Consider the following 72,089-nt stretch of genomic DNA (forward strand, 5'->3'; position numbering starts at 1 on the left):
CTTTCCTTAAACTTCTTAAACTTCTGAGCTTCAGGATACTGAGTGTCTACGTTAACCCACCAGTAGAGGGAGTAAAATGGGGCAAAATTAGCAGATTCCATGAAGGGAGAGAAAGGAGGGGAACATGGGCTAGAGTTGTGAGAAATCCTAGAACTTCTAGAATAGGGATCTCAAATCCACAATATCAAGCTGCTTGATCCTCCCCTTCACCCCCATCCCACCCCCACGGCCTGCCATAGAGTTCTTTTTTCTTATTGCTCAGATGAATCAGATGAAGAGATCTATGGAAACATACTAAGCCCCTTCCCTTTCAGAAATAATAAATCATGCTTTTACTCAATATTGATCTAAAAATCCTCCTTAATTGAGTGAGAATCTAATTAGTTTTCCCTTGAATAAAATATTTAATGTCAAGTAAACAGTGTCCTGTTCTAACATTCCCTTGTGTATGACTCTTAATGACCCCATTTGGGGTTGTCTTGGCAAAGATACTGGAGTAGTTTGCCATTTCTTTCTCTAGCTCATTTTTTAAAATTATTTTTTCCCCCAGATCATTTTACAGATGAAGAACTGAGGTAAACAGAGTTAAATGACTTGTCCAGAATAATACAGCTAGTAAGCATCTGAGGCCAGATTTGAACTTACAAAGATGAGTCTTTCTGACTCTAGGCCTAGTACTCTATCCACTGAGCCACCTAGCTGCCCCAAAGTTCCCTAGCTTCATTCTTTTTTTTGTTTTTTGTTTTTTTGGCTAGGCAATGGGGTTAAGTGACTTGCCAAGGGTCACACAACTAGTGAGTGTTATGTGTCTGAGGCTGGATTTGAACTCAGGACCTCCTGACTCCAGGGACCATGCTCTATCCGCTGCTTTATTCTTAACAAAGACTTAACCATTTGCTAAAGAGAGAAGCCTGCACAGCCTGAAAGTGATTATAGTAGTGTTCAGGCTAAGGCCATTATTAAAATCACTAAGGCCACCCTCCCTTTGATTAATACAAATAAGAAAAACACCTCTTGAATTCACTTTTGACCTTTCGCACTTAGGGGATTAGAGCTCTAATGGGGGCCGGGAAGAGAAGGGGACAGTTTGGGAGACACCTCATGGAAGTCAGGTGCTGAGGATGCTAAAGTGCTGGGATTTAAGCTTCAAAGAGTCAGAAAACTAGAGCTGGAAGAAACCTCAAAGGACATCTCATCCAATCCCTTTATTTCATAGATGAAGATACTGAGGCATGACATGAGGTCCTTGAGTGCTTGGAGAGCAGGGTAGAGACTGACTTTGTAGGAGAGCTGGTAGAGCGTCAAGCAAAATTCACCTGCTTTATAATTCTGTCTAGGATCAACTTGGTGTTTAAGAAAGGGGGGGAGGATCTCTTCTTTTACCCTGAACGGACATGGACCTCTGGCCCCCAGGACTAAAACTCAAGCTATTGTTCTTTTTCTTCTTTTCATTTCCTGAAGAAAATGCAACTGAGCCAATGGCATGAACTGACAACTAAACCAAACTAAACCATGCTACACTGGACAACGTTAAGAGAGGCACAGCTTCTAAGGAGAAGGCGTCATTAGTCCCCTACAGCCTCTGCTCTGAACAGACCGCATCTGGAGGCTCTAGGCACTGTAAGTTAGGAAGGATCTTGATAATCTGAAGCATGTTCAGAGGAATGCAACCTGAATGGTAAAGGGTCTTAATTTTGTGTCATAGAAGGATTGGTCGAAGGAACTGAGGGTACTTATCCTGGAGAAGACAAGACTGTGGGGGTAGAGAGATAGGATAGCTGTCTTCAAGTATTAGAAGGACTTTCACACGGAATAAAAATACATTTAGATTCAGAGAGCAGAACCAGGAACAATGGATGGAAGTTTTTAAAAGACAAGTTTAGGCTTGATATCAGGAAAAACGTTTACAATTAGACCTGTGATTATGTGATACTTTAGTTCCCAGCTGACCGACGTGGACAGAGTTTCAGGCTTGGAGTCAGGAAGACTCATCTTCCTGAGTTCAAATCCAGCCTCAGATGCTTACTAACTTTGTGACCCTGGATAAGTCATGTGGCCCTGTTTGCCTCAGTTTCCTTATTTGTAAAATGAACTGGAGAAAGAAACGTCAAACCACTCCCGTATCTCTGCTAAGAAAACCCAAATGAGGTCACAAAGAGTTAGACATGACTGAAAATGACTGAGCAACAACAAAAAGAAAAAGGGAAATTGGTCAAGCAGTGAGTACAACTTGGAGTAATTTCCTTCATTTTCTTTGACACTCATGCCATAGGTTGTGAATCTCTTATATTGTCTTTCTTCTTTCAGAATGTTGGATGATTTGCATGAGCTCTTCTGCTAGGATCCTGTTGTGGTGGGAAAGGAGAAAGAATACCATAACTCCTAGGCAGAGTTTAGGCAGAGATCTTTTTAAAATATACCTTTAGGCTCTAAGGATGATGAAAGAGGGGTACATGTTAGAAAAAGACACAGAAATCTCATGTGATATAGGAGAGGGAAGTAAAGTCAAAATCATGTTCAATTTGGCTTGGAATTTAGGGGGTTTCTTCACTTCCTGTAATTCTAGTGGTAGCTGCTAGTCAGGTTTCACTTTTTTGTTTCTATAATCTGCCAAGCATCTGATGACGTTTAATACTTCTGTCCCTCTCTATTGGAAGACATTTCAGTTCGTCATTTCCCCCAAGGAGGTGGAGGAGTGTCAGATCTCAGGAGGTACAACCAGTTGGGAGTAAGGCAGGAGGATCTGAAGAGAGAAAGTGTTAATTAAGCCCTTCAGATGATCTTCCTTCTTCATCTCCTCATGACATCAGCCACTCAAGGAGGCGATGCCAGTGAGTACCCCAAAAGTTAGGCTCTCCCTCACCCCTCTACCTCCCCTCTAGCTCTGGAATGGGCAGTCCAGGAACTATAAGTTTTCTTCTCAAAACATGTGATGAAATCGTGGGCTGGCTAGCCGGTGCCAAGCAAGGGTATTTTTGTTTTACCCAGTGTTTGAGGAGGGAACAGAACAGTTTTTCAGTTCTTTTGGGGGAGGATTTAAATTTCATTTTGCTTCCGAGTGGGTGAAAATCACTCCAGAATGCCTTTCACAGCACCTTTCTCCCTCCCACCTTGCTTCTTTTTCTTCCCTTCTTTCTGCTTTTCTTTCCTGCCCTTGGCTCCTTCTCGTATCTTCCCTTCTGGCTTGGTTGTATAGCTGGCATTTGGGGTTAGGGGAGGGAGAATCATCCCACTTCATTATTTTCCCCTCACTTTTAGCTGGATTTTAGACCAAAGGACACGGGGAGACTAGGACATACAGAGAGGTTAGGAACATTGTGAGAGGCAGCAGAGAGTATTTTTAAAGTGGATGGAAGACTGACCTCAGCGTCAAGAAACCCAGGTCCTGTCCTGCCTTTGACCCACACAGGCTAGGATCAGGGGTGAGGAACCTGTAGCCTCGAAGCCACATGTGGCCCTTTAGGTCCTTAAGTGACTTTGACTGAATACAAATTCTGTGAAGTTTGTCGAACTTGAGGAGCTAGAGGGCCTCGGGTTCCCCACCCCTGGGCTAGATGATTGTGGGAAACTCCTTCAACACTACAACACTCCAAGGTTCAGATGAGTTGGGGGATTTGAATGGGTGGAGGGAGTTTCTCAACTCCACACTGACATTTCTTATGATAATGGAAATCACAGGTCTGTACCAAAAGGGAACGAGAATGTTTTGGAGGCAGAGATTTGTTTCCTTTTTCTCTGGAAGAGATGAGGGGAAGGGAGTACATTCCAGGAAGCATAGAAGTATCCATGCTTTGCTCCAAATATGTGGAAGGTAGTTTGAGCTTGCCCCTAAAAAGTTAACTGCTTCTCAAACTGGTGTTAAGGATCTCAGGCAAGAAGTTGGGAGTTAGTTCTCCACGTTTGCTGACTTTTTTTTTTATGGCCCGGGCCTGTGATTTCCAAGGGAAAATCCTGTAGGAAATTCCAAGTTTGGAAACTGCCTTCCTGGTTACTGACCTCAAAGTAATCTGTTCGTGTAGTCTTAGAGAGTTTCACGGGAGTGCTAAGAATCCGTGACTTCTCCATCATCACAATGACATAGCTGGTATGTGTCGGAGGCTGGGTTTGAACCCCCAGTCTTCCTGACTCCAAGGCCTAGACTCTCCGCTTTGTCAAACTGCCTCTCATTGCTAAGATTTGTGGTCATGAAAGAGAATTTCAGAGCGAGAAGGAGACTTGGAGGTCATTTGGTCTCTCCCAAATATTTTACAGATGAAGAAACTGAGGCCCATAGGATTGCAACGACTCCCTCAGACTGATTAGTGGCAGAGCCATGCCTAGGATGCTAGTCTCCTGAATTTATTCATTGCCTTTTGAATTGCTTCTTTAAACTGCAGAATTTTGAACAGCATTTAGTGGTGAGGAAAATTAGCTCTTTGACTGGGTGGACAGGGATAGCAAAGGATTCTGGGCTCCTTCATCTCCTTGCATTTATTACCTTTCCTATAGCTTAAAGATGGAAATTAGCTGTGGGCAGGGTAGGTACTCCCCAGGAAAGGCAGGACTGAACTTGGAGTCAGGAGAGATCTGGATTTGAATCTCCATTCCCATATTTACTAGACTGATATTTACTGATATTCAGAGAAGATAAGTGATTTGCCCACGGTCAAACCCATGTCAAAGTTTCTTCATGCCTTAAGGCAGCTAAGTGGTACAGTGCATATAGTGCTTGGCCTAGAGTCAGGAAGATCTGAGTTCAAATCCTACCTTAGCCACTTACTAGCTGTATGACCCTGAGCAAGTCATTTTCCCTCTATCTGCCTCAATTTCCTCAACTGCAAAATGGGAATAATAATGTCACCTACTTCAGATAATATTTATAAAGCACTTAGCACAGTACCTGGCACATAGTAGGGTAACTAATAAATGCTTATTCCCCTGTCACCTCATTCTTAAAATGGGAGTCAGTAAAATTTGTCCTACCTGGGTCCCAGGGTCCTTGTGAGGAAAGTGCTTTGTAAACCACAAAGTACTATCTAAACGTGAGCTACTTCTACATAGAGGTGGGCAGGAGGCAAGAAGATAGAACAAGGGAACAGCAGCCCAAAGTACCTTCTCCACCAGCCTAAAATTTCCCATTAGAGTCACTAAAGAGTTAATTAACAAAAGGTGGCTCAGTGGGTAGAGTACCAGGCCTGGAGTCAGGAAGACTCATCTTCATGAGTTCAAATTTGGTCTTAGACACTTATTAGCTATGTGACCCTGGGCAAGTCACATAATCCTGCTTGCCTCAGTTTCCCCATATGTAAAATGAGCTAGAAAAGGAAGTGGCAACCCACTCTAGTATCTCTGCCAAGAAAACCCCAAATGGTGCCATGAAGTGTTGGACACAACTGAACAACCGAACAATGACTGAAGGGAAATGTTGCTAGAAGGTCTTGACTTTGTTCCCTGGATGTGACCTCTCAAAAACATTGCTCACCATTAGGTTCTTGAATCATCTACTTTATAGTTGGAGACATAAAGGAAGGGATGGAGGGAATAAGCATTTATACGGTGCCTACCATGTGCCAGCATTGTGCTCATTTCACCCTCGCATTCACCCTGAGAGATAGGTGATGTTACTATTTGTATTTTCACATTTGATGAAACGGAGGCAGAGTCTTGGGTGGCAAGTGAGGCCAACAAATATTTATTAAGCTTTACTATGTGCCAGGCACTGTGCTAAATGCTCCAGATACAAACAGAACAAAAAAGAATGATAATCCCTGCCCTCAAGTAGTTTAAAGAGGACATACAACAGGAAGCTGGAAGGATGCGGAGGAATAGGAGGGGGAGAAAAAAGTCCAGGAAGTAGGGGAGGAGGAGTGTAGGTTAGAGAAGGAAGAAAGAGTGAGCCTGGATGGCCTGGGCCCTTCAGGAGAAACTGCACTGTTGGAGGCAGGGCCCACAGCGGCAGTGGGCTCTTTGAAGGTGAGAAGGCTAGAGGAGAATGGTGTGGAAGCCAGGTGAAAGGGATATAGATAGGAGCTGTCAACATGGGCTTCATCTGCTTCAACAGCTTTCTTCAGGGCTGGTCTAATTGGGAGCTTGGAAGATTTTGGTAGCAGAGGTAATGGGGAGAGGAGGTGTCACCCCGTGAGAACAAGCTTTGGGAGCAGTGGGAGTAAGCCAGGGGAGAGCTAGGCAGTCTGTGAAGAAAGCCCCCGGACAAACTGGCATCTGTCATTCCTTGTACCTGCAGAATGTTGTATGAAGAAAAGTGGGTCAAACTTTTCACAGCTAACCTTGTTTCCTTGTTTCAGGTTGCACAAAGCCATGCACAGCTGGTTAATCTAGATCAACAGGCTGTATGCATACATGCAATTTTCTCCCCTGTATGTATAGAGTATGGGTGTATGTTTACTCTGTCACAGGTCATCCTAAGAAGCAGCCAGATGGTGTGGTGGATAAAGCTTCTGGCCTGGAGTCAAGAAGGCCTGAGTTCAAATCCAGCCCCAGATACTTACTAGTTGTGTGACCTTGGGCAAGTCATTCAACCTCCTAGGAGGATCTATCAGTGGATAGAGTACTGGGCCTGGAGTCAGGAAGATCTGATTTCCAATCCAGCCTTAGACACTTACTAGCTGTGTGACCTTGGGCAAGTCTGCTTGCCTCAGTTTCCCCAAGTATAAAATGGAGATAACAATAGTACTTATCTCCCAGGGTTGTCAAGAAGATCAAATATTTGTAAAGTATTTAGCACAGTGCCTGGCACAGAGTAGGCAGGACATAGTGCTAATTACTATGATCATCCTCATACAATTACAGTCTTTGGGGATGGAAAAGTGAATTTGCAATGGGTCAATAATCAATTTATTAACAAGCATCTATTATGTATTAGGGAGCATGCCAAGCACTGGGAATATAAATAGGGAGTCAGTTCCTGCCTTCAAAGAGTTTACATTTCCCTTGGGGGGTAGGGAGAGATGTGTCATGAATGATACTGTTCTATCATGGCTTAGACTGATGTCACAAACTACCTCCTAAAAGATGAGTTTGCCATCTGTCTACCTGCAATCATTCCTGAATTAGAAAGATTAACATTTTTTTAAATGGGCCCCTGTTACACTATTAATTATATACTGTATTATTTATTATATACTATATTATTACACATGTTATACACTTGATACTACTTATTAGCCATTATGAAAACCTTTATCTGTTTCAGTGTTTGGAGGCCTGTCCATTTGAAAAAGAAATTCCCCCAGGATAGTATTTCTTCCCCAGGCCCTCTCCTTAAATATATGTAGTTAAGGCTTAGTGTCTAAGGAGCTGACTTCAAAGCCAAGAAGACCCCAGTTTGAGTTTGCCTCTGGCACACACTGGCTGTGTAACTCTGGGCAAATCATCCTCTTAATGCCTTAGGCAACTCTCTAAGACCAGAAAGCCATAAGCTACTCGTAATTAGCTTCTCTAACAGTGCCCTATCCCAGTGGAATCACAGGGTCCATGACAATCTTTGATTCCCCTGTATTTCCATCACCTATGTTTCTCACTGATGTCTTTTACTGTTTTTTTTCCCTTCATATGCTTGTGGTTTTCATGACTATTGTTCTCCGAGTTCTCCTTTCTTTACTCTATGCCGGGTTCCAGTGAGCTTTCTTCCTTGTTTTTGTTATTTGCAATGGTGCAACATTATTCCATTAACTCATATACCACAATTTGTTCACCTATTGTCCAACTGACAGCCACTTACTTCCTTTTTGGGGAGCAGGTGGCAGGTATGCTACCACACACACAGAAAAGCAATACTATGAAGATTTTGGTCTCTGTGGGCTATTTTCTTCTATCTTTGACTGGTTAGGGGCATATACTCAGTAGAGGTAATAACACTGGGTCAAAGGATATGTACAGTTTAACTCTCCTGTTTTAGGGCACGGAGAAATTCAATAAAGTGTCCAAAGACCTACACTAGTTAGCGCCGTAAGTAGGGCTAGGACTCAAGTCTCCTTCCCAGTCCAGACTTCTTTTCACCACATTCTTTTGTCTCAAAGAATCACAGAGGGAACACATTTGGGTTTAGGATGGTGAACTCATCAGACACAAGAAAAGAGGAAGCCTTCTTCTCTAAGGTCCCTAGGCCATGCTCTCACTCTCTTCTCTGAGAGATTTTAGGAGGTCAAAACGAGGTTGGGCCTATAAAGACTCCAGTCCTCTTCTGGGTATCTCTAGTAGTGAGCGGGAAGCAGTTTTTGCTTCAGGTGAAGGATAAAGAAACATGACTACCATTTTTGGTTTGTACAGCTATCTGTCACAGAATATTGCGGCTATACACATAGTATTGCTGTGTAGCGGCAAGAGCACTGGAGTTGGGGTTCTCGACGTCAAAGACTGTTTCATTTTTTACTTTTTATCTCCAATGCCTAGCATAATGCCAAAGGCACTTAGTAAAGGCTTGCTTGCTTAACTGATTGAGCTGGCTAGGAGACCTGGGGTTGGTATCTCTTTAGCTGCAAAATGAGAGAGTTAGATTAGCTGGGCTCTGAGGTCCCTTTGAGCCTCTAGAGCAATGATCCTGTTTAAAATTTAATTAAAATGTAATTTTTTCTCAATACCTTTAGACAAAAATTTTTTAAATTTGTTTTTAAAAATTTTGAGTTCCAGATTCTCTCCTTCCCTCCTTTCTTCCCTCCTGGAGAAAGTAAGCCATTTGATATAGATTATACATGCGTAGTCACCCAAAACATTTCCACATTAACCATGTTGCCAAAGAAAACACAGACCAAAAAACACAAGAATAATAAAGAAAGTTTAAAAAGTATGCTTCAATGCATTCATATGCCATCAGTTCTTTCTCTGGAGATGAATAGTGTTTCTCATCATAGGCCCTCTGGAATTGTCTTGGATCATTGTATTGCTGAGAATAGCTAAGTCATTCATAGTTGATCATCTTACAATATTGTGCTACTATATACAACTTCCTCCTGGTTCTGCTCATTTCAATTTGCATCAGTTCATGTAAGTCTTGCCAGATTTTTTGGAGAGCATCCTGCTCATTATTTCTTATAGCACAATAGTATTCCATTAGCCATTCTCCAATTGATGGGCATTCCTTCAATTTCTAATTCTTTACCACCACAAAAAGAACTGCTGTCAATATTTTTGTACTGATAGGCCTTTTCCTTTTTCTTTTATCCATTTGGGGTATAGATCTAGTAGCGGTATTGCTGGATCAAAGGGTATGCACAGTTTTATAGCCCTTTGGGCATAATTCTAAATTGTAGAGCTATGATCCTTTGACCTGCTTTTTCTATGTACTAGTTGAATGACAAGCAGGCAAGTCATTTTACTTTCTCTGTTTCCTCTTCTGTAAAATGGGGTTAATAAAAGTTATACCATCTCCCTCAAAGGGCTATTGTGGGAATTCAATGCTGTAATCTGTAAAAGTGCTTTATAAACCTAAGGCCCTATACAAGTGTAAGTCATTAGTCATCTCCCCCCCACCCCCCCACCCCACCACCCACAACCCCTGCCTAACACTGCTGTCTTTGTTCTAGAATAAAGACTGAGGAAAGGTCATTGGGTTTAGGTAACCTTTAAGAGAACAATGGGACATGTAATGTATTATAGTAATTTTTCTTAAGAAAATAGGGTCAACCTGAAACTTGCAAAGTTTGGGGGTCAGAGGAGAAACCAATTACTTTCATTCAAAATAATTCCTCCCCAGGCCGGCAATAATATCTGAAATTCTCAGTTATGTCTTTTGGAGCCATCTAGAATTATGGTTATCTTAATCACTAAATAAAGCTTGCTTTTATGGTAGGGGATAACATATTCACTGGGATTCAATTTATTCTTATTTACACTCATTATCTCCTCCTGGAAAGCTGTAAGGGTGTGGAAAGAAAGCAGAAAAAATACAGAACATTGTCAGAGTACCTGAATAGTCAAAGGCACTGGACACACGGACGTGTGAGCTGACGATATCTATTACAGGTGAAATAAACCTAGAACTAAAGGATTGGTTTGAAGGGTACCAAGACCAAGTTTACACACTTCACATTTTTGCCTAGGCCAACACTTGACTGTGTGTAGGTATTTAGGGGAACACGAATTGCTTTCCAGCATAACTAAATCGGTGCAATAATGAGTTATGTAATCATGGGATTCTTTGGCCTGTGATGTGGAGGAGGAAGAAACCTGGCATGTTTGAGGGGAATGCTAGCAGGTCTGGATCTGACTCTGGACAAGAACAAGATACTTGGTTGATCTTCCTATATTGGCCATTTTATAAATCAATTTTCCTCTCCTACCTCCAGAAATCTTACTGCAGAGTCAGTAAGAATCAACCACATAGTCTACTCTACTCAATTGAACCAGTATATCACTGTACCTCTTCTGTACTAAGAGCTGAGGGGAATTCAAATAAATTTGACACACTGATCAAGCCTCCAGGAATTTACAGTTTACAAGGGAGGGGTGAGACAAGCTCACAAATAGGCATAGTACAAAGTAGTGTATGGCCTTAAAAGATGTATTTCAAAGGTACTACAGGAGTTCAGAATAAGGCATCCTATCTGTTTGGAACTTATCTGGGAAGCCTTCATGAAAGAGGGGACATTTGAGGAAAGCTTTGAAAGGTGGGTATAATTTTGATAGGCATTTTGAGATATATTTACATTTGGTAGGTGGCAAAGTAGATAGAGTATGGAGTACCTGGAATTCAAATCCAGCATCAGACATTTACTAGCTATATGACCCTGAATAATTCACTTGATCTCTCTCAAACTCATGTTCTTCCTCTATAATAATAATGACATCTACCTCTCAGAATTGTCAAGAGGCTAAAATGAGATAATATTTGTAAAGCTCTTTGCAAACTTTATAGCACTCTATACATGCTTGCTATTAATATTTGGAGATCAGGGAGGAAAAGGAAATGAGAGAACACTGATAGAGGCAGGAAGAAAACCAGGATGATAATATAATAAAAGCCAATTTTGGAGATACGAATTTCAAGAAAGAGTCCATGATCAACTTAGTTAAGGGCTGCAGAGAGATTGAGGAGAACGTGGGCTGACAAAAGGCTGTTGATTTCTTTGTTCCAAGGGAGAGCTGGAGGGGGAGGGGTTCAGGGATGGTGGATGTGTTTGGGAAATGACAGTGACTTTTTTTTTTTAAGAGCAGCAATAAAGCACTTTGTTTCAAAAGAAAAAAAAGAAAGGTTATTGGATTTAGTGATTAAGAAAGAGGTTACAGGTAATTTTCAAAAAATCAGTTTCAATAGAGTGGTGGGAACAAAAACCAGTTTGCAAATATGGAGTGAGTAGGTAGAGATGAAGTAGAAAGTACAGTATTACCAAACTACTAAATTACCAGTACTATCAAAATTATTTCATTTATTTTTTTGATAGGGTTACTAGTATGGTAGTTTATACAAATGATGTAGAGTAGTATATGCAACCTATGGCTAAGGATTTCTGTTCTGAGTACACATGGATGGCGTTCAATCATGGAGGTTTCTCTGAGCAATGACTCAGCCCCCACCTAGAGATTCATGTCGTGGGAACATCTAAGTTTGGCTCATGTCTCTCTCTCTAAGGACTATGCTTCCATGCTCCCCTGCAATCATTGAAATTAACAAAACATTTAACAAGAACAGGTTTTTCATGAAAATATGTTTTGCATGACTGCACATGTACAACCTATATTGAATTGCTTGCTTTCTCAATGGAGGAGGGAGGGGTGGGAGAGAGAAAATTTGGAACTCAAAAGTTTTTTAAATGAATGTTAAAAATTGTTTTTACTGGGGGTAGCTAGGTGGCGCAGTGGATAGAGAACCGGCCCTGGATTCAGGAGGACCTGAGTTCAAATCTGACCTCAGACACATAACACGTACTAGCTGTGTGACCCTGGACAAGTCACTTAACCCCATTGCCTAGCCCCCCCAAAAATGTTTTTGCATGTAATTGGGAAAAATAAAAATATTAAATTGAAAAAAATGACAAGTTTTTTAAAAACAGGAATAACACACACAGAAAATAGAAATAGCTCCCTACTAACAGTGAGCCTCCTTCCCCCTAAAATTTAGTACCATCCCCCCTGAAATTCACAATCAGCACTTACTCAATAAATTTTAGGACTTCCGTGGAGAAGAAGCTTACTTCTCTTTGGAATCCAGTTGTTTACTTCCCTCTATGCTGGGCATCCTAACTTCCTCTGAGTTGGCAGTCTCTGAAACTTCGTTTCTGAGGTCTGGCTCTCCTTTGCTTTGTTGTCAGCTGTCAGCATCAGTGCAACTACAGGCTGTCTCCTTTGGGGCTTTGTGGGCTTCTAGAAATTTCAGTCACTCAAAGTGGGAATGAGCCCCTCAAGACAGCTGACTGGTGGGGGAAAAAAATCTAAAGCTTTTCCTCCTTCCTCAAGAATACACATCAGGTGATGTTCAAGTGAGCCCTCCTGGCTCCTTTGGAGATGACCAAAGCACCTGCTCCATGCATCCAGATTTCTGCACAACCTTTAGCAGTCTCCCTCACTCATAATATCCTTATGGAGAAGATGAGAAGAGTGATAAGCCTGATGATAGCATGGTGAGGTAGATTCATAAGCAGTGGAATGACTGTTGCCTGGAATGATGTTCATTGGGAGGGAGGTCTCTAGCGGCATGAGAGTATGATGCTCAGTTCTTAGCCATGCCTGCTAAGAGGAACAATAACAAACTGAGGCCCATTTCAGAAGAAGGTAGTTAGGGTAGTGATAAATCTGGAGAGCAAGCTGTATAAGGATTCATTGAAGGAACTGAGAGTAATAAAAAGAAAAGACTTTGGGTGTAGGACAGGGAGACATGGTAATTGTCTTAAAATATTTGAAAGGCTCTTGTCATCACCAGAACTTTTATTTAGCCCTTTCAGGGTTACAAAATGGCATTCCTCATAATTGTCCAATGACTATTATCCCCATTTTATAGGTGAGAAAACTGAGGCCCACAGAGATTGTGACTTACTCATAATCACGTAGTTAGTATCAGAACTAGAATTCTAACCCGTCTCCTACTTTAAATCCAGCATTCATTCTTTCTATGATACCAAAATTCTCTCATGTTGGAGAAGCTATAGATTCACTGTGTTTTTCCTACAGAGAACAGAATCAATACCAATGTATGGAAGTTACAGAAATAAAGACTTGGGTTCAGTTTTACTTTTATGAACAATGAAAGCTCAATTGTAATGAATGCGACAGATGTCCAAGCAGTGGCTGGATGACTTCATCTGTCAGGGATATTTCATATACATATAATATTTGTGTATACATTATATATATGTATACACATCCATATATATGTGTGTGTATAAATGTGTTTCACCAGACTGTCAAAGGGGTCCATGACACAAAAAAAGGCTAAGAACCCCGATCTACAGAGAAAAACTCTCAGTGGAGGCCGAGTCTGACAAGACTGCTTCAACCTTTAAAATTCCTTCCAACTCTAAGAGACTGACTCTTTTGAAGGACATTTGACAGTGAAGAGAAGGAGAGGGACCCTCGCTTGAGTGGCTGACAAAGCTGAGGGAAAGAATTTGTTGTTGTTTTAGGATAGGGGAGACCAGAGCATATTTGTAGGGAAGGGGCCAGTAGAAAGGAAGAGATTAAAGATACAAGAGAGAAAAGGGATAATTAACAGAACAAGGTCCCAGAAGAGGTAAGGGGATAGGATCAAAACATAGGTGGAAGGATTAGCCTGGCCAAAGATGAATAACTTGTTATTCTGAGCCTGGAGTGAAAAAGTTGAAGGAAGATGAAGATAAAAGAGATTCTTAGGTAGAAAGGGGAGAAGGAGAATTCTTTGTTGTAAAGGATGGCTCTCAGGAAGGGGATACAAGGGGAAATTTAGATGATAGAAAAAAACTCCAAAACATCAATAAAATTTATTTTAAAAATACAAAGGAGTTTATAGTATCATGGGATTTGGTGCCAGAAAGAACCTTGGAGATGATCTAATTCAGCCACCTCATTTCATTTGATAGTTATCATGGCAGAGTAGATGGAGTGTTGGATTTAGAATCAGGATTGGACCTCGGTTCAAGTCTAGGCGTTTCCATTGACTATTGGTCTGGCTGTAGGCAAACCATTTTTCAAAGCAAGTTCAAAATCTAAGAACTTGTGACTTTATTTTCCCCATCTGTAACATAAAGAGTTGGACTAGAAGACCTCTAAGGTAGGGCCATCTCTAATATTCTATGATCCCTGTAGATGAGATTGTCTGCTCAAAGTGAGAAGGCCTTGAGAACAGAAAAGATTCAAAATAGCTCCAACTCAATGAAGCAAAGGCACCAGCCAGAGACAAATGAAAGGATTACTAAGCAAGGGAAAGGACCCTACTAAAATCCACTCTGTAGTGGACAGAGTCTAGAGAGTTACCAAGGCAAAAGTTGCTGATAGTCCATTTTCAAAGAGACCAATGACATTATGGGGTGATGTCTTGACTCCTACATGAATGGGATTTAAGGGAGGAAAAGTTGCAGAAAGTTGTGAGCCTCACTCTCCCTTCCTGAGTCATCAAAGACCAGTGACAAGACAAAAGTCAAGATGATTGGCAATGGCCCAGGATGCAGTGGATGACCTTGGTGTCTTCAATGTCTGGCCAAGCTCCAAGTGCTCCACAGCTGCCATGGGAACAAATTGGTCTCATTGGCCCATTCTGCCAATGGAAGTCTTCACATGCTCGGGGCAGACACCCCTCTAGTAGCATAAAGGCCAAGGAATAAGAGATTCTACTGTGGTGACAAGCACATCATTGAAATGGCTGGCTATGGGATGGCTTAAATAGGTAAGCGGAGCCAGAGGAGTGATAGTCTGGGAGAACAAGAAAGAGTTGAGGGATGAGATTGAGATGATAATAATAATAACTATTCATTTATAGAGTCACTATAAAAATACTTTGTAAGTAATGACTCACATTTATACAGAGAATCCTGAAAGCCTTAGTACAGTTTTAAGTGTTAATAACCCTGTACAGTAACTCTATAAATGTGAGTCTTTACTTAAAAGGACTTTATTGAAAAATTAGAAACTGAGGGGGTGCCCATCAATTGGGAAATGGCTGAACAAGTTATGGCACATATATGTGATGGAATGCTATTATGCTATAAAAAATGGTGATGGGAATGGTTTAATAAAACCTGGGAAAACTTGTATGAACTGATTCAAAGTGAGGTGACCAGAATGAGGAGAACATTTTATACAATAACAGCCATATTATAAAGATAATCATCTTTGAACAACTTAAGAACTCTGATAAACACAATGGAATCAATCCAAAAGCCTCCTGATGAAACATAATACCTCCCTACGGTAGAAAGCCAATGAACTCAGAGTGTAGATTGAATCATATTTTTGGAGGACATGGCTAATGCAGGAATTTGTTTTGCTTGACTGTACATATTTATAACAGGTTTTGTTTTTCTTGCTTTCTCGATGGGTGGAGGAGAGGAAGAAGATGGGGAGGGAGAATTTGGAACTGAAAATAAAATAAAATTGAATTGAGAAAAAACCCAAAGTATTTTGTTATCAACAACTCTGTGACTTGATAACAAGAATTACGATATCCATTTTCCAGATGAGGATATGCCTTTAGAAGGGTGAAATGACTTACCCAAAGTCACATGAGTAGAAAATGTCAGAGCCAGGATTCAAACCCAGATCCTCTAATTCCAGGGCTTGATTGATCTTGCTATAAGCCGGTCTCACTGCTCTACCATAAGACCTCTTTTTTAAATTTAACATTTTATTTTTCCCCAATTACATGTAAAAACAGTTTTCAACATTCATTTTTATTTTATTAATTTTTTAAAAATTTATTTATTTGTTTCTAGTTCTCAACATTCACTTCTACAAGATTTTGAGTTCTAAATTTTTCCCCTCCCTCCATTCCCCTCTCCCCAAAATAGCATGCAATCTGATATAGGTTATATCAGATAACATATCTCTACATTAGTCATGTTGTAAAGAAGAATTAGAACCAAAAGGAAAAGCCATGAGAAAGAAGAAACAAAAAAAAAAAAGAGAGAGAGAGAAAATACTATGCTTCAATCTGCATTCAGACACCATACTTCTTTTTCTGGATGTGGATAGCATTTTCCATCATGAGTCTTTTGGAATTGTCTTGGATCCGTGTATTGCTGAGAAGAGTTTTCTATCAAAGTTGGTCACTGCACAATCAACATTTCATTTTTAAAACTGAGTTCCAAATTCTCTCCTTCCTTCCCCCCTTCCCTCGTTAAGAAGGCAAGCAATTTGATATAGGTTATACATGTGTAGTCATATAAAACATATCTCCATATTAGTCATGTTGTAAAAGAAAACATAGACCAAAATAAAAACCCAAGAAAAATAAAGCTAAAAAAAGCATGCTTCGATCTATATTCAGATTCCATCAGTTCTTTCTCTGGAGATGGATGGCATTTTTCATGGTAAGTCCTTCAGAGATGCGTAACACCTCTTCAGGAAGAAGAGAACCATGCTTTGGAGCCCTGCCCTGGGATCGACTTGTCCTGATTGGTGAATGGGTGGGTGGGTGAGTGAATGAAAATTCTATGTGTAGGAAGCCCTAGACCAAGCTTCAAAACCTAACCCCCCATCTACCCAACAGGAAACCAGGTCCTATCCAGGCATCTTGCCACCTGTTCTGCTACAACCATATCTTTCTCCCCAACCCCAACCTTTCTCTTTTTCTGGCTCTGGGATAGTAATCAAATCAATACTATCTGTAAAAGGGAGGACAATCAATTGCCCTGTGTGACAACCTAGAACAATCAACTGTTCACTAATAATCTCTGTGATTATTATTACTAAAATTCTCTGCTCTCATCACTACTCCGCTATATGTATTTGTTGTTTAGTCACTTTTCAGTTGTGTCTGACTCTTCATGACCCCATTTGGGGTTTTCTTAGCAAAGATACTGGAGTGGCTTGCCATTTCCTTCTCCAGCTCATTTTACAAAGGAGGAAAATGAGGCAAACAGGATGAAGTGACTTACCAAGGGTCATATGGCTAGTAAGTATCTGAGGCCAGATTTGAACTCAGAAAGATGAGTCTTCCTGACTCCGGGCCCAACACTCTACCTATTCTACATCTAGCTGCCAAATATATTATAGTCCTGCTGTTACAGTTCTTAGCCTTTATAATTCTTAGCCTGGGGTCTGCAAACTTATAAAAACTATTTTGATAAATGTATTTCAATAACTGGTTTCTTTGTAATCCCACATATTTTATTTTATTCATTTGAAAACATTATTCAAAAAAAGGATGCATAGGTTTCACCAGACTACCAGTAAAATCCATCGAGCACAAAAAAGGTTCAGAACAGGTTAAGGTTCAGGTTAAGTTCCCATTAGAATGTAAGCTCCTTGGGGGCAGGGACTGCCCACATTCTGTATTTGTATCTTTAGTGCTTAGCACAATTCTTGGCACATAGCAGGCATTGTGTAAATACTTTTTCATTCATTCATGCTCCCTACAAGGTCTCAGTTACTTCCTTCCTACTAGTGGGTAACAGTCACCAGAAGCTAACCCCTGCTTGAGTGTCCAAAGCCCCTAAATGAAGTTCTTTGCCAAACCTCTGTTCCCTTCATCCCTGCTATAGGGGATTGCTCAGTGATGCTCTGAACATTCTTTTTCCACTGGCAGGACATAGCTCCTGCTCTTCCTTCAGTTATCTTCCTCTTTTCTCTCACAAACCTCAAAGCAAGAAGATATGATGGAAACTTGCCATCCACATCTTTCAAGTCATCAGTCTTTTTTACCCCTTTCCTTCTCCTTATCTGAGAGGAATTTCTCTACTTTCACCCTACCACCAAAAATATTACTTTATTAATGAAGGAATATTTTATCCTTGAAATATTAATTCATTTCTTCCTCCTGATTCTTATCCTCCTTATATTATTTTGTTTTAGATTCTTCTCCCCATAGAGGGTCTTTTTTTTTTTAATCTGTCTCTCAGACAGTGTAAGAGGATCTTTTAAAATGAAAAAAAAAAATCCTCCCACATTCACAGTCACGTATAGGCGTAAGGAAACATTCATTTCATTTTTCAGCTGCTATCTGAACCTGTTTATCTTTCTTCTGTTTGATGAATTTGCATGTTGAATACCCTACTCATCTCCGGTTTCCTTCAAAGTGGTGCGGTGGAAAAAGTGATGGATCTTGAGTCAGGGAAACCAGGTTCAACTCAGGCTCTTTTACTTACTACCTGGGTGACCTTGGACTCTCTGGATCTTTGTCTGATGCTAACTTCCCATCATGCCTTAATTCTTCTAAGTGGATTCCTCATCTTCAACGTGCTCTCCATTCACTCCTCAGTGCCTTTCCAGACTATCGCCTCTGGTTATACTTTCCTACCTTCCTAATCTCAATCCCTTAACGAACTAGTTAAACTCTAAACCAGTTCTCCCCTTGTCTGATTGTGCCTTGCCAAATCCCACGCCTGGATTATTCTTACCACGCACCTCCTCCACTCCTTCTCACATGTAGCTGATCAAAGCTGGATATAAGTCATGCAAAGTTCTTACTGGGTATACTACAAACTTGTGTTATTTAATCTCAACAGAGTTCCCACTGCAGCAATTGTCTTTCTCTGGTTATGCCAATTCCTCTCTTCTCTCCTCAAATCTTCCACAGCACACCTTCCACCATTGCTCCTCAGTAGAGGAGCTCACCTCATACCATGCTGAAAAAATTGAGGCCATCTGATGAAAGCTCCCTCTTTCCCCCCTTGTAATCTCACAACCCTTTCGTATCATCCTCCACTAACTCTTCCCTTACTCTGTTTTGTGATGAAGAGGTGAGTAACCCTTTTCCTGACCAAAGCCAGTCCCTCCACATGTATTCTTAATCCCATCCCCTCCTGTTTTATCCAGCAGATTGCCCCTCTACCTTCAATCTCTCCCCATCTACCGCTACCTTTCCTGCTGACTACAAATACCCCCAAGTCTCTCCCATCCTTTAAAAAAAAAGACCTTTATTAGATCCTCTTATCCCCACTAGCTCTCAAGCTATATCTTTCTTCCCTTTCTCAAACAAATAGATTGAAAAACTCTTTCCTCTCATTGCCTCCACCTCCTCTCTTTTCAATCTCTTCTAAACCCTTGGCCATATGGCTTCCAACTTCATCATTCAACAACTAAAACTGCTCTCTAAACAAGCAGGCGGGACAGCTAGGTGGTGCAGTGGATAGAGCACCGGCTCTAAAGTCAGGAAGACCTGAGTTCAAATTTGGCCTTAGACCAAACACTTGACACTAGCTTAGTGACCCAGGGCAAGTCACTTAACCCCAACTGCCTAAAAAAAAAAAAAGTGAAATAAGCAGGCTTCCACAAGCATTGCGGACAATGGGCCAAGCTTAACCACTTCACAGCTGAAAGATATAGAAAATATAAGACCCCGCTAGTATTTATTGCTTGTTAATTAAGAAAAAGACATTTAATTTGGTAGAACAAAACGCTACCTCACAGACTATTTTATGTGATGTCTCCTACCTGTACTTTGAGATATTTCAAGATTCCTTGGAACATGTATCAACACTGTTCGATGACCCTCAGGAAAATGCATGTTCACCAAAGGCGTTCATCATGATGACAGAGAAGATCTAGTACATTGTCCAGGTTGAAAAGGGATTCCCAATGGATGGTGAGGTTCTCTACCTGCTTCTGTTTGATTGCATCAATCCCTAGAACTTTGAATTCCAAGAATCAATCTAGAACTCCTAGAAGAGATCTGTGGTATATCAAAGGTTATCTGTGATATCTTTTGATCGATTACTTAAAGGACTTTCTATCCACACAGGAAAGATCAGTTGGATAAAGATTATCTACCACCCAGATTTCAACATGTATCAGGATGGACACCAAAAGAGCTTGTTTAATAGTCTATGTACGTGGGATAAATTATACAGACGGACAATGAGCTGGGTCCAGGATTGAATAAGAGAAAAGGGCTTTCAGGAAGCTGTAACATGGCTTTTATTGACCCAAAGCACCCCATGAAAGCAAAGGTTCTTCTTTTTCAGCATTAACATTTTTACTGGTGTTGCTGTATGGCAGAGAAGCAGTATAGCCTAGGAGATAATAATAATAGCTGGCATTTATATAGTGCTGTAAGGTTTGCAAAGCAATTTCCATGTGTTATCTCATTTCATCCTCACAACAATCCTGTGAGGTAGGTGCAATTATTATCCCCATTTTACCAGTGAGGAAACAGAGACACATAGTAGGTACTTAATAAATGCTGGTTGACCCAGTGAGGCAGATAGAGGTTAAGTGACTTGCCTGGGGTCACAAAGCTAGTAAGTGTATGAGGCAGCATTTGAACTCAAGTCTTCCTGAGTCCAACTCTAACACTGTCGTTGGCCTCGAAGCAAGGAGGATGGGAATTCAAGTCTCATCTCTGACATATACAAACTTTGTGACCCTAGGCAAGTCACTGTTCCTTTCAATACTGGAAGCAGGTCTCTAAGACTAAACAATGCTGGGAAAGAGCCAGGCTGCATTGGTAGAAGGAGCTGCCTCACTGGGGAGTTCCCTCAACCAGTAAAGTCACAGATCTAGTCCCTCTCCTTATCCTTTTGTTAGATGGTAGGGAGCACCCTTATCTCCAACGTGCTAAATACAGTTATCAAATCGAGGGCAATGGAGAGGGCCATAGTGATGGTGGATGTGTTGTTGCAACAGCCAGTGGGGGACCCGATAGGAGTAAAGGAATTGTATTAATAAGAAAAGGAGATAGTCATGAGCAGGGAGACGACAGGTGGACAGGCTAAGTCCTCCACAAGGACCCTGGTGATGGGGATGGGAGAGAGGGAGGGAGGTCCCTTGCACATTGGGTAAACTTCATATGATGCCCTTTTGGGTGAAGGTGGACAAAAAAGATCACAGTATTTGCAAGCATGGATGGGTTGGGATCTACATCTTAGATGAAACTCCCAAATCAAGGAGATCATAAATCCATTTGAGTATTGAGTAATTAATTAATCTTGTCATCCTTCTCCCTGCTCCTATTAGAATTTAAGATCTTTGAGGGCAGGAACCATTTTGCTTTTGTCCTGTATACCCAGAACCTAGCATAGTGACTGGCACATAGTAGATGGTTATTAAATGTTTGTTGGTTGATTGACTATTCTTGAAAGGCTTAAAGAAAAATTATTAAAGCTATTTTTAAACATAAGACTTTTGGGACCCCAGGTATAACTAAAACATAGGCACTGCTTTTACGAACCCTCAGTTGGTCTCAATCACTGATTAGTTTGTACCATTTGGTCCCACCCCAGTTTGTACCGTTTGGTCCCAGCCCTTCCTAGTTTTGGATAGAACCAGCACACTCTGAATCTTTCTTCATTTGTTTGGGATTTTTCAGTGATCCTAGCTAGCTAGCCCAATTATATCTATATTGAAAACTCTGCAGCCTTTTCTTGTGCTTTAGGCTTCCATCTTCATTCTAGCAAAATATCCCTGACAACTTCTTGCTTACATCTTCTCAGGGCAAAGGCCTTGCTTTTTCTTCTAGATCTCTTATTCTCCCCCTTCCTCTCAAGGTTCGGGATAAAACAATAACAACAACAAAACACTGCAGAGTTGCGTAATATACTTGCCTTCAAGAAAACCCCCAAGATGGTCCTTTTCCAATCAGAAGGAAATTTCACAGAGGCCTTATTAATTTTCTGGAAGCCTCCCCTGGGCTATCAGCCACTTAGAAATTTACACACAATTAGTCCCTTGGTCGGGCATCTACAGACTCTTGGCAAACATGGCATCGACCTGTTCTAGCTAGCCTGCCTTACTGGAGAGGGAGCAAGCCATTTGTAGCAGAATTTAACTTTTCATGCGTATTTAAATGTCACATAAGGGTTGTCACGGATTGTTGTATGGCCGTGAGACCCGGAGCACAATAGTCTCAGGAGAACTGGCAATGAGTATTGGAGGGCAGTGGGGAGGCTCACAGTGGCTACAAGCAGGCTTACAAGAGAGGGATGTCAGAGGAGAAATGGACCCAAAGATGCCATTGAAGAAACAAGTGAGGGAAAAACAAGATGAGCCAGTCCTGGCATCTAGGATAAGAGATGGCCGACTGACAGTCTGAGCGTACCAGTGGTATCCTCGGTCTATCAGGAGGAAGCCAGGAAAGTGAAGTTCTGTGTGGCCTTGTGAGAGAATGTGAATAAGAGGTGCCCGGCATGAGCAGACACGGATGGATTTCAGTTTGTGTTCTTAGAAGGAATGTCCAAGGCAGTGAGATCACACATTCGCATAAGTGTAAAACAACAGGGTTTGCAAACATAAGTAAAGCTGTTTCTTTAAACACACACGCACACGGCTACTTGTCATTTTTAAAATTTTACCAAATTATTCAATCAACAAACATTTAAGGACCTACTATGTGCCAGGGTGCTGGGTTGGGGGCCAGTCTGTAGGCTTCTATTGGAAGCCTTTCCTAACCCTTCTTAATTCTAGCATCTTTTCTCTCAATTATTTTTTATTTATCCTGTATATAGCTTATTTGTAAATATTTGTTTGCTTGTTGTCTCCTGTAGTAGTTTGTGAGCCGAGCTCCTTGAGGGCAAGGACTATCTTTTGCCTCTCTTTATAGCCCTAGCACTTGGCACAGTGCCTGGCACATAGCAGGCTTTTAATAAATGCTTACTGATTGACCAATTTCTCCTGTTGTGCCAGCACCTCTCACCACCTCACAAAAAGCCAAAAATGAACCAGTCCTTGCCCATCTGAAGCTTACCTTCTATGGGAGAGGGACAATATGTGCACATATGTATATATAGAATCAATATAAGATAATAGGGTCAGAGGAGGAGGCAGTAGCAGGGAAGGGAAGATCAGGAAAGGCTTCCTGTGGGAAGTGTTATTTGAAATGAACTTTGAAGGAAACTAAAGATTCTAAGAAGCAGGGGTGAGGAAGGAATATATTCCGGACCTGGGGAACCTACATTTTAGTGATATTGATGGGGTGCTTGGGTGCTTGTACTGGGACCCCAAATCCAAGACCATATTTCTCCCAAGCCTCAGAAACACTGTCCCTGGCAGTTTCTCCCCAGCCCAAGGACACTATGTCTAGCAATTATTCATGAGTGGGCCTCAGCAACACACTTATCTCTCTCCCTGGTGCAGTTACAAATTGTACCTGAAGGAATTATTAGTTTAAACTGTCTTTGTACTGGGTCATAAAGATATTCATACCCACTGGACTATCTATACCAACTCTCTACCTCATTATCTGCATCCTGGACTCCTCATTATGTATATTTTAGACTTAAGACATATGATTACTCCCTACATCTATTGTGAAACAAAACACTGATTGGTGGCAGACTGGACAACCCTCAGTTGGCCCTGACGGTTAGTTAATTTAGTGATGTAGCAGACTTGAAAATCACACCTGCCTGTAAAACCCCCCCCCCCCCCCACCCTGCGCTTTTCCTGGTAAACCCTGGGTAAAACACCTTTGCAGGAGATGCCAAAAGCACATGTTCCTTTAAGAACGAACTACTCCTAAACCACTCCCTAATCCCACCCCGCATCACCCTGTTAGCATATTTGGCACGTGTTTTACTACAGATTATCCTATATAAACTTTAACTGAACCCCTTTAAGGTTGCAGGTTCCTTAAGAACCTTTGCCCGCTGAAAAGTGTAACAATAAATCTTTGCCAACTTGACTTAAAGCATGCTTGAGCCCGTGAATGCATTCCAGATGACCTCATCCTGTACCCTGGTCTTTGAGGGGTCTCTGAACCTCTCAGACTGCAACATTTCCACTGGCATTTGATGAAGTATGGATTAAAAGGGAGGTACTGGAGGCTGAAAGACCAATTTATTTAAATACTTTAGGTGAGAGGTGAAGCAGACCTGAACTAGGATAACTGTGGTATATGGGGAAACAAGGGAAAGACATGAGGGAAAGAATAGGAGAAGAGAAAAGGTCTTAAATGGCAAGAGGATCTGACAATATAGGAGTCATAGAGGAATAGAGAAGTGAAGAAGGTAAGAAAGAGGGATAGGTGAAAGGTGATTATATTGAGGTCTAGGGTCTCAGGGGTGCTGGACCCCCACAATCATGACACGTGGGTCCTGCCCAAACGAATTCGACCCAAACCTTCTTCCAGTCAAAGACAAGGTTTATTAAAGATCCACCATATTGGCCAGACTCTTAAGGAATCTGAACATTTGTGAGCTATTGGCTAGATTGTAAGAATCTGAGCCCTTTGCTAGGTTCTTAAGGAATCTGGAGACAAAATGGACCTTATATACAAAAGGACTGTGGGAGGGATCTAGGAGTGGCCAAGTAGTTTGGGGTGACTGAGGGAGGGGTCTAAGGAGGATCTAGACGGAAGTGGCCAGTAAACTGGGGTGAACAGAAAGCCAGGGACCTGGACCTAGCCAAGGGAGAACAGAGTCTACATAGGATTAAGAGTGGGAAGTGGCCAGAGGCGACCAGGAGGTCACAGACTATGGGGAGATGGACTAAATTAAGAGTAACAAAGAGCTGGGAGATTGGGTGTAGACGATAAGTAAAGGCCAGTTGATAGGATTATAGATTCAAGCAAGCAATGTAGACTTCCACCATCAACTAGGAGAGTTCAAAGAAAGTCCCCTAGACCAATGGGACCCAAATTCTTTTTGGGGTGAAGGGCAAAGGTCTCAGCTTGAGCCTGTACCCCATCAATTGGAGGACAAAAGGGAACAGAAAAGCTTATCTTGGTTCAAAACCTATGCTAGGTGCTGCATTGAGCTAAATCCCAAAAAACTTTCTTCATAGCTAGCAGATGCCTGCTTCCTTCTTCCTGCTTCTGTTTTTAGGAAGTGAGTTGGTTCTTGATCTTCTGAGACCAGCCAGAAGCTGGTGAGGATTCTGGGGGCCAGAGACACAGACTGAGATTTGGCTTCCTGTCTTCAGCATTATGCCACAAGCTACTGACAAAAGTTGGCTCTGGTTTTTTTTGTTTGTTTTTGTTTTTGTTTGTTTGTTTAATTTTTTCTAGCCTCAATCTGTAGTCCAAGAGGCAGTATAACATGGTGAATAAGAGCTTCTGGTCTTTGTCTGGAAGACCTGGGTTCAAGCCTCACCTTTGACACATCCATTGTGTCACCATGGGCAAGTTATTTAATTTCTCTGTGTCTCAGGCTACAAAGACTATACATTACAGATGAGCTGGGCATTTGTGTCAATAGATTTCACACTGGATGTTCCCTTAACCAGTGAAATCATGGTTCCAATCTAACAATAATCTAACAGTGCCTGAAATTATTGTCTCTCATCCCTCAGTTTTATGGTTTATGAATATAGATGGAAAAGTAAGGGAATTTTAGATGATATCACATTAAAATCTATTTTATGGATAATAGATCATCTACAACTCTAAGTATATTTTGTTTTTAATAAGCATCTCCCAATCAGATTGGCAAAGTTGACAAAAAATGAAAATGACAAATGTTGAAGAGGTTTAGGTGAAAAGGGCATATTGATCCACTATTGGTAGAACCGTGAAATTGGTCCAGATTGTAAGGTCCTTGAGGGCAGACACTGGCTTTTACCTCGTTTGATATCCCCAGCACTTAGCATAGTACCAGGCACATAATGCATGCCTAATAAATGTTTGACTGGGGCAGCGAGGTGGCGCAGTGGATAGAGCCCTGAAGTCAGGAGGACCTGAGTTCAAATATGACCTCAGACCAAACACTTGACACTTACTAACTGGGTGACCTTGGGCAAGTCACTTAACCCCAATTGCCTAAAGGAAAAAAAAAGAAAAAAGAAAAAAATAAATGTTTGACTATGATTAATTGATTAAAAGCAATTTGGAACTATGACAAAAAGGTACTAAATTATGCCCAACCTTTGATGGAGTAATAACATTACTAGATCTATATCCCAAAGAAATAAAAGAAAGAGGAAAAGGTCAAGGTCTTATATGTACAAAAACATTTGTTAGCTCTTTTTGGTGGTGGCAAAGACCTGGAAACTAAGGGGGTACCCATCAATTGGGGAATATCTAAACAAATTATGGTACATAGATGTAATGAATTACTATTGTGTTATAAGAAATGATGAAAGAGAAAGTTTCAGAGAAATCTAAGAATACTTGTATGAATTGATGCAGAACGAATTGAGCAGAATCAGGAGAACAATATACAATAATAGCGGTGTAAAGGGAGACAACTTTGAAAGATTTAAGAACTTAAGATCAACACAGTGATCAACCATGATTCCACAGGACAGATGATAAATGCTACCCACTTCCTGACAGAGAAATGACAGACTAAATATGCAGAATAAGACACCCATTGTTGACATGGCCATGAGAATTTGTTTAGACTATGTATATTTGTTACAAGCATTTTTTTCTTTTTCTTTTTTCCAGTGCAGAGGGAAAGGTGGGAGAGAAAGGAAAAAAAAAATGCCTGATTAATTGAAAAATACAAATAAAAACATCTCTCTCTTTTTTGCTCCTTCAGGGACTCACTCTCTGCGATATTTTCGCCTGGGGGTCTCCGATTCCAGCCAAGGGATCCCTGAATTTGTTTCAGTTGGCTATGTGGATTCTCATCCTATCACTTCATATGACAGTGATAGAAGACAGAAGATGCCCCAGGCCCATTGGATGGAAGAGAACTTGGGATCTGATCACTGGGAGAAATATACTCAGCTTTTGAGGGGCTGGCAGCAGACATTTAAAGTAGAACTGAGGGCCCTGCAGAATCATTACAATCATACTGGAGGTGAGTAGAGCAAAAATGATGCCTAAGCCCTGGGAGAGCATTCTCCAACAGTGGCCACACAGGGATGTGTAGTTACAGATTAGGTATACAAGGTGGGGAAAAGGAAAACTTCCACCTAACGTCAAGATTTCAAAAATAGGAGACTGAGTGAATGAAGGGACCATGGAGAGAAAAAGTAAAGTCAGAAGGAGAAGCATGTTTGGGGAGAAACATAAGCTCATTTGAGGTGCTAACAGGTAAGCCAGGTGAAGCAGCCTCATGGGCAGACAGGTATGGGTCTGAGGTTTAGGAAAGAAATAAGAACTGAAGATAGAGGACTGAGAATCATCTGTGCGCAGGTGATAGTGGAAGGGAGATCACCAAGGGGAAAGACCATTAATGCGCAGGACAAAACCTTGGATGGCATTTTTGTTGTTGTTTGTTTGTTTTCGGAGGCAATCAGGGTTAAGTGACTTGCCCTGGGTCACACAGCTAGTAAGTATCTGAGGCTAGATTTGAACTCAGGTCCTCCTGACTCTGGGGCTAGTGCTCTAATCACTGTGCCACCTAGCTACCCCTGTGTGTCTTGATCAGTATTTCATTGGTGCATGGGATGCCTGGTGTAAAAACTCCTACCATTGCAACTTTTCTGTACCTAATCATTCTAGAGCTCCTTGGGGTACACAGCTACCAAAAGCATCCAAGGTAGGACTTAAACCCAAGTCTTCCTGCCTTCATGTCTGGACTTTTATCTGTATGCCAGTCTGCCTCTCACAAGGTCATGGGGGTTTCAGATGATAATTTCTATGCAAATTTTAAAATAATATATATAGATGTTAGTTGCTTTCATCCTAGTTAATGATATATAACTTTTTGTTGTTTGGTTTAACAAGGGTTACTCATCCAAAAAATACCTTAACCCAAAGGAATAAATTAATATTTTCATTGGTGGGAGTTGTATGTCCCATAAGTCCTCCAATAGGTCAGGGAAGCCCTTGAGCCATGCCCCTCAGACTACAGCCATGCACTACCTTTCTCATGTTCCACCAGTCTTGACTACGCTTGTGGATTTCAGGATTTCACATCTACCAGAGGATGATTGGCTGTGAGTTATTAGAGGATGGTAGTGCCACAGGATTTCTCCAGTATGCATATGATGGAAAGGATTTCATCGTTTTCAATAAGGACTCTCTGTCCTGGATTGCTGTGGATAATGTGGCTAGACTCACTAAGCAGGTCTGGGAGACCAACCAGAATGAGTTACGTTATCAGAAGAATTGGCTGGAAACAGAATGCATTGCCTGGTTAAAGAAATTCCTGGATTTTGGAAAAGATACCCTGCAACGGACAGGTAAAGAACGAAGATTAGACTGGTTTTCCTTTACCTTCCCTTGGATTTAAAATTTGCATATTTATAGAGCTTTGAAAGAAATAATGGCCCTATGAGGTAGATAGTATAAGTGATAATAATTTCTTCTTTACAGATGAGGAAACTTGGGGCCAGAGGGGTGACTCGCCCAGCATAACCAGCCAGTGGCAGGTCTGGAACTCAAACCCAGGGCCCCTCTGTAACTTCCTCTAGCTTACTTCACACTCACTCCTAACGCCCCTCACTTCCTTCAGACTTTCACTATTATTTGTCACTTCCTATAAATACTTACTTCTGTTCTGAATCAGAGTCCTCTCATCCTGACTGAGTCATCCTTCAGGTAGGTTGTTTCCTTCTCTTTAGAGAAACAATGAACCAAATTCTTCCATTATCTCCAAGTCGTGGAAGGAGACCCTTTGGAAGGCAGTTAATTTTTTCTGATCATTGAAGTATCATTTAGTCACCAAGGAAATCTTACTTAAGTTTCCCAACGATGTGTAGATTCTACTTTTGACGATGAGGAAACTATGGGCTTGTGATTTTATTTGTATGGGGAACTCCCCTGTGGAAACTTCCTTCAGGGACACAGATCAGTAACTCCTTGTAACTTAGAATTATAATAGGGAAGCTAGGTGGTGCAGTGGGTAGAGCACTGGGCTTGGAGTCAGGAAGACTCATTTTCATGATTTCAAATCTGGTCTCAGACACTTACTAGCTGTGTGACTCAATTCCAGGAGAGTTCTTCTCTTAGTCATTGACAGCAAGATTCTTGACAGAGTCCTCCTTAATAGGCTGATGCTTCTTCTGGAAGAAGGTCATCTACCTGAGAGCCAGTATGGTCTCAGAAAGGGCCAAGGAATGGTCAATATGGTGTTTGCTGTTCAACAACCCCAGGGGAAATGCCAGGAGCAGAACAGAGGTCTGTACCCAATGTTTGTCAGTCTAATGAAGGCCTTTGATATTGTCAGTTGTGAGGGCTCGTGGAAGATCATGGCAAAATTCAGTTGCCCAAAGAAGTTCATCGGTATTGTACGTCAGTTTCATAACAGCATGCTTGCCCAGGTTCTAGATAGTGGACAATGCTCACAAGCTTTCCCAGTCACCAGTGGAGTGAAGCAGGGCTGTGCGCTTGCTCCCATGCTTTTTAACATGATGTTTTCTACGATGTTCAATGAGGATGTAAGCATTTCAACCTTCAACAAGGATGAAAACAGCATCAAGGTCAGCTATAGCACTGATGGCAAATTATTCAACTCTAAAGGCTACAAGCCAAGATTAAAGCAGAGGGAGAGTTGGTACATGACTTTTTGTTCACAGATGATTGTGCATCCAGTGTAGCCTCCGAGGCTGAGATGCAAGAGTATGGATAAATTCTATGTTTCTTATGCTAATTTTTGCCTGACAATTAACACTAAGAAAACAGAGACCCTCCACCAACCATCACAACACTATCCATATGTGGAACCATCAGTTACAACAAATGGAGGAATTCTGAATGCTGTGGATGATTTCATTTACTCTGGCATTATTCTTTCCAGAGATATGTACATAGATGATGAGGTTGATGCACACATTGCCAGAGCTAGCTCAACATTTGAGAGACTCCAAAAGAATGTGTGGGAGAAAAAAAATGTGTGGGAGAGAAGAGGTATTAGGCTACCTACCAAACTGAAGGTCTACAGAACCACTGTGCTAATTTCATTGTTGTATGCCTGTGAAACCTAGACTGTATACCAGTGCCATGACTGGAAACTGAATCACTCCTATTTGAACTGTCTTAGAAGATTCTAAAGATCACCTGACAAGATAGGGTACTGGACACTGAGGTCCTTTCTCAAGCCGAACTGCCGAGAGTTCAACTCTACTGCAAAGAGTACAACTCTGATGGGCTGGCCAGGTTGTTTGAATGCCAAATGTACATTTGCCTAAAACATTATTTTATGGAGAACTCACACAAGGCAAGCACTCACATAGAGATCAGAAGAAGTGATACAAGGACATTCAAGGTCTCTCTGAAGAACTTTGGAATCAATTATGAGATATGGGAGACACTGGCACAGGACCATCCAGCATGGCATGTCTGCAGCAAAGAAGGCACTGTGCTCTACGTGTAAAGCAGAATTGCAGTAGCTCAAAAGAAATCTGAGATATGCAAACTTAGAGATATCTCCACTCTAAATGTTTAGATGGACTATTTGTACCCAACCTGTGGTAGAGCCTTCCAAGCTCATGTTGGTCTGATCAGTCACAAGTGGACATACTGTACTTTGACCCCGACATAGTGATGTCATTTTGGTCCTCTTCAAAAACAAAGCACAACAACCATCCAACCAATCAAACTGTGTGACCCTGGGTAAGTCACTTAACCCTGTTTGCCTCAGTTCCTCATCTTTAAAATGGATTGGAGAAGGCAATGCCAAATCACTTTTGTATCTTGCCAAACCGTGCCTTACGGCAATCATCACAATCCACTAGTTTCTCCCTTTAAACCTTCCCTTTGCATCTCTCTCCCACTTGCAGGAGATTAGTGTGTTTTTCCTCCAGCCCTTTACTTGAACCTGCTTTAAGAAAAGCATCTACCAGTGGCCATTTGCTAGACCTGAGAATCAGTAGCAATGGCTCTTCAGAGTGCAGATCATGGTTTCTGTCAGCTGGAGTTCAGTGACAAGTGTAATGACCATTCCCTTTCTTAAAGGGATTCTCATTTTAAGCCTTATCTCTAATTGTGAATGAAAAGCCTTGTCCCTTGTTAAGGACATTTGAGGCATCAGGAGACAGATACAGAAGAACTTCTTGTGGACAGGGCGCTCTTCCTTGCTGACCCAAATCTTACTATGTAGGCAGCCAACCATTCAATCTCCCAGGGACCAGGTCTCTGCCGTTTAGTCTTGGCAATCAGCCATCAGCATTCCTGCCAAACTGATAACATGAAGCTCTGCATATTTGACATCTGAATGTTCCCTGGTATCAAGGAAAGTATTTAGAGATGGTACATATGAAAGACATGTGCTATCCATATAGGATGTGTATGGCCAGATGGAATGTCTAAAGGTATAGGGGGGAGGAGGCATTGGTAGATAACTCTAGAATCTTGCCTACCCTGACTTAAAGGGAAAAGCAGAGGGGTTACCAGGCTAGCTGTTCTGTTCTCTGAGAGATGGGGTACTAGACTGGAATTATATCTACTACGTCCCTTAAATCCTGCTTTTCTGGGAGCATGATGGGTTCAGAATAAAAAGTCACTTGCTTCTCCTGCTTGCCTCCCTTAAAGGGGGAGGGGACTCAAACCCACTGCTTTGTCCCTTTCTGCCAAACTCTGATTGTATGAAAGACTATGACAAATAAAGAGACAGATAGCAAATGGAAATTGGAGACTACTTGAAAATACACAGAATGCATGCCTTCTCTTGCTACGGGAGCTCAGTTAAGAGAGAGGCCCCAATCTTACCCAAAGAGAAATTCATAGGGGTCTGTAGGGGGGGCGAGCTGAAAATCAGAAACACGTCAATGAGCTGGCTTCCCCTACGTATCTGCAGTCGAAGGTTTGATGCGATTTTACCTTGGTTTGGAGTCCTTGCTGGTGATGGGTTCCCTGATATAATTGTCTAAAAGCGTGGAGAATGGTTTGGGGATATTAGAACATTGTAGAATCAGCAAAGGGAAGAAAGCCTTCTCCTTTTTCAGATTGTTTCTTTTTTCTTCTCAGAAACCCCATTACTCAGTGGAAGCCACAAAAAGTCATCTACTGGGATTACAACTCTCATCTGCAGAGCCTATAGTTTCTATCCCCCAGAGATTACCATGACCTGGATAAAAAATGGGGAACCGATAACCCAAGAAATTGAATATGGAGACATTCTTCCCAGTGGGGATGGAACCTATCAGACCTGGGTATCAATAGACATTGATCCTCAAAGTAAAGATCATTATTCCTGCCAGGTGGAGCATAATGACATGCTCAAGGTCCTCCATGTGCCAGTTGGTAAGGATATAGTGAATGGTTTTTAGGGAGAAGTTACTGGGTTGCTAGAGGGAAAATGGAATATTGTTTTTAGGCCAATGCTCCGTAGAATGTCTTGTAGTTTTATTGGCCTACAAGGGAAGCTGATGATGACAGAGTAACATTAAAGAAATAGTCTTGATTTTTTTGATAGGTCATAAGTCTGTAAGGAAAGGAAAGGGATTGGGGATTTTCTTCTTTTGTTTTTTGTTTGTTTCATTTCAGAGTCAAAGACCAGCTCTCCATTTGTGGAAATTGTTTTTGGGTTGACTATTATTGCCTTATTTCTGATTGGTTTGGGAATTTTTGTTTACAGAAGAAAACAATCAGGTAAGTGGAGTGAGTTGTTCTAATTATGACTAACTCTTCATGACCCCATTTGGGGTTTTATTGGCAAAGATACTTGAGTAGTTTGCCATTTCCTTCTCCAGATAATTTTTACAGAGGAGGAAATTGAGGCAAACTAGATTAAGTGACTTGCCTGAGGTCACACAGTTGGTAAGTGTCTGAGGACAGATTTGAACCCACAAAGGCCCAGCAATCTATTCACTGTGCCACCTAGTGAGTAGCTCTGGCTGCATTGACCCTACAATATTTCTCTCTCCCTCCAAAGATCCCCATATTGCAGCCCCACCTTTGGGGCATCACCATTATCCTCTGGACGAATGAACCCAATGGCTTTAAAAAATTTTTTTTAATGAGTGGCTATATCTTTCACTCACAGCTTTACTAAGAATCATATAATTTCAGAGTTGGAAGGGAATTTAGAGACCATTTAGCCCAACTCCCTCATTTTATAGATGAGAAAACAATGGTATGGAGAATTTAAGTGACTTACCCAGGGTTTCACTTCACCCAAGGTTTAGTGGCAAGGCTTGGAGTAGAATCTGGGTCTCTTAGTTCTTAGTCCAATATCTTTCTGCTTGATGGCCTTGTTGTGAGCTTCAGATCATTAAAGTTTCCTGGAGTTTTCTACTAGCACTTATAGGAAATTCCTTCTTTCCCTATGGATGAAGCTTACAGATGCAGTTGCCTAGTAACTCAGTAGTGTATCATTCCCCTCCCTCTATACAGCAAATTGTCACTCCTATGGTCTGGACTAGGAATATCAGAGTAATTTTGTTCCACCTTTTCCCAAGCTCTCATCCCTGGTACTATCACTTATTGCTTGATTAGAATTGGTAAAGCTGTAAATCCCTGCCCCTTCAGCCCAATGATCATTTATTAAGGCCTGCCCCCTCTCCCTTTCTCTTGACTCAATGAGATAATTGTACTTTTTCTTTTTAAATGTAATGGCCATTTAAAATTTTCTGTACTTTTGTCAAGTTTCAGGTTTGTTTGCTTTCAGTTCTAATATTTCTGTAGCTGGTTTGTGTGGTTAGTTAAAGAATACTACTAATAATATCAGGATCATGGGTATGGTTCATAATACGGGTCAATGACTTAGGCTCTCTGTGGCTGCAAACTGTGGACTCATCCCATCCAGCTGTCCTGCAAATGTTGCTATTTAACCTCAAGGGATACTGGGTGAGAGAGCTGGGATGTTACCAGAAAAACATGTCCAAGAGCATACCCTCCATTGATGGTAGGTCAGCTATGTCCTAGATAAAGGCCACACTGATTCTAGTTCATATGCTACAAGATGACTGACAGAACCTTTAAAAAAATTGTCATGGCTTTCTGAAAGTCTTCCATTAATGGCATTCATCTTTACCTGTTGGCCCTTGAGGCAGCTAGGTGGTGCAGTGAGTGCTGAGCCTAGAGTCAGGAAGACCTGGGTTAAAATGTGGACTCAGACACTAGCAGTGTGACCTGGGAAAGTCATTTAACCACTATCTGCCTCAGTTTCCTCAACTGTAAAATGGGGATAATAATAGTATCTATCTCCCTGAATTGTTGTGAGGATCTAATGAGATATTTGTAAAGTGTTTAAAACTTAAAACAGTACATAGTAGGTGCTTAATTAAATTAAGTAATTAATTAAATTCAAATGGAAAAACACAAAAACTCACTGAAGAGAAGAACTCCTTAAAAAGTAACATGGGCCAAATGGAAAAGGAGGTACAAAATCTAATAGAAGAAAATTTCATTAAAAATTAGAATTGGGCAAGTAGAAGCTAATGACTCTATGAGAGAGTGAGAATCAGTCAAACAGAAACAAAAGAATAAAAAAATACAAGAAAACATAAAACATCTCATTGGTAAAACAACTGACCTGGAAAATAGATTCAGGAGAGACAATTTAAAAATTATTGGTCTACCTGAAAACCATGATGAAAAAAAGAGTCTGGACAATATACTTCAGGAAATCATCAAAGAAAACTGCTCTGAGGTCCTAGGACCAGAGGGTAAATTAGTCATGGAAAGAATCCACTGATCACCTCCTGAAAGAGATTCCAAATTGAAAACAGCCAGTAATATAGTAGCTAAATTCTAAAACTACCAGATCAAAGAGAAAATACTGCAGGCAGCCAGAAAGAAACAATTTAAATATCATGGAACCACAGTCAGGATTACATAAGTTCTCGCAGCTTCTACATTAAAAGATGGGAGGGCATGGAATACAATATTCTGTAAGAGGAGCTTGGATTACAACCAATTTTTAAAAAATTTTACCAATTAATTTAATTAATTTAAAATTAAACCAATTTTTTAAATTTAATTTCTGTATTTTTAGTTTTCAACATTCACTTCCATAAGATTTTGAGTTTTAAATTTTCTCCCCCTCCCAGGGGTAAAAGGACCCACATGTACAAAAATATTTATAGCAGCTTTTTTTGTGGTGGCCAAAAATTGGAAATTGAGGGGATGCCCGTCAACTGGGGAATGGCTGAACAAGTTGTGGTATATGAATGTAATGGAATACTAGTGTGCTATAAGAAATGATGAGCAGGCAGACTTCAAAAAAACCTGGAAAGACTTACATGAACTGATGCAGAGTGAAATGAGCAGAACCAGGAGAACACTGTGTGAAGTAACAGCCACATTGTTCGATGACTGACTTTGATAGATTTGGCTCTTCACAGCAATGCAAGAATCTAAGACAACTACAAAAGATTCATGATGGAAATTGCTATCCACACCCAGAAAAAGAAATATGGAATCTGAATGCAGATGGAAGCATACTGTTTGCTCTCCTTTTCCTTTATTGTTTTGTTTTATTGCTTCATTCTCATGGTTCCTCCCATTAGTTCTAATTGTTCTTTACATCAGGACTAATGGGAAAATACGCTTAACGTGAATGTATATGTAGAGCCTATATCGGATTATATGCCATTGGGGGAGGGAGGCAACAGGAAGTGGGAAAGGGAGAAAATTTAAAACTGAAAATCTTATGGAAGTGAATATTGAAAACTAAAAATAAATTAAATTTTTAAAAAATTAATTAAATAGTAGGTGCTTGTTCCCTTTCTTCCTTCATTCCTCTCTCCAAGAGTTTGAGATTGATATGATGGATATAATATTTAAAATGGGAGAATCTTAGACAAAACAGGATAAAAATTAGATTATTGCCTTCTTTGAGGACTGAGCCACCAAATGAATGAAAATGCTGTTTCTGTATAGCAAGGAAAGATACAGAATTGATGCCTGTCTGACTAAAACATTTTCTCTTTTCAGGTCTTAAAGAAGTCAGCTACATTTCTACACCAGTTAACTAATTTAGATGCTACCTTCATATCTCTCTTTCCTTCCAATGGTCATAGCTCCTCTACATGTGGCCTGGGGTACAGTATCAGAAAATATCTGACTAAACCCCCCCAGAGGATATTGGAAAGAAGTGGTGTACTACAATGGATAGAAGACCCAACTTGGAGTCAGGAAGACTTGTGTTCAAATCTCACTTCAGATACTTGTTATGTGATTCTGGGCAAGTCACTTTAACCTCTTGGTGCCTCAGTTACCCTATCTGAAAACTACAAACTGAAGGGATTGGACTAAAGCTGTGCCAAGATATCTTCTTTGAGCTCAAAATCTATGACCTATGATGACAGAAATTTGGGGGGTACTGGAGTTGAAATCCCATAATTATCTGGTTATACCCCAAATGTAGGTCTCTGAAATACTGGCAGTTTAGGGTACTTTGATTCACAACACATGACAGCTGGGATGAATCATATCTGATGAATGGATATCACATCTCCCTTGATCTAATTTATCCATGGATTTTGAACACTGTCATGAGAATCACCTCAGATGCCATAGTGAACTTGGAACTGACTCAGTAAGCAGTGTGGGAATACCCAGGATTTCCATTGTGTGTTACAGACTAAACCTGAACTTTGTATGTGTTCCCTGTGGCTGAGAAGAAGCTCCAGTAGCTGAATTTTCCTGGTAATGTTGGCCTATATGCAGACATCATTGAGACTTTGCCTGGCTTTATCTGTGAGCATTTTTCCCAGACTGATTTAAATAAAAGTTGGGTAACATTCAAAAACTCCATTATTACTTCCAATGGCAACATAGAGGCCTTGATGCAAGCACGGCATTTTGATGCCAAAACTATAACTATCTGTACATATATACCTATATATAACAGAATCTCAAAAGGGTTCACAATGGGGGAAGTTTTCACATCTCTGACTCATGGCCTCCAGCCAGAAAATTCATTACCTGTGACCATCCAGGATACTTTCTCCTCACACATAGAGCTCACAAAATGAGAGAAAGGTTTTATTGAAGGATCAAAGAGAACATAAAACAGAATACTTGGAAATAAAACTACCTATTTCAAGAAGTGGTCATCTCCCAAAGGTCTTTATAGATTCTCCGTCATAGACAGAGCAAGATTTCAGGTCCCCTTACTAGCTAATCCCAGCGGGTGTAACCAAGCTTGATTCTTTCTGTTTCGCAGCTAGTGCCGAGCATTGCCCAAAAGCAAAACCAGAATCTTCTGAAACAAAATTTCTTCTGTCTCCGAGTGCACTCCTCACCAGCCTTTCAGCACGGCCTGTCTGGCAGTTCTCCTTCTATAGTGGTGTTATGATGCAATGTTCCACTAGGACCTTCCACACTGCTGCTATTCATTCCTCTTTGGCACTCACCACTCCTGCCAACCTCTGGCCTCACAACAACTTGGCCAGGGAGCAGGTTTTATTCTCTGAATTAAAATCCCTATCACCAGCTCCAGGTACAATATGGTGACTATATATCTTGATGTACTAGTGCAGTGGATAGAGTACTGGACCTAAAGTCAAGAAGACCTGGGTTCAAATCCAGTCTCAGACACTCACTAGCTATGTGACTCTGGGAAAGCCACTTAACCTCTGTCTGCCTCAATGTCCTCAACTGTAAAATGTGATTAATAATAGCACCTATTTTTTAATGAGTGGCTATATCTTTCACTCACAGCTTTACTAAGAATCATATAATTTCAGAGTTGGAAGGGAATTTAGAGACCATTTAGCCCAACTCCCTCATTTTATAGATGAGAAAACAATGGTATGGAGAATTTAAGTGACTTACCCAGGGTTTCACTTCACTGTTGTCATGAGGATCAAATGAAGTAAAATTTTAAAGCCTTTAGCACAGTGCCTGGCACGTTTGTGGTTGTTCAGTCACGTCTGATCCTTCCTAGGTTTTCTTGGCAAAGATGCTAGAATGGTTTGCCATTTCCTTCTCCAGCCTGGCACATAATAGGTACTTAATAAATGCTTGTTCCCTTTCCCCCTTTAATATCCTACACCTGAAGGAGTACTATCCTCTTCAACTCAACAAGCATTTTTGAGTGCCTACTATGTGTCAGGCACTGTGCGAGGTGCTGGGGATGTAAAGAAAATAAAATAAAACTCCTTAATTATTTCTCTTTAAAGACTGAAGAACTTCTGAGGCTATTACGTGAGATTACACAGACCACCCTGGATTGTCATCAGCCCCTGCTGTTTGCCAGCCGTACCTAAGGACCTAGGTAGTAGGTGAGAGAAAATTGAGTTCCCCAAATCCTACAGCCCCTATTTCCTTAGGAACAGCCTGTGTTTGAGAGTGGGGCAGAGGGCGAGCTCCCAGCATTAGCTCCTTCATCTTATCCTGCTGGCTTCGAGGTCCTTGGCCACTGAGTTCCTATGGCACATTTTTATAGCACCAGCAAGACGGCAAAGTCCAAAAGTACAAATCACTTTATTGCTGGTGTGGCCATGGGTCTTTTTTCTCCTTTGCTTCAAATTGTCCCTTAAGTCTTTAATTCAATTTACCCTAAATTTGGAAGTATAAACATTTGCTGCTGGAGTGGTATTTTCTACTCCAAGTCTGACTTAGTGCAGACACTGTGGGGGAGACGTATGGCCAGCATTGCACAGGTCCCTTCCAACAATCGATCATTTCATTAGTAAGACAGGTATTCTCTCCAGTTGTATAGATTGTAGAATGCCTTTTCTCTCTGTGTGAATCAGGTCCATGTGCTCCTGTTAGTTTTCATGGGAAATCCACCCAAAATTCTGGGGGCCTTCCCCTAGACCCAAGGTTCTTAGCCTTTTTTGGTGTCCTGGACCCCTTTGGCAGTCTAATGAAACCTGTGGACCTCTTCTTAAAATAATGATTTGTTGCCTACATTCATATTTGGAGGAAATGTTAAACTTTAGTTAGAAGTTAGTGAAAATGAAGATGTAATTCTTTTCCTGTCCAAGTTCATGAACCCACTGAAACCTATCCATAGATGCCTTAGGGGTCCATGGATATCAGGCTAGGAACCTCAGTTTTAGAGTTCATGACATAGAGGACAGTGGAGCACATAAGCTCCAGGGGCAGATTACTGCTTTTCTAGTCCTAATTTTCTTTGACAAAGTCATTATGCTGCTTCTCGCTCCATAGCTCTTTGTGGATAATTTGCTACATCTTAATGTAAAGGGGGGGGCAGAGTCATTGAGGGTGTGGATCAATTACTCCATCTCACTTAAAGTGATAAGATGCTATACCCCAATACCTTCACCAATCAAGCCTTTAGACTAAGGGCAAAAGGCCCTTGAAAACTAACCGTAAAGCACTTAACACAGTGCCTGGCACATAGTGAGTGCTATATAAATGTTGGTTGTTTTTATTATTATTATTATTATTATAACTAGATGTTATAGAGAAAAGTATGTTAGGATTGGTTAAAGAAACTTGGTCTCCTCCTGTGGATTATCTATAAACATATGGATCCAATTCCAGAAAAGAGAGATCTAAGCAATGGCAAGCTGGCCAAACATCTGGTTAGTCACTTGGGGGGAGTGAGGAGAGCATGGATTTGACCAAAGGAGTTTCTCAGGGGCCACAGGATTTTGAGTTTCCCATCATCCCCCTGGTGTCCTAGCATCCTCCCTTGGAATTGCATCCCTGGATCCAGATCCAGCCATCTGGACCTGAGCTATGCACATCATATGTGCTCTCTCCAAGCTTGAGCTCACTTTCCTCTGGACTCAGCATATACTGGTGGAAAAGTATGGTACAGACATTGGGGAGGATATTTTGTACCAACTGTTCTTACTACACTACCTTAGTAAAACATCACTTTCTAAAAGCTAATTAAGCCTGGCTGTCTAATTGGTATCAACTGATAATCATGAAAGTAAGGGTGATTGATGTGGGTTCGTGAGCTTTGGTACTAGAAAAGACACCCCCCCAACCCCTCAGGGTTAACTTTAGAAACCTAAGGGGGAGTAGTTATCATCACACACTGGAGATTGACTCCTCTGAGGGTGTGAGAGTTAGGCTAGTAGCCCATGGAGCATGGGCAGATCCTAAACACAGTTTAGTTGTCCCACTTTCCATTTGAGTCTGATCCCAGTGGGCTCATATCCCATGTGCCTATTCATTGACCTTCAAGGGATCTGCAGCATATAGAATCTTTTGGGGACAGTGATATTCAGAGCTTCACAGTCATATTCTTGGTACATATTATGTATTTAACATTATATGTATATTTTGTCTCCCCACAACAGTGTTTAAACGGCTTTTTCTTAGTATTCCCAGGGCCTAGTAGAGTATATTAAACAAAGTAGGTTTTGATACTTGCTGAACTGAATTTGATAGAGCGTTATTGGTAGATTGTTGGTTTTTAAGAAGATGAGTCTTTGGTGCAGGGAGAAGCTTGGAATCATTGTTAAAAAAGTATTTATTATTTTATTTTTTTCCCCAATTACATATAAAAACAGTTTTTAACATTTTAGAAAAAAAATTTGAGTTCCAAATTCTCTCCCTCCCTCTTCTCCCCCCTCATTGGGAAGGCAAGCAATTTGATACAGGTTATACATGTACAATCATACCAAACTTATTTCCATATTAATCATGTTGTGAAAGAAAATATAGACCAAAAAGGAAAACACCCCAAGAAATTTTTTAAAAGTGTGTTTTGATCTGCATTCAGGCTCCAACAATTTTTTCTGTGGGGATGGATAGCATTTTTCATCATAAGTCCTTCAGGATTGTCGTGGATCACTGTATTGCTAAGAATAGCTAAGTCATTCACAGTTGATTATTCTTACAATGCTGCTGTTACTGTGTACAATGTTCTCTTGGTTCTGCTAACTTCACTTTTCATCAGTTCATGTAAGTCTTTCCAGGTTTTTCTGAGAGCATCCTGCTGGTCATTTCTTATGCATTCCACCACAATCTTATACCACAACTTGTTCAGCCATTTCTCAATTGATGGGCATCCTCTAAATTTCTGATTCTTTGCTATAAATATTTTTGTACATACTTTTCCTTTTTGTTTTTTATCCCTCTGGGATATAGACTTAGTACTGTTATTGCTTGATCAAAGGGTACACACAGTTTTATAGCCGTTTGGGCATAGTTCCAAATTGCTCAACAGAGAAGTTTGGGTTCACTGAAAGTGATATACAGTTCCCCATCCTGCTCCCTTCCTCCTATTCAATTCTAGATCCAGTTAATTGTCTGTCTGTGGTGTATAAGATAGACCTACTAATGGACCAGCTCTATGGGCTGGTCTTCCAATTTCATATCTGGACAATAAGAAAATTTTTCCTAAGGGGTTAGTTAGGCTGAATTAGAGTGGTTATGGCCCTTAGGAAGCTTTGAAATGTTCTAGGTCTTAATACAATTAACACATTGTCATCTGTTTATACAGGATCATCAAGAGAACTTCACTATCCATAGGGGAATGTTTATGTGTTTAAATTCTCCACCTCAAATGCTAGGTGGTGCCATAATACATAGAATACTGGGCCTGGAGTCAGGAAGACCCAAGTTCAAATCCAGCCTCAGACTCTTACTAGCTGTGTGACCCTGGGCAAGTCACTTAACCTGTTTACCTCAGTTTTCTCATCTGTAAAATGGGGAGATGACAATAGCACCTACCTTCCAGGGTTGTTGTGAGGATGAAACGAGATAACACATGTAACCTTAAAAGCACTATATAAATTGTGTATATATACATACATATATATGTATGTGTATATGTAGATATTAGACATATATGCCACTAGATTATAAGCTCTTTGAGGGTTTTCTCCTGCCAAATCTTTGTATCCTCAGGGCCTAGAAAAATGTTTTCCACATAATTGATAATTATGATTAGAAGACTAAGTGATTCTATAATTCACTTGCTGGAGTTAACTTTTCCTAGTGGGTACTTTTATACTATAAAAAAAGTTCTAGGTTTCTTGGGGGGAGGCAGAGATTGACTAGCATTTATATAGTGCTTTAAGATTTGCAAAGTGCTTTGCAAATGTCTCATTTGATCCTCTTGACAACACTGGGAAGTATAGGATATAATTATCCCCCATTTTACAAGAGAGGAAACTGAGGCAGATAGAGGTTAAGTCAATCAACCAACAAACATTTATTAAATGCCTACTATGTGTCAGGCTCTGTGCTAAGTGCTGTGGATACAAAATGAAGCAAAAACTCCTTTCCTCAAGGAGCTTATATTCTAAATGACCCACGGTCATATATTTAGTAAATACCTGAGGCAAGGTTTGAACTTGAGTCACACTGATTCCAGGTCCATCACTATATCTTCTATGCTACCTAACTCCTTCTAAATTTTCCTAGCTTCCAGACTTCAAGAAGTATTAAGCATTCAAGGAATTACTACTCAGCTTGACTTAATTTTGTTTCTTGATCATGTCAGCCCTATCATCCATACACAAATTCATTCTGCTCAAAATGGGAGGCCTCTTGACATTACCCAATGGTACAGGGTGGGGTGAGGGAGGTCAAGGAATGGAATGTCTTGGAACAAAAGATTCTAAGACAGTTGGAACTGGGTGGCAAGAATCTGAAAAAGGTGAATCTTTTACCTGGTCTAAGTGAAAACTCCCCAGCCTTTCCTCAGTGATTCTTCAGCACAAATTTCTGTGGGTCTAGTACCACAATGACTTGGTGCAAGGACCCCAAAGCCTCACTACCATTATTGAGGAGTTGAGGGGTATAAACAATAAAGATTACAAAGATTTGGAGTCACAACAATCTCCTCCATTGAGTTTCCACACTTTAATGAATTTATTCAGGCCCTGTTACCCTGTTATCTCTGGACTCTTATCCAGTTCCATGAATAAATCCTGCATATTTGGGTCCACACAAAGGCTTGAGGTGTGTGTGGGGGCGGGGGAGGAAGGCTCCCTCTAGTTCTCTGGACACTTAATTTTCTTCCAGTTAGTCATCTCTGATGATATCTCTTATGTAGCTCCTTTCATGCAATTCTTGGTTGATAATGCATCTCCATTCAACTTAATTTATCTGAAATGGTGGTATTCTATGTCTCAGAGCTGTAAACTATCCCCAGAAGAATATTATTGTTAAAACAAGGCTTTGTTTCAGGAAAAAGCTTTGGGTTATTAAAAGAAATGTGTAATTTTCCAAAGATAATCTGGCCCGTTCTCTTCCTCCTATCCATTCTGTCATATCCAGTGCAGAATTCAAATGGCAGAGAGGTCTAGATGGTGGAGTATTTTCATTTGTGGATGACATTGTGATGATTGTATCAAGTCTGAGAACATTTAAGGGCCTCCTAAATTATATCTATAACCACTCAAAGGAGTTTGGCCTAACTATCCACATAGGAAAACTAAGTGGACAAAGAATATCTATTATACAGCTCTAGATTATGTTAGAGCTAGTTCCTGGTGTGTGTGTGTGTGTATGTGTATGTGTGTGTGTGTGTGTGTGTGTGTGTGCACGTGTGCGTGTGTGCGTGAGAAAATATATGTGGACAATGACCTAGATCCATAATTGAGCTTTCACATTACCTGAAGCATATATTTCACATTAAATTCTGAACAAAATTCTGGTTCCACTTTTTTGATTTCCATGGTTGAACATATGTGCTTTCTTTACATATTAGTCTTTAGTGATTGAATGAATCAGTGATCCCTGAGGAAAATGGAATTCAAGACTCAAAGCAGGTGCTCTTGGCAAAGTTGGACCTCTGTAACATTAACTGGGATCAAATTTCAGAAGAATTTTAAATTGGTGAAGTTTTCATAGAGCTGCTATCAGTTTACAACAGGTCTAGCTTAAAGACTTGATGTTAAAACTTGCATGAATCATTCCTTGCTTTAAAGGATTATCAATAGCTTTGCACAGTATTGAGCAAGTTCTATTTTCATTTAAGGCAGTAAGTCCTCAGGTAATATATAAACATTAATGAGCATGAGGATGAATATTGGCATTTGGCCCCCTAAATTTTAAAAATGACCAAATACAAATTACTTTCTTTAAAAAAGATAACTAATTTTAAAAACTACTACATAGCACCCACTTTGCTAGAAACCATCTGAAGCTAGGATGTGGAGAGCAAATCTATACCAGATAGCAAGAAGACCCTCTGGCTTGCAGGGGTAGGTTTCAGAAAAAGCTGTTGCCAGAGTAAGGGGTTGTCCCGTAGTACCCTCCCAATGTCAGAGGTAATGTTAGACTCAGACTCTTAGAATGGTATTGCTGGAAGGGACAACCCTGCCCCCATCCCCAAGTAAAAATGCAGCATCCAATGACCACCCTGAAGGAACTGGTACCCACATTGAACAGAAAACTAAATATAAGAGAATAAGCCATCGGTAAGAAGAAAGCCCCCATATACTCTGAAATATTTATAGCAGTACTTTTTGTGTTAGCTAAGAATTGGAAACAAAGCAGGTAGATGCCCCTTGATTGGGGAACGGCTAAACAAATTGTGGTAATGAAGGTAATGGAATATTATTGTGCTGTAAGAAATAATGTGTGTGATGAATAATGCAGAGAAGTGTGGAAAGATCTCTATGCACTGATGCAAAATGAAGTAAGCAGAACCAATAAAATAACATATATAGTAACTACAACAATGTAAATGGAAAGAATGACACACTGGAAAAGTGAATATAACCAAGTCATAAAGATCAAATGGGACTCAAAGAGACATGAAAAGATGACCTCAACCTACTTCTTTGTGGAGGTAGGAGGCCCATAACGTTGCTATTATGTAGACATTTTTTCTTGTCTTAAAAAAATTACTATTTGTTAGATGGGATGGCTCTCTGGGAGGGAGAATGGAGAGATAGGTATGGTGATGTAAGAAACAGAAGATATCAATAAAACCTTAATTTAAAAAAAGAATATTTCTGGAAAAGAAAACTTTGCCCCAAATGCCTGTGAAAGAGCTGCTAGATTTTATATCAACAATCAGAATGCGAATGATGATCTTTTGTGTTAATAATGAATTACAACTTTACTTCGATTCACTTCAGAATGAAAAATAAATTGCATAAACTCATACGATTTTAATGGTATAGGCCATTTAATTCAACTCCCTCATTTTACAAATAAAGAAACTGAGTCCAAGGAAGATTAAATAACTTACCCAAGGTCACACAAGGATCATAGGATCAAAGAAGCCCTCTAGTCCACCTCCCCCACTCCCATGTTAAAGATGAGGATACTAAGGCTCAGATAGGTTAAATATCTTGCTCAACATCATAGGTAATAAGTGACAGAGGCAGGATTTGAACCCAGGTCCCCAACTCCAAAGCTTGCGTTCCCTCCAGTGCACTGCACCAGCTGGTACTGTAGGACCACACCAAAATTTCATAAACTTCCGGGGCGGGGGGAAGAAGAAACACAGAAACATAAAGCTGGAGAGGGTATCACTAAAATAAATACAAATGTTATCCCTGGTATATGATAGTCTAGTCCTGAATCCACCAGTCGCCATACTTGGTATTCCATTTTGTGGGTTTTTCCTTGGGGGAAATCTTGTGCCTTGGGCTCTGTTTTAAGTCCTTGGAAGCATCGAGCCCAGCATACACCAGAGGGCTGACCAATGCTCAGGCAATTAGCAATCATTTAATAGGTTCCTCCTACGCTGTAGGAACTCTGCTGAGGATAGAAAGACAAAAGTGAGCCGGTCTTCGTTCTCCAGAAATTTATATTCTATTGGAAAGACCCAACTTGCTCACAAATCAGTGAACACAGGATAGATACAAAATAAATATGGAATGACTGGTAAAGGTGGCAAAAATAGGTGGCAAAGGGGTCAGGAAAGGCCTCTAGAAGGAGGTGGTGCTTGAGCTGTGTGTTAAAGGGGTTAGGGTAGGGGTAGGGAACCTGTGGCCTTCTAGGTCCTCAGGTGTGACCTTTTGACTGAGTCCAAGTTTAATAGAACAAATCCTTTTTTTTAGGGGGATTTGTTCTGTGAAGTTTGGATTCAATCAAAGGGCCACACTTGAGGACCAAGGTTCCCCAACCCTGGGCTACCGTTTCCATGAGGTGTAGGCACTGCATGGAAACGGGGAAGAAGAGAGCAGAACCAGGAGAACGTTGTACACAGTAACAGCAACATTGTACACAGTAACAGCAACATTGTATGATTAAGAGCTGTGAATGACTTAGCTATTCTCAGCAACACAATGATCCAAGACAATTCTGAATGACACATGATGAAAAATGCTATCCCCCTCCAGAGAAAGAACTGATAATGCAGATTGAAGAATGCTACTTTTCACTTTCTTTTTCTTTTTTTGTTTGAGTTTTCTTGCACAAAGTGGCTAATACAGAAATGTTTTAAATGATTGCACATGTATAAACTATATCAGCTTACCGTCTCAGGGAACAGGGAGGAGAGGAAGGAAGGGATAGAATTTGGAATTCAAAACTTTAAAAAAAAACAAAGATTAAAGATTGTTTTATATACAATTGGGGGGAAAATAAAATATTATGGAAAGAAGAGAAGGAAAGAAAAAAGGAAGGAAGGAAGAGGAATGTTGTATCCAGGAAGCCGCAGAGGCAAGTTTAGCTGCAGCTAGGAGTGTATAAAGTGGAAGCAATAATGTGGAATGAGCCTAGAAAGGAGGGTTGGAGACACAGTGAGGGGCTTTAAACACCACAGGGGTCTGAGTTTATTCTATAGGCAATAGGGACCCACTGGAGTTGGAGCAGGGGAATGACCCTGTCATACCTATATGTATATTTAGAGAGAGGCACAGCTAGATGACACAGTGGATAGAGCACTGAGTCTGGAGTGAGGAAGCCTGAGTTCCTCGGAGACACTACCCTTGCAACCCTGGACAAGTCACACAATCTCTCTGCACCTCAGTTTCCTCAACTGTAAATGGTGACAATAATAATACCTACCTCCCAGGGTTATTGTGAGGATCAAATGAAAGATTTGTAAAGCCCTTAGCACAGTGCCTCATACATAGTAGGCACTTTGTAAATGCCCATTTCTTTCCTTCCTATACTTTAGAAATACTAATTTTGCAGTTGTATGGAGGATCAACTGAAGGGAGGAAAGACAAGAAACCAATTAAGAGGCAATAGTCCAGGACCTAAATGCATGTGTTTGCGGCGTGAGTAGAAAGAAGGAGATGTGTGAGAGATGTAGAGAAAGAGACCGTTGATTGGCTTTGGAGATGGGAGTATGAAAGAAATAAGATCACTTCAAGATTATGAACCTATATAACTGGGAAAATGGTGGTGTAGTGTCATTAGGAGGAAGGAAGGATTTAAGGGGAAAGCTACTGAGTTCTGTTTTGGATATGTTGTGTTTGAGATCACAAGGTCATAGATTTAGAGCTGGAAGGATTATAGAGGCCACCTGGTCCAAGGGCCGCATTTTACAGATGAAAAACTTGAGACTAAAACAGTTTGAGTGATCTGTCTGTGGCTGTACAACCACTCAGTGTCAAAGGTGGGATTTAAACCCAGGTCTTGCAATGGCAAGTCTGGCACTCCATCCACTAGGCCGTGCACTCAGTGAAGAAAGATGTCCTGAAGATAGTCAGAGAAGTAGTATTAGAACAGTAGAGGGAGAGGAGGATTCCATATATAAGTTTGGGAGTCATCTTCATACAAATGACGGTGAAAACTATGAAAACAGATGAGATCATGGAAAGACAGAGACAGAGAAAAAGAACACATAGAAAGAAGAGAAGGCCCAGGAGAGAGCACTAGCATTTACCTCATATGAAAGATCAGGATATGGATGATGTTGATCATGCAAAGGAGACTCAGAAGGGTAAACAAATGGGAAGAGAACCATGATAGGACAATGTCTCCAAAAAAAACGAACCAACGAAAACCAGGGAGAAGAGAGCATGCAGAAGGAGGAGGTGGTCAACAGTGTCAAAAGCTTCCCAGAAGTTGAGAAGGATGAGTGAGGAAAGGGCATTGGATTGCTCAATTAATGAGATCACTGATGACCCTAGAGAGGGCAGTTTTAGTTACAGTGATAAGGACAGATTACAAGGGATTGGGAAATGATTGGAAGGTAAAAACATGGAGGTAGTAAACATAGTCAGGATATTCTTTTAAGTTTTCTGTAAAGAGAAAATACAGGATAATGGCCTGAGGAAGTAACAGGGTCAAGTAAAGGATAGTAGAGATCTTGGCACATTCTTAAGTAGGAGAGAAGGGCCAGTAGATGAGGAAAAGACAAATATTAGTAAGAAGGGGATGACTGATGTACAAGCTCTTGAAGAAAATGTGAAGGGATACATATTTACTTTTTCGTTTAAGAAAGGGCACAAATTAAAGAGGCAGTGGGGCCTGGGAATAAGAAAGGTCTGAATTCAAGTCCTGATACTGGGTAAGTCACGTACCCTCTCAGTAACAGCAGAACAAGTGTTGATCTGCTTTGGGAGAGAGTTTTCCTCATCAGGAGGTCCCTATATGAAATTCCAGATCCAAAAAAAGAAAAGAAAGAAAAAAATAGTGAACTACAAGAGTGGAGAGTTATATATGCTATAAGTAACAATTCATATATTATTCATTTTCTTTAACATTTTTAAAGGGAAAATATTATGAGGGAGAGAAGGCTATTTATTGGAAAGTTATTATTGTATTAAAACCATATGTATCAATTATAAAGAAAGTGTTATAGTTTTTCCATAAAACAAAGTCAAGTTCATCACCCTTTGCAAACTCTCTCCTCTTTCCTTTTTTGAAAATGGGGACGATTATCCTTTTCCAGTCCTATATAGCACATTTCCCTTTCTCCAAAAACACTGACAACTGTGGAGCTGTGAATTGGCACAATGATTCTGGAGTGCAATTTGAAATTTATGCTTTAAAAAATTGGTAAAAATGATGGTACTCTTTAATCCAAAGCTTCCATTGCTAAGTATATTCTCCAAGAAGGTAAAAAAACAAACAAACAAAAAGCAAAAAACTAAACAAATTGTGGTATATGAATATAATGGCATAACACTGTGCCATAAAGAATGATGACTATGCAGAATTCAGAGAAATATGGAAGATTTATATGGACTAACGCATAGCGGAATAAGCAGGACCAGGAATACCATGTAAATGGAAATAACAATAACGTGAAGTTAAAAGCTCTGTAATGATAATGCCCTGGAGAAGAGTTTAGAAAATGTACCTCCTCCCTTCATTGGGATGTGGGGGGACTGAGGTGGCAAACTATGAGTGTGGAATATTGCACATAGTGTCAGATATGGTTAATGTTTTGGTTAATTTTGCTCAACTGCCTTTTCCCTGCTTTTAAAATCTCTTACGAGGGATGGCTCATTAAATAGGGGAGGAAAAAAGGGGTATCTTTGGAAAGAAATGTGAGATAAAAACAAAAGGTTATCCCTAAAAGTGAAAACAAAAGTAGAAAAGATCACTGACAACAACTTGACCATCACATCTGCCAGTTATTGCATTCCCAAGGATGTAGTTGATTCATGTGTGATGATTTGGATTCATTTAGAGCAGATAGATGCTTTCTTCCCATCCCTTCATATAGCTCAAGTTTCGACTTCTATCCTTCCCAGCCCCAAGATTGTTATTCTTGGCAAAGAAAATAAAAGTAAAATGAGAGAGTTCAGTAGCTCAGCCCCTCCCCTTTCTTTAGTTTGTTATCACCTCCTCCATCCTGAGAAGGGGTTTTCTTCCCTCTTTGATCTTCTGCTTTAAAATCCTTTTTGTTGTCAGTGCTCATCACAAGCCCCAGCTGATTCACATTCTTAGACTAGTGGGCTCTTTCCTATTCATCCTGTTATCTGCCTTTCCATTTTTTACACAAGACTTTAAAAAATATGAGTTCGTGTAGAGCCACATTAATTTATTTAGGCAGGATCCCTTTTCCTTCTTCAGGGCAATTGTTTCTTTTTGAGTTTGCAGAATTTCCTTCTCAAGCATGTTCTATTCCTTTTTGGATAACTGCCCTATTTAGGGCACTGGATCCTATCTCTCCTTTCTTTGAATTTTCTGAAATTTGCTCTTCTAAAATTTAGGATGTATATCAAATTATACATATCTCTCCTCTCCATCATGAATTCTAAGATGGAGTGGTTAGCTGCATCCAGGTTTCCCATCATCTCAACATCAAGATCCAAGCTTTGCCTAATTTGTTGCTCAGTTACACACAGAATGTGCTCTGGGAAAATATAGTTTTAGTGCCTTTTATGGACAGCACGTGACTGAGAGTATGTGTGCTGCTGCTGCCATATCACCAGAACTGAATTCAGGTACTCCTCACATCTTTACCACTGTCTTGGCTGCTATCATCTTTTGAGCTGAGAAACTTCTATCTCTGGGACCGTTGGTGACTTCATTTCCCTCTCTACAGCTGCCATATGGTTGAGGGCTATGGCTCTCACATTTCTAGTTTCAGCAGGTGCTGACAGTTACCTCTTCTAAAAGGTAAAGTAGTTTGTCAGCTCCATTTTACAGGTTATCGAAAAGAGGTGTCTGTCTCACAAGAATCTGAGCCAACTTCTCTTGGAGGTGGTTCCAGTCACTGAGATTTAAACAAGAGTTCTTAGGCCTTTCACTAAGTATTGATGGATATGTCCACACCCTCCACAGGGGATGCTCTCAAAAGTCCCCCCCCACCCACAAAGGATCCTTACCCAGTAAACTCAACAAGCTGATGAGAAACTCCCCACATAAACTCCCTCCGCATACACTACTGCTAGATCACCTCTAATGTCACCACCATGCTGCTAACTCAAACCTTGACTGACATAACCTCACTTAACCTCCTCTTCCCTCTGATTGGATGGCTGGAGGCTGGAATACCAAACTCTTCCCAATGCCTTCCTTTACTGAGGGCAGAAACTGGCTCACTCCATGTACTGTTTCCATCCCTCCCTTTTTCTCACTCCTTTTGTGTATTGCCTCTTCCCCATTAGACTGTAAGCTCCTTGAGGGTGCGGCTTTCTTTTCATTCATTCTATTGACTGTGCTTAACACAATGCCTGATATATAGTTGTTGCTTATTAAATGTTTATTGAATTAGATTAGATTAGATGGTACTAGCAGAAACTTAAAACCTATAGTGTAGTCTCTATAGAACCCTGCCATCCCCCTTGCCATCTGTCCTTCTTTAATGTGAGGTCTTCAATCCTCTTTCATTCTTGTCAGCAGCTTTCATGGTTAACTTTTTTTTTACTTTAAATAGTATTTTATTTTTTCCCACAATTACATATCAAGAAAATTTTTAGCACTCATTTTTTACAAGATTTTGAGTTCTAAATTTTTCTCCCTCTCTCCCTTCCCTTCTTCTGAAAATGGTAGGCAGTTTGATATAGTTTATACATACGCTATCATGTAAAACATATTTCCATATTCATCACAGTTGTGGAAGAAGAAACAGATCAAAAGGGGGGAAAACATAAGAAAGAATAAAGTGAGTGGGGAAAATATGCTTCGATCTGCATTCAGAGTCCATCAGTTCTTTATCTGGATGTGGATAACATTTTCCTTTGTGAGCCCTTTGTACTTGTCTTGGATCATTTTGTTGTTGAGAAAAGCTGAGCCATTCATATTGGATCATTACATGATGTTGCTAATACTATGTACGGTGTTTTTCTGGTTCTGCTCATTTCACTTTGCATCAGTTTGTACAAATCTTTCCAGGACTTTCTGAAATGTGCCTGCTCATCTTTTTTTTATTGCACAATAGTATTCCATTATATTTATATGCCACAGCTTGTTCAGCCATTCCCCAATTGATGGTATCCTCTCAATTTCCAGTATTTTGCCACCACAAAATACTATAAATATTTTTGCACATGTATGTCCTTTCCCCTTTTTTAGGATCTTTTTGGGATACAGACCTCGTAGTGGTATTGCTGAATCAAAGGGTATACACAGTTTGGTTGCCCTTTGGGCCATGGTCAACTTTTGTGGCTAATTTGAATGGTTAAATGCTGTAGCAAGCTTCCGAGTTGTCATGCTCATACTCTGTTTTGTGGGTTCTTGAGTGGGGCTGACTTGCTTTGGCACTCTCTTTTTACTTTTCGAACTGTATGTGGGTGCTATTCCATTCAACTGTCTTTGACAATTGTTGCATTCCTGCCAAACCCTCATGCAAGCAGAAGCTGTTGTTGCTATCCTCAAGGACAAGACTCTACCCCAGTAAATCTCATTAAAATCTCTTTTCTTCTTTCATAATGGAGCCTCAGGTAACTTGTTGGACTTCTCTGCCCACTTCACTTCCTATCGCTAATCTTTATATTTTTAATGATGACATGCTATACTGCACATCATTCCTTTGTTTCTTTACCATTCTACCAAGGAAAAACTGTCTAGGGAAGTAATAGATGGAGAAAAACAAGTATCTTTCCAGTTTACCAGGAGATTGAATACATTCACAATCACCCTTGAGAGGGACTGCAATCCGTGGACAGTTAACCTTCAATGATATAACTTAAATCTGAAAAAGCCCGGTGTATCATCAATTTTCTCATGAAAATATAAATGCAAAAAATCACTTTTTAATGTTTCAACAAATTTACAGAGTTCCCTAAGATTTACAATTGTGTAGATGTCAGCCTATGAGGATATTTGATGCAGAATGTAAGATTAAAAGTCCTTCAGCATGTTACCATAGTCACCTCGTATAAACTTACGGAACAGCAGAACTAGAAAGAGCCTTGGAGATCATCTTGCCTACTCCTTATTTTACAGACAAAGAAACTGAAGTCCAGAATTTAATTCAATTGTCCGAGGACACTCATGGAACATGTTACAAATGTTGTATCTGATGGACAGACCTTGGCTCCAGCTCCGGTTCTGTCGTTAATCAGCTATGTGACCTTGGGTAGGTCACTAGATTGCCTCATCTGTAAAACAAGGGAACTGGAATCCAGTCTCTAAGGTCTCGCCCATCTCAAAGTCACATGATCCTAATGGATATGAAGGACGTAGTTCAGCAACACATCCTGATGACACCAGACCTGGGCCAAATCCAACATGTTGACATACTTTTATATGTCTATATCTGTCACACAAAAGAAACATTTGAGGACTCCAACCTGTTAAAGTAGTCAGTAGCCTGTCTTTATACTCTTCATTTAGGGCAGCTTGGTGGAGCAGTGGATAGAGTGCGGGGTTTAGAGTCAGGAACACTCATCTTCATGAGTTCAAATCTGGTCTTAGACACTTATTAGCTGTATGACCCTGGGCAAGTCACTTCACCTTTTTTTGCCTCAGTTTCCTCATCTGTAAAATGAGCTGGCGAAGGTAATGGCAAACCATTCCTGTATTTTTGCCAAGAAAACCCTAAATGGGGTCACAAAGAGTTGGATACAACTGAAGGACAGCAAATATCCTTCCTTTGCCCCTCTGGGCTTATGACTTAAAGGATAACTTGCTACTCTCTTCTCATCTTAGGAAAGAAAGAAGTTTTAAAGTTTAGATACTTAAAGGAATCTATTAACAGTACAGAATAACAATGGCCTAAACTTACAACTATACCTTACTTTGCTCTGATCGATGTTTTTTCTTAATATAATAGAACCAAATCCCCACCGTGAATTTGTGAAGCCCTGCTCCAGCTCTGACAGCCCCATCTGGTTCACTCTGCCAAAGCCCAGGGTGATGGGGCCAGCAGGCTTCTGAAAGGCATGTTCACTCACTATGAATATGAGCACAGCAAACATTCATCTCCCAATGTACTGCCAGCTGCTCCAGTCCAGTTGTTCTGATATTGGCTCCTAAGACTCTGTTCCGTTCTCCCACATTACTCCATGATTACTCAGAACTTCTCTCCCAGAATGAAACTACTCTCTCAGTTTCTCCTTTAGATGCTGTTTTCTATCCTTTCCTACCATGCATCTTGACTGCCAGTGTATTTGACAAGCTCAGGACACTCTCTTGTCACTGTCCAAAGCCAACTTCATCCTTTATATTACCTTTCCTAGGAGTCTTCCTCAGGAGGAATTTCTATTTACCTGCCATCTTTGTATCACCTCACTCCATCTCTGGATCCTGTTCCCCCCGATGCCTTTGAAAGTGGGGATCTCGGGGCAGCTAGGTGGTACAATGGATAGAGGATCGGCCCTGAAGTCAGGTGGACCTAGTTCAAATCTGGCCTCAGACCAAACACTTGACACTTACTAGCTGTGTGACCCTGGGCAAGTCACTTAACCCCAATTGCCTAAAAAACAAACAAACAAAAAAAGAAAGTGGGGAATCTCCTTGGTTTGCATTCCTCTGTGTTGGTTTCCTCTATGCCACTGGTTAGGACCATTTGGCTGATCCTTCATCAATAATAGCTAGCCTTTATACGATGCTTTAAGATTTGCAAAGTGTTTGTGTCATGTGTTATTTCATTTGATCTTTACAATTATTTGAGTTAGGGGCTATTATTATCCCCATTTCACAGCTGGGGAAACTGAGGCTTGGAGAGATTGAGTGAGTTGCCCAGATCACCCAGCTGCTAAGGCCCTGAGGCAGGATATGAACTCAAGATCTTCCTGATTTTACATCCAGCACTCTTATCTGCCACACAACCTAGCAGTCATATAGAATATTGTCTGGTTGGAAGCCCAAATCTATTATTCTTTCTACCATATTGCCCTTCAGTATAAAGACTTATTTTATTAGCAATTTGGTTATTAGCTAAACATATAACAGATTTTTATAATCTATGTGCTAATTGATCCCCTGACCCAAAGGACCCATGTATAATTTGGAAGGAGGTAGGACTGTCTCACACAAGTCACTCTGGCTCACGCTCACACCCAGGTAAATTCTGGCCATGTCAGTACTTGACTCATTTTGTTTCACCCAAGAAAGGACCTCTGGTCCCTTGCATGCAGGCAGGCAAATAAAACATCAGCAATAGCGAAAATTTCATCTGGAATACAGAATGGGTTTGTTCCTAAGCCCTTTGGTTGTCACAAAAACTCTTCCTATCCTTTCTGGAGGTTGATAAGCAACTTTCCCCTCAGGTCAGTTCTACTTTTTCTTGGGAGCTCTACAGTTCATTTGGCGCACAGTATCACCAACTTGGCAGGCACCTTTTATTCCTTAGTGCATGTTACTTCCTAATGTGATGATTCTCCTTTCTCTTCAGGACCATGACGACAGTGCAGCCTGAATGACTCCAGGTCTCCTCAGTCAGTCAACAAGAATTTCTTGGGTGCTTCCTAAGGGCCAGATATTCACTATGCCAAGTATCTTTCTTTGCCTATGAAGAAAAGCCAAAAACCAAAACTGTCCCCAGTCTCAAAAAGATTACATTCTAATGAGGAAGAGAATATGTGAATACCTAAGTAGATACAAAATATATAGAGCAGATGAGGGCCATCTGAAAGGGAAGACATTAACTGCTGGGGGACTGGGAAAGGCCTCCTTGAGAAGAAAGTAGGATTTGAGCCGAGTCATGAAAGAAGCAGGGGATCGAAGAGAAAAAGATGAGGGAGAAAGTGAGGCTGGCTGTTTCAACTTCCTCTTCTACCATTTCTCATTAAGACCCTGGGTCCTTTCACTCATTTGATTATCCAAGTTTCATATCCTTTGCCTCTTCCATCAAGGCACTATATTTGGCCTCTACCCAAGTGGTCTCTCTTGAGGTTCCATCTCCCTTTCTTCATCTCTGTCTAGCATTAGCCTTTCAGTACATGTTTGTTGGTTCATTGTAGAGGAGGTTCATTTGCAGAGAGCTGCGAAGAGGGCAACTGTCCCCCTTGAAAAACCAATCCTGAGGGCTAACACAGGTGAACACTCATTCAATCGGGGGCACCTTACCTGTTCTCACTGCTCCTGCCCTAGTAACTTTAAAGCCCCAGTAAATATGAAGAAGAGAACAGAAGGAAGGTTGGAAAGAAGCACATACAAGTGTTGAAACCTACAGGTTAAACTTATTCTATGTCTCGAAAGAAAAGCAAGTTGTACATAATAGAGGTCTTCAGTTTCATGTACATTCTTTTTTTCTGTTCTATTGTGTACATGGAAATGCCCATTTTATGCGTTGTTTATTAAGTTCAGGATGAAAATAACTTAAAAAAAACAAACAAACAACTTTGGAGACATGAGCTTGAGCCAATGTGAGAGCCAAGGCCAGGTCTACGGGACAATTGTTGTTCATCCTTTGTTTTCAAAGAGGACCAACGACAACACAATGTTGGGGTCAGGGTACAGTGTGTTTGGCTTTGGCTGATCAGACCAAGGTGAACTCAGAAGGCTCTACCACAGGTCTGGCACAAATAGTTCATATGAACATTTGGGATGAAGATGTCTCTAAATTTGTACATCTCATGTTTCTTTTGAGCTACTGAAATTCTGCTTTGCTCAAAGAGCACAGCACCTTCTTTGATGTGGGCACGCCACACTAGGTAATCCTGTGCCAGCATCTCCCATGCCTCACAACCAATACTAAAGTTCTTCAGAGAGACTTTGACACTGTCCTTGTATCACTTCTGACTTCATGTGAGTGCTTGCCTTGTGTGAGTTCTCCATAAAACAGTCTTTTAGGCAAATGTGCCTTTGGCATTTGAACAACCTGGCCAGCCCATTGAGCTCTGTGTAGTAGAGTCTAAATGCTTGGCAGTTCAGGTCCACAGAGGACCTCATTGTCCAGTACCTTACCTTGCTAGGTGATCTTCAGAATCTTCCTAAGGCAATTCAAGTGGAAGTGGTTCAGTTTTCTGGCATTGGGGCTGGTATACTGTTCCGGTTTCATAGGCAACAATGAGGTCAACTCGATGGCTCTGTCAACCTTCAGTTTGGTAGGCACCCTAATACTTCTTCTCTCCCACACTTTCCTTCAGAGCCTCCCAAACACTGAGATAACTCTGGCAATGCATGTGTCAACCTCATCATCTATGTGCACATCTCTGGAAATTACACTGCCAAGGTAAGTGAACTTAACCACATCATTCAAAATCTCTCCATTTACTGTGATTAGTTCCACATATGTATGGTGTGGTGCTGGCTGGTGGAGAACCTATGTTTTCTTGGTGTTAATTATCAGAACAAAATTAGCACGAGTGACAGAGAATTGATCCATACTCCATTGCATCTCTGCCTCAGAGGCTTCATTGAGGGCACAATCATATGTGAACAGAAAGCTGAGCACCAACTCTCCCTCCACTTTGGTCTGTAGGACAATGAAGATCCAGTATAAGGAGAATTCATCTATTGACCAGGAAATAGTCAGTAGTGGGGTGAGGGGATGACTTAGCAGATTCCTCTTGTTTCAAGTTCAGGCATGCCTACTGTACTCCAGTAATTCAAGGTTCTCTGATTCTATTGGCATGGGTTAAGCATGTAACAGTTAACAGTAAACACTGTCCCCTTTTTATATTTAGTATTACATTTCCATTGACCAGAGTCCAAAGAAGAAAAAAACCATAATCTTTACTTTGCCTGCGTCTATCACTGTCCTTTGCAGTTTGAAGATATTGTTACACATGGCGATTGCTCTCCCTGGCTGAAGAGAGGGCTGTGTGGTGAGCAGTCCTTTCTACAGCCCACACGTGTGAAGATTGTTCTTTTATCTGTGACTGGCTTCTATTTTCAAGTCTGGCAGCCTGAAATCTCTTTATTTCGGACTTTGGCCACCAGGCTAGTTTCTCTGAGGTCACTTCTTAGCTGCCCACAGCTGTGCCTTGTATCTTCAGGCAAACTATAACATCTAAATCATGTTGTCTCAGGACTAAGCTCTGATAGCAATGTTTTCAGCTTCTTCACTTTGAAGCCCAATTATACAGTACATTGAAATAACTGATTATTTTTCAAGTCCAGTTCAGCCTGGATCATAGATAAATATGGTTTCATTTTGCTAGGCAATGAATCACAGAATTTCAAAGATGGAAGGAGCCTCCAAGATTACCTAGACCAAGCCTAACTGACCGAATTCTTTATACATCATGCCAAATAAATACTGTGCTTCCTTTCACAAAAGAAGTCAGTCACCCTTTCATTCTCCCTACTCCCAACCATTTTTGGGGGGGGGGGGTAGGGTAGGGTAGGAAATTGCATCCTTTGTTGATTCAAAGGGAATATTTTCAGAACAGCTGCCATGGTTGAAATGCTGGTTGCTGTTATTGTGTGCTTACCAGGGAATCAAAGAACTGTGAAGATTCCCACATAATCCACAGGGCATCTAAACAGGGAAGAAGTGTTTTGGGCACACACATAAATCTTTATTCCATCTTTGTATCAGCTAAGATCTTGCTGTACAAATGACTTTTGATCCAGGAATCTTACTTGGAAATTCTAGTCAATGTAATTTTTTATAGAACAACTTTCTGTCTTGCATATAGTAGGCACTTTATAAATGCTGGTTGAATTTAATTGAATTAAAAACTGTATTCCAGAAGGATTCAGGTTATTAGGAAATCCTCATCAGCAGATAGTAGACAGTAAATTAATGTGCTAATGAGGTGATAATACAGTTTTGCCGAGGATTACACACTCACAGAGGCTAGCAAATTAAATGCCGGATGATATTTTCCCCAGACATATTTACATATTCCGAATCCTGGAGACAATTTTTCCATTTGAATCTGAGATCTCTCTTGCTTTTTAGCTGGCTAAAGATGAATAAATGAATTGCCACAGAGGTAGTTCGGCAAACAAATCCCAAAGTTCAGTTATTGTGTCAGGCTAAAAACTGGTTCTTCTGTGTATTCAAACAGTCATTCATTCATTCAACAAGCATTTATTAAGTGAGCCTTAGATTTGAGGCCGTGTGTTAGCTACCTTATAAATGCTGGTTGAATTGAAAACTAAGGACACCAGGACAAAAAAGGGAACAATTCCTGCTTTTGAGGGGCTCAGCCTGGCACAGTGGCAAAGGGCACTGGATTTGGGTTCGAAGAGCATTGTGAATTTGAGTTCAAATGTTGGCTTGTGACCTTGGTAAGTCACTAAACTTCTCTGATCTCTAGTTTTTAGATTTATATAATGATGGGGTTGAACTAGGTGACTCAAGTTCTGAAATGATGAAACATACTTCTGGGGGCTTTTTCAGCTTCTTAGCTGAAATACTTCTTAGCTTTAATACCCATCGGCTCAACCCAATTTTCTAACCCCAGCTCTCCTCTATAGCTGGTAATAGTCTGTCACTATAGACTACAAAAACAGCAAATAATGTGATTGATCAGTGATGTACATATAAAGAGGGAGAATTTGTTGTTAGCTGAATAGTAAGGAAAGGCTTTAGGGAAGAGATTAGATTTGGCTCAGTCTTGAAGGGTGGGCAGGATTTAGGTATAAAATGAAGAGGAAGGAAGAGTATTTATTGGAAAAGAGGAGATGAAGAAGCACAAAGGTCATTGGCAAAGATCCTTGATCAGCTCAGCTGCAGCAGAGGGCTCTTGTTGGGTCGAACTGGGAGATATGGTCGGATTGTTTCCTACCTTCACCTCTTTCAGATGTCTGGAAAGTGGATACCTCAATGCTTTTGAAATGGTGTAACCTTAAGCAGTCTGTGGGTTCAGTCGCTCTGCCTGCCTTTTACTTCTTGAGTATCATTTCCACTTACTCAGATAGCCCATGGGAGAGATGAAATATTCTAAACTAAATGTGGTGGGTCCAGGATCATTGAAGGAAATACTTTGATAGAAAAACACTGAAAAATCTGTTCCATTTTCTGTCTGTTTGTTGCCCTTCTCATTTTACTTATAAATGTTCTTGACTAAGTTAATCTGACTTAGTTGGGTCACATACTAAATTTTTTGCAGACACATTTTCTTCCTCTTCATTTTTTGCTGTTTTGTCAGACCATACTGCCTAGGGTTTCACCTTAAGTAGCGTAGTCAGGAATCCAGGCTTTGTAGCTCCAGTTTTAATGCTCTTTCCAATGTAAGATCTTAGAACTAGAGCTGGAAGTCAAGGGAGAGAAGGTTTCAAGCTCAGGCAAGTGGGAGAAACCCATAAATCAGGAGGACAAGGCTTCTTTTGGGAGGAAGAGTGGTGTTTTCTGTGTAAGTTAGAGTGATTTAAGAAATGCTTTATGTAGAATCTCATTTAGGTCTCACAACAACCCTGAGTATAGCTTCAGTTATCATACCCATTTTACAGAAAAAGAATTCTAGGCTTAGAACAGGTAAATAGGGTGTAGATGTTGATACTATATCTCAGATAGAGATTTGAAGGAAGGCTCCCGGCTAGCTCCTTTACCCACTGAAGAGTTCTTCCCAGGGCCTCCATTTTGGGGAAGGGCATCTCTCAGGATTTTTCAACCATGTCCCCTCACTTTTCACTTCCCCTTTTATGTGTCATCTTCCCTCATCAGAATGTAAACTCTTAAAAGATAGGACTGTCCTTTTTTGGGGAGCATTATGCTTGACATATAGTAAGGCTTAATGAAGATTTGCCTCAAAAGCTAGCATTTTTTCACCATTCTTCCCCTTTGGTGTCAGAATAAGCTTTAATAGCTTTAAACTGGGCTGACTTTTGAGACACCCTGTATTTATTGATTTAACTTAATTGTAAAACAAGACTTAAGTATTTTTAAAACTTGCCTATGAATGTCTTAATGTCCATTCTAGAATGTTAGCATATGATAAACAAAATGCATAGATTCTTGAGTAAAACACCATGCACCAAGGTTCTATTTAGTTGATTTGGTTTGTTCCAAAAATTAAAAACAAAACAAAACAAAAAACATGAAAATTAGCTGAGATGCCCTAAAATAAAGCATTCATTTTTGGCCATTATATGCCATAATTTCCCTGAGGAGGCTTGCTAGTTTTTAATTCTACATTCAGGAACACAAGAAGGAAAAAATGCTCCTTGAGTGTTCTGGCTTATTTCCCTATGGCACCCCTCCCCCATCTTGGAATCAGATATCAACCGAGAATGACAGAAATAAAAGATAATTCATGGGTCAAATCTCTTTCTGAGATAGAAATTTTGTTTCCCTCTGTAGTATATTTAAACAACTTTTTTTTTTTTCTTCTTAGGGCCAAATTCAATAGTGATTTGACTGGAGCTATCTTTATCCTATAATGTAATTTGGTTTTGTCACTTGGTCAAATTCAGCCTGCATCTTCTGCTCCACGTAGCTAAAAGCTCTACAACCACTCCATTCCCTTCGTTTGTTTAGCATTTGCACCTTGCCCTTTAACCTTTATTGCCTCCCCTCACACACCCACTCCGATAAGCATGGCCACTTTTGAACCGTCCAGATCCAGTTGGGACACTTAGGTGAAAGGTGAAACTTCTTGTTCAAGAAAAAAGAGAGAATAGAGAAGAAGGAACAGGAAAGAGGAGAGAGAGAAAGGCAGGGGATTAGGAAAAGAGAAACAATTCCCCAGGATCTGATGCCGCTTGCAATTTCTGACCCCAGAACTAAATTTCTAAGAAGGTGTGGGTTGTAACACCTCTAGCAAATATGGGAAGGGAGTAAAGGAATTGAAGATTATGCCTGAAGACTTTTCTAGTTCCCCGTGGAAGCCTAGGAGAGTGACTTATTCGCTAAAGCCAGAGGGAAAGAAAACCCCAACCAGCATCCCTACACAACATGCTGCTTTAAAAAAAGAATTACTATTTTCGAACACAAGCTGTTTCCTGTCTTTACAGGCAATTCTCTAGTTGCCTTCCAGGTGGGCCCAGGTCTTCCTGCTAATTTGATCTCCTGGGATTCCTCTCCCTCCCCACCCCCTTTCGTTTAGGGAGATCCAGATGGAGGTTTTACAGATGATTCAGGCTACTCCAAAGAGGCCACCTCCCTCCCAGCACCCCGCCCACCCGAGATGCCTCTGCTTTATTTTGGGAAACAGCAGCTGAGAGGGAGGACTGTTAATTGTTTGTCAAGCCTTTCCAGACCAGATAGATCAGGAGAAAAAAACGGAGAAACTCGATTAATACCCTGTCCTGGGTGCTCTCTTCCTCTTCTCTGGTAAGGGAAAGTAGCTCCCTCCCACTACCCCCAAAAACAAAACAAGCAAAACAAAACAAAAAAACAAGGACAGATTTGTAAGACCCCGCCTTCTCTATGCATTCTTAACGTATACTGACCTTCCGCCCAAGCTGTAGCACACAACAGACACATAAGCCAACAGACCCGGACCAGAGCGAATCCTAGGGGCCCTCAGGAGCACATTTGCAAGCTTCATAAACCTCTAATGAACACAGCCTCTGGCCAGCAAAATAAGAGCGCCCGAAAACACCCACCGATTCAAACATTGAGCTTCTCCAACAAAGCCCAGAGATGAGAACTCGGGGTGTTCTCCCCAGCCTCCCAGCCACAAGGCACGTATATAGCAACCTGTGGTATTGCCAGACCAAGAGAAGCCAATCTCTAGGATCCAAAGATACCCCACGACGAGCGCATTAAAAATCCTACATAAGGTATACTAGTAATCAGCAAGTTCATCGTGACACACAGTCAACAAAGCCCGGACAAACTCAAGATCAAACATAAAGAAAAGCAGACCGAAAGCTTCCCGGGACTCTGACCTCAGAGGCCACCATGTGACTCTGTCTCAAACTTACTAAGGCATTACATCAGCCTGGGAATGAAAGACAGACAGAGAGAGAGAGTGGAGGGGGAAAAAAAACAACTCGGAACCAAAATATTAGCCTTCTTAAAAGGGCAATGCCACCAAGCTTTTCCCTATAAGATAGATTTGCTTCTTTTAACCAATTCTTTCCTTGACAGGGAAAACAAGTCTTGTTCTGACATTTTGATTTCTTTCATTGAGGAATACCTACCTTCTAATATAGGAGTCTGTGAATCTGACCCAAAGAAATGAATAATAAAGACTTTACCTCTGGAAAAACAAAAATGAGGTGGCTGGACAAGCACCAGGGTTTAGGGGGCTAGAGTGCTAAGCCTGGAATCAGGAACATCTGGGTTCAAATCCTGACTCTGATATCTTACTTGTTAAAGGAACCTGGACAAATCATTTCTGTGCCCCAGGTAACTTGGTAGGGCTCGATCTTAAATCGTTAAGGAAGTTTCATACCTACAGCTGAGGAGGGAATTCATTAACACTGACAATCAGAGGTCCTTTCCAGGTCTGATGGGGCCTATTAATGCCTCCTAAAATACTTTGAAGGTCACCCTGAAGCTCTCAAGGGACGTAACAGGATTGAGAGGCTTGGAATACAGTAAGATAGCAGACTGTAGATCTCCATCAATCAACAAGAGTTTATTAAATGCTTACTCTGTTCAGGAACAGTGCTAAATGCTGGGGATAAAAAGAAAAGGCAACCAAAAAAATGTGGTCCCTGCCCCTAAGAAGCTCATATTCTTATAAGGGTGAAAACATGCAAATAATTATGTACATGTAAAATATATACAGGGTAAATTAGAGGTAATCTTAGGGGGAAGGGGAGAACCAGGAAAGACCTCAAAGAAAGTAAGATTTGAGCTGTGTCGTGAAGGCAACCCAGAAAAGCAGGAGGTGGAGATGGGGGAGGGGGACAAGGAGACAGGGAGAGCATCCTAGGAATGTGGGACAGTTAGTGAATAAGCATGGAGTTGGGAGGCGGAGTAGTATGTGCCAGGAATGACAAGACCACTGTCACTAGACTGCGAGCTCCTAGAGGGAAGAACTTGTTTTTTGCTTTTAGCACAGTGCCTAGCACATAGTAGGTGATTAATAAATGCTTATTGACTGATTATTAACTGTTGTCACTAGATCATAGAGTACATTGGAGGGGAATAAAATATAAGAAGACTGGACAGGTAGGAGGGGGCCATATTATAAAGGCCAAAACAGAGGAGTTTATATTTTTATCATGGAGATAATTGGGAGCCTCTGTAATTTATTAAGTAGGAGAAGGGGAGGTGACATGGTCAGACCTACAATTTGGGAAGATCACTTTGGCAGCTGTGAGCACAGCATGGACTGGAGAGGGGAGAGGTTTGGGGCAGAAAGACTTAACAGCAGGCTATTGCAATATTCCAGTATGAGCTGATAAGAGCCTGTAGCCGGGATGTGAGTTCAGGGAAGGGAGCAATTGTGAAAGTAGAAAAGAGGAGACTTGACAACAGATTGGCTAAGAAAGGAGTCAAAGCTGACACGTAGGTGTCAAGCTGAGGTGGCTGGGAGCATGGGAATTGCCTTGACACTAATGGGAAAATTGAGAAGAAGGAGGGAATTGGGGGAAAGGGGAAGATAATCAGTTCTGTTTTAAACAAGTTGAGTTTGAGATGCCTGTGGCCCATCCAGTTTGACATGTCCAAGCATCAGCTGCTGTTATGAGACTAGAGGACTAGAGAGTACAGATCTTAGAATCATCTGTATAGTGTTGAAAATTGAATCCATTGGGAACTGATGAGATCATCATAGAGAAGATAGCCCAGGACATAGCCTTGGGGGCCTCCTTTCGGCCATATCTGGATGAGGATTCAGAGACTGTGAAGGACTAGTCACACAGCTAGGAGGAGAACCGGGAAAGAGCAGTGTCACAAAAACCTAAAGAAGAGATAGTATACAGAAGAGGGTGATCAACAGTATCATAGGCTGCAGAAAGGTTAAGAAGGATGAGAACTGAGAAATGGCCATTAAATTTGTTGATTAAAAAGATCATTGATGACTTTGGAGAGAGTAGTGTCAGCTGAATGATTTAGTTGGAAAACATATTACTGAGGGTTTACAACTGACTGAGAGGAGAGGAAGTATTGACATTGATTATAGACAATTTTCTCAAGGAGTTTAGCCAAGAAATCGAGGAGAGATACAGCTAGCAGGGATGAGCAGATCAAATGAAGGTTCTCTGAGAGGGGGGAGACACGAGTGTGTTTGCAGGCACAAGGGAAGGAGGCAAGAGATAGGAGAGATTGAAGATCAGAGACTGATACTAGAAGAGAAAATTTACTAACAAATGGGAAGGGATGGGATCAAGGATGGATGTAGAGGGGTTTACCTTGGAAGGAGAAGGGCTATTTCTTCATGAGAGACAGAGATGAAGGAGAAGATAGTGGGGGAAGATGTTTGAGTGATAAAAGATGAGGAAAAGAGGAAGCTGTTACAAAACAGTCTCTGAATTAAGTTTGGAAAGGATTGCCAGCTGAGTCACAGGTCATTAAAGTTTCAATTATGTTTGGAGTCCTTTGTTTTGAGCCTTATAATCTCAACAGATCCTCACAACAATTCTATATGGCAGGGCGAGGTATGTTATTGCTGTTTGACAAAAGAGGAAATCGAGGTTAAGAGAACTTAAAATCTCTTGTCTAATGATAAAAGTCCAATAAATGGTCGAGCCAAGGTCTGACAAAGTCTGAAACTCTTCATGAGGCAATAATGATTGATGAAATTAAAATAACAATCACAATAATAATAATCACTAGCATTTATATAACACTTTAAGGGTTGTAAAATGATTTACAAATATTATTTTATCCTGGGAGGTAGGTGCAATCAAAATAATTTACTTTTTATTTCTTAGTCACTTCATTTCATAAGACTTCAAATTGTCCTATAAACGCTAGAATCCTGACAATAGTCCTAAGAACGGATAGTAGTATTTATTTAGAGTATATGTTTATAGCCAGAGATACCATTTGCAATTGAAGAAGTTAGACTGCTTAAGCAAAATATCAAGTGCAAGATGTTATTGCTTTTGTGTATATGGATTGAAGTAATAAGGATAGATTCTAGAATTTCATATCCACTTAGTTTATATTGCTTATTTAGATAGGCTGTGCTGAACAAAAAACAACTTGTCTAGTGAATTAAACTTGTTTATAATAGGTACATTAGTTAGAATTGGGGAAGGGAAGAATTTGGTAGTGATATAAAGATTTATAGGTTGCCTCTTAATGAGGTGCTAATATTCAGTGAAACACTTAGCACATCATTGTCACTCAATAAATGTTTAATTGGAAAAGAACAGGCAAGCAATTACTATTTCTTTTTTTTTAACAAGAAGGTTTACAAAAAGGCTTTGGAAGCAATTTCTATCCTATAATCTCTTTATAAGGCTGTTGTATGGTTTAAATAAAGTTCCGGTGACATAATTTCTGAGTAATTGATAATTTTATTAATAATGCTAGCATTTTATTAATAAAAGAGGTCAGTGGCACTCTCGAATGCCAAAGACATGGCTGGTTTCAGGCTCACAATTTATATGCCCTTGGAAGAGTGGGTGTTCCTGAGGATAGCAATCAACTCTGATTGGTTAACAATTAATAAGAGAATGAATATTACAATGAGAAGTGGGTTCACTCCATTGAGGGGCTTCACGAGAGACATCATGTCACTCTTGGACAAAGAGATTATCTCTACACTCAGACCACCTCCATTATGTCAGTTTAGTCTCACAAACACCCTGTGAGATAGACATTATCGTCACCCTGATTTAAAGAGAAGTTAAATGACATGGAGAAACTGGGTGGTTAGAGCACAACGACTTGGAGCCAGGAAGACATGACTTCAAATCCAGCCTCAAACACTTACTTGCTGTGTGATCCTGGGCATGTTAAGTCCTATTTGCCTCAGTTCATCTATAAAATGGAGATACACTGGAGAAGGAAATGGTAAACTAATACCTTTGCCAAGAAAACCCCACGATCTTTGTCCATAAGATCATGTAGAGTCCAACATGGGTCAGATAGCTAAGGTGGCTGAGGCAGGATTTAAATCCAGCCCAATACGCATTATGCAATGCTGCCTCTCTTCCCATGTTTTCTGAAACTTTCATATTTGTCATTCCTTATGGAGCAATAATATTTCATTGCATTCATGTGTTGAATTTGTTCAGCCATCATGGGTTACATATTTTATTTTTTTCTATATATTTATCTAGTATCATGCTTCTCATTCTGTTGCTTGGACTTACTCGTTTCAGGAATACCATTCAATACTCATTTTTAACTATTTAGAAAATTGCTCCTTTATTGTGGGACACATTCTTCTTCCAAGATGATGAAGGAAGGGCAGATATGTAATCGAAAGAAGCAATCTATGGCACCTTTACAAAGTAACTCAAAGTAGGAAACAGGTTAGACATAACTGTTTATAGATAGTTTAAAAAGGGAAGTGGAGACTGAAGAAAGTGAGTAGTTTAAGAAAGGAAGGAGTTTTGGGTCCTCCTAGAAACCTTGAGCTCGATCTGCTTTATATATGCTATTTGAAGGGAAGGAATCCTTCAGTAGCAGAGCAGTCAGCAGGGGAAAAAGGTTAAAAATTTGGAAAGATGTGGGTAGCAATGGAAAAAGTGATTCAGAAAAGGTGGGTGGTCGAGGGAGAGGACAAAAGAGATAAAAAAGCTGAGTTTATTTCCTCTTTAAAGCTATTTCTTTCCCACAACCCTTGCTTTCTTGTTTATCATTAAAAAAAATATTGGGTCTATGTGGTTAGTTTTCCTCACAAGGGAAGAAATAATTATTTTAAAATAGTATTAATTTTTCTTCAGAGATTCTCAAACCACATACTTAGAACTGAAACTGACCTTTATAATTATCTTGTCCAAGTCTTCTCCCCAAGCCCTCCTTAACTTTAGAGATGAGGAAACAGATACAAAGAAATAAATGATCAGCCACAAGTCTCACCGCTAATGAGTCAGGATTCAAATCCAGTACCTGGGACATCAAATTTAACATTCTTCCAGGCACCGTTTTGTTTGAATCTCAGACATCTATTCGTTTCCCACCCAGCAGCAGTCATTTTGGATTTCTTTCACTTCTCCAATTTCCTTCCAGCCCCTCCTCCTTCCAGCTTTCTTTGGTGTGTTGCCTACCTCCACTAGAGGTAAACTCCTTGAGGGCAGATTGTCTTTCTTTTTCAAAGTTTGCATTCCTAGGATTTAGCTCAATGCTAGGCACACAAAAGTAATTTAAATGTTTGCTGACTATTGAAATGTAAGAACTACCTCAATTCAATTCTGGACATTCAACACTACCTCAGTGTGTAGGGTATTTATCATTGTGTCTTGTTAATAGGGCCCCTGCTTTAGAACTAGTAGAGATTACCTTGGAGGTAATCTAATATAATCCCTCCATTTCACTTCTTTACTATAACCACAAAGAAGAATCAATCAAAGATGTATCTTGTTTTATTAAATATGTAATGGAGATGTGGAGGCAGAGGAACTAGGTTTGAATTTCAGCTCTATTATTACCTGTGACCCTTCAAGTGCTAAATCTTACGAGCTCTATGTGTGTTCCCCAAATGTTTCGTGTAAAGAAAATCTTAAAATTATATTTGGAATGCACTTTGAGGAGTTGCTATTTGAAGACAGACTGTGGGATATGCTTTTGGAATGAAAGTATTGCTCCTTAATTTAAATGTTTTCTAAGTTTGGATTTGTTGTGTTTTGTCTTTTCTTAAATAAAGGCATATCTGTATCTTGAAATGACATTGTATTTGTCTTTCAAACAGCTCAAAACACTTACATTCATGAACTTACTTAACACAAATAGCTCCTTTAAAAAAAAAGTAAAATTAAGTTGCAGTGAAGTAATTTGCCTACAGTCACATCCAAGTCAAACTAGAACTTCGCTCTCCTGAGTGAGGACAGTTCTCTAATACATATAGCAATGATGTCATTTAGGTGTAGAATCCGGAAGAGATTTACTGTTCAGAAAATTCTAGGACTGGCATATGACCCCAAAGTATTTTGGTCTTCTGACACATCAAACTGTAATGACCCACACTATGAAAACAAGATTTCTCAGTACTATTAGTGACCCCCCCCCCCCAATCTGAAGTTTTGCTCTGCTTTTTGCTGGACTGCTGTCTGATAACACGTGCTACAGACCAAGAACTAACAGCCCTGGCAGAAAACAGCAAGCTGATGAGATCTTTGCTGGAGAAAACCAGAGAACTGATGTTCCCCCGATTTATTCGGGGCCACGCAGCAGTTTGTCGGGATTGACCCAAGTTAGGGACCAGGTGTCTGTAACTAGAGAAGAGCTTGAGTCTGCCAAGTACGGGGCCAAGTAATAATACTGTCCGGTGGTGTTCCCACGCCTCAGACCAGCCGCAAAAACTTACTTAGCGAAGTCTCTTAAAATGGAATTACTGCCCGAGGAGGCGGGGACGGGGGGGGGGGGGGGGGGGTGAGAGGGAAGGGGGGGGGGTCCGGGGGGGGGGGGGGGGGGGGGGGGGGGGGGCGCAGTCAGGAAGCCAATCCTGGGCCTTCCTCTGGAGCTGGACAGGACCGCGGAGGCCTTGGAGCCTGCGCCCTCCTTTACAGACGAGGAAACTGAGGTCCGGGGAGGTTTGAGTGACGGACAAAGAGCCAGGATTCGAATTCAGGCTTCTCAGCCTCCACCGCTCTTTTTACTGGCCCAGGTGGCCGTCCCCCAGGATGTCTCTTTGAAGGTCACTTACACATTGCCGGGGTTTTTTTGCGGGGGTGGGGAGTCGGGGTGGCGGCGGCAGGGGAACTACCGTTAGGAGCGCCAGCTTTGGCTCTGGGAATCCAGCCGTGTCCAGTACAGACCTGAGCACACTCCCAACCACACAGCCGAACAAAGGACTGGGCTGGCGCTGGCTTTCCCCCGCCTCCTCCGAGAACGCCCGAGCTCCTAGAGAGGTGACACCTTGGGGACTTTGCCTTCTCGTTCCCCTCCCCCCTCGAGAGCCGCTTCCTCTTCCACGCTGTTTCCCCCTTTAAGAGAGGGCTCCGCGGGACTAACGTTCGAATCTGCCCTGTCTCCCGTCCTCGGCCTCTGATTGGCTCAGAGAAGCGCACGAGGGAGCGCGAGCTCTCCCCGAACCGGTCGGAACGGTCGCTAGTCCCGTCTGATTGGCTGGCGCAAGAGGGCTATATAAAGCCGCCGGGTCGCCCGTCTCCTCTCAGTTAGCGGCGGGACTGGTTGCTAAGCTGCTGTATTGTCTGTCGCGGTCGTGAGGAAGGGGTTCAGAGCTCGCGTCGCCGTTGTCCTGGTTGTTTGTTCAGTCAGTTTGGGCTGAGGGAGGAGCTGACGCGTCTCCGCCTCCGGCCCCACACCCTTACCGTTGACGGGACGAGAGAGTAGCCCCCCGTGAGTCAGACGCCTTAGAGCTGCGGAGGCGCCTGAGCGAGGGAGGATGGAGTTCAAGCTGGAGGCTCACCGGATCGTCAGCATCTCCTTGGGCAAGATCTACAACTCGAGGGTTCAACGCGGCGGCATTAAACTCCACAAGAACCTGCTGGTGTCCTTGGTGCTACGTAGCGCCCGCCAGGTCTACCTGAGCGACCCCTGCCTGGGCGGCCCTGGGGCGGGGGGACCCCCACAGCCTCCGCCGGCGCAGCAGCAGCAGCACCAGCTTCCCGGGGAGCCGGCCCCGGGCTGGGGAGATCCGCTCCCGAGGGACAGCAGCATGGAGCAGGACCCGGAGCCCGCCGGCGCCGCCCCGGAGCCGACCGCCCTGCCCCTGGGGCTCGGGAAGCTCCCGCTCGAGGGGTCGCCGCTTGTGACAGCCGAGGCGGTGCCCGAAGCCCCGAGGCGCCGCGTGGAGGCGGCGGAGAGGGGCGGCGGCGGGGGGGAAGGCGCCCCGGTGGAGGGGCCGCCGCGGGCGCGGCACTTCTGTTGTCGCCGCCTCGGCTGCTCTCCTCACGGCGCCCCGCGGGCCGACTGCGGCTGCCGCCCGCGCCCGGACGACGGGTTGCCGCCGCCGCCCGTCTGCCCCCGGAAAAGGAGCGCCTCGGGGGCAGGGGGCGGCCCCGCGGGGTGCCTGGCTTCGGGCGGCTCCCCAGTGAAGAAGCCCCGCAGGGACTCGGAGGAGCAGCCGGGCGACCAGGAGGAGATGGAGACCGGTAACGTGGCCAACCTCATCACGATCTTCGGTTCCAGCTTCTCCGGACTCTTGCGCAAAAGCCCCGGGGGCGGCCGGGAGGACGAGGACGGCGAAGAGGAGGAGGAGCCGCAGCGCGGTCCGGAAGCGGCGGAGCCCGGGCCCATGTACTGCGATAAGCCGGTGTTAAGAAACCTCAACCCCTGGAGCACTGCCATTGTGGCCTTCTGATCGCCCGGGGCCCGGGCGGGGGAGGGGGCGCGGAGGAGGAGACTGACGCGGCGCTGCCCTGCCCCCGCCCCGAGCCGACCCCGCCCCCGGCCCGACGCGACCCCCTCTGGAGCCGGCTGGGCAGCGGGACCTGCCCGGGGGCGAGCCTTGAGCGGGACTCTGGCCCCCCCCACCCCCGCCGGGCCCCTCCGGCTCGCGGGGGGCTTGTGTTATAAAGCTGTTTTTTGTAAGTTTATTGTTGAAGTAAGGCTTTTTTTGTCACAGGGTTTCTTGTCTGGGGCTCGAGACACTGGGGAGGGCGGGGGAGGGCGTGGAGCCGGGACTTTCCTCCGCCGGCGTCGAGAAGGAAGCAGCCTGGCCGGGGGGCCGGGGGAGCCCCCTCCTTCCCGGGGGAGGAAGGGACTTTCTACACACTCCTCCTATCCAGCCCAGCACCTTTCTCTTCGACTTCCCCGCGAGGAGAGGAGAGGGCCTCGGGCTGGAGCCCGCTCCGCTGCGGTCTCTTCTTGCCCTGGAGCTGATTCTTGGGGGTGGGAGGGAAAATTTCTTATTGACAAACTCAAGGGTCCCAGCCTTCTCCCTCAACACCCTCCCACCCCGCATAAGAGAGCTTATAAGCTTCTTAGAAGAGATCAAGCTTAGAAATACCGAGTTATAAGGAAATATGTGTGTGTATATATATATATATAATATATATATGTATATATATATATATATTTAAAAGCTCTAGGTCAGAATTATTACACAGTGCTTTTAAAAAGTGTTTAATGAAAAAGTTTACAGATGCCCTAATGGAAAGGCCTTATGGCTTAGTAGATTTGATTACTCCCGTCTTTGTTGTATAAAGGCTGGGGTACTTGTAGAATTTTTGTACAGTATTTTCTTTGTGTATTGACTTTTTTTGTATAAAGTGTAACTTTACGTGTCTAACACGTATTAAATATTTTGAAGCAACTTCACTGTGTCCTTTTCTGTAATAACCTATTTGGGACTGGGAGGAGAAATGGGTCCAACCTGGGTGAGCAAGAAAAAGCACGTGTTATTAATAATCAACCTTCCACAGACCATTATTTACTGTCCATTCTCATTTGACTCAATACAGAAATAGCCTAAACTGGGGCTGCTATTAAATAGATGAGAAACATAAGTGTAGGTTGGACTAATTTTCTTTAATTCTTTGAAGTTTTCTATAACCCTGTCTGAAGGGGGTATATCAATCCTCTGGCTGTAGGATTTCCCATTAACATCTTTTTATCCCTTCCACTAAAATGTCTTTACCAGTACTTTGAAGTAGAATAAATAGATTCATGGAAAAACTACACAGCCAATTATAATGTAGCTCCTGAGAATTAGTTGACAATTTGTTGCCACTTAAAAAAAAATTGTTTAGCCATGCCAGTGTTGGAAACTTTTCAGTTCGTGAGGCAGTTGAAATCTTTTCTCTCTTGGGAATGTGAAGAAGATCACTCATAACCCACCTGTCTTAAGGTGGGAAAAATTTT

General features: G+C 41.5%; 2 protein-coding genes across 7 annotated transcripts; both read left to right on the forward strand.

Annotated features, from left to right (window-relative positions):
• The first annotated feature begins 2,686 nt into the window (after positions 1-2,686).
• LOC114047651 (major histocompatibility complex class I-related gene protein) lies at positions 2,687-36,521 on the forward strand. Of its 6 annotated transcripts, XM_027868543.1 has the most exons (6): positions 2,687-2,831; positions 26,475-26,738; positions 27,793-28,068; positions 31,793-32,068; positions 32,312-32,416; positions 35,705-36,521. In XM_027868543.1, exons 1-6 carry the CDS (start codon positions 2,777-2,779, stop codon positions 35,743-35,745), a joined length of 1,017 nt encoding a protein of 338 aa, XP_027724344.1. In that variant the 5' UTR covers positions 2,687-2,776; the 3' UTR covers positions 35,746-36,521. The 6 variants fall into 6 exon arrangements, with proteins under 6 accessions (XP_027724344.1, XP_027724345.1, XP_027724346.1 ...); XM_027868544.1 differs by lacking the exon at positions 31,793-32,068; XM_027868545.1 differs by lacking the exon at positions 27,793-28,068.
• Positions 36,522-68,765: 32,244 nt separating this feature from the next.
• Positions 68,766-71,542, forward strand: IER5 (immediate early response 5). The gene has a single exon (XM_027868479.1). The coding sequence runs from the start codon at positions 69,670-69,672 to the stop codon at positions 70,585-70,587; it is 918 nt and encodes a 305-aa protein (XP_027724280.1). The 5' UTR covers positions 68,766-69,669; the 3' UTR covers positions 70,588-71,542.
• Positions 71,543-72,089: the final 547 nt, after the last annotated feature.

This window comes from Vombatus ursinus, unplaced genomic scaffold (genome assembly GCF_900497805.2).
Source record: "Vombatus ursinus unplaced genomic scaffold, bare-nosed wombat genome assembly UNPS02014789.1, whole genome shotgun sequence".
In the NCBI taxonomy this organism is placed as follows: Eukaryota; Metazoa; Chordata; class Mammalia; order Diprotodontia; family Vombatidae; genus Vombatus; species Vombatus ursinus.

Coding starts and splice junctions, on each gene's coding strand:
- LOC114047651 (XM_027868543.1), top strand. CDS start 2,777: ATGATCTTCCTTCTTCATCTCCTCATGACATCAGCCACTCAAGGAGGC. Junction 26,739..27,792: donor TCATTACAATCATACTGGAG/GTGAGTAGAGCA, acceptor TGTGGATTTCAG/GATTTCACATCTACCAGAGG. Junction 32,417..35,704: donor TTACAGAAGAAAACAATCAG/GTAAGTGGAGTG, acceptor TTCTCTTTTCAG/GTCTTAAAGAAGTCAGCTAC.
- IER5 (XM_027868479.1), top strand. CDS start 69,670: ATGGAGTTCAAGCTGGAGGCTCACCGGATCGTCAGCATCTCCTTGGGC.